Source organism: Heterocephalus glaber, unplaced genomic scaffold, assembly GCF_053883595.1.
Source record: "Heterocephalus glaber isolate CG9 unplaced genomic scaffold, H.glaber_assembly_v1.0 deba00000768, whole genome shotgun sequence".
Classification (NCBI taxonomy): Eukaryota; Metazoa; Chordata; class Mammalia; order Rodentia; family Bathyergidae; genus Heterocephalus; species Heterocephalus glaber.
Window position 1 is genome coordinate 14,250,016 of NW_028258162.1, and position 72,089 is coordinate 14,322,104.

At 37.4% G+C, this 72,089-nt stretch overlaps 2 protein-coding genes and 1 long non-coding RNA gene across 14 annotated transcripts; 2 read left to right on the forward strand and 1 right to left on the reverse strand.

Annotated features, from left to right (window-relative positions):
* The first annotated feature begins 8,953 nt into the window (after window positions 1-8,953).
* On the forward strand, window positions 8,954-27,687 carry LOC101719086 (aldo-keto reductase family 1 member C1). 6 transcript variants are annotated; one of them, XM_087207271.1, is made up of 9 exons: window positions 8,954-9,140; window positions 12,026-12,193; window positions 13,111-13,227; window positions 13,918-14,013; window positions 14,430-14,552; window positions 22,829-22,938; window positions 23,211-23,376; window positions 25,790-25,872; window positions 27,429-27,687. In XM_087207271.1, exons 1-9 carry the CDS (start codon window positions 9,057-9,059, stop codon window positions 27,469-27,471), a joined length of 990 nt encoding a protein of 329 aa, XP_087063397.1. In that variant the 5' UTR covers window positions 8,954-9,056; the 3' UTR covers window positions 27,472-27,687. The 6 variants fall into 6 exon arrangements, with proteins under 6 accessions (XP_087063397.1, XP_021096129.1, XP_004859937.1 ...); XM_004859880.4 differs by having other exon boundaries at window positions 8,955-9,140; window positions 13,936-14,013; XM_004859879.4 differs by having other exon boundaries at window positions 9,005-9,140; window positions 12,005-12,193; window positions 13,936-14,013.
* A 151-nt stretch (window positions 27,688-27,838) lies between these two features.
* On the reverse strand, window positions 27,839-37,428 carry LOC110344889 (uncharacterized). Of its 2 annotated transcripts, XR_015449705.1 has the most exons (4): window positions 37,212-37,428; window positions 35,653-35,792; window positions 30,337-30,480; window positions 27,839-30,195 (listed from the first exon to the last, which is right to left on the reverse strand). It is a non-coding gene; the product is annotated as an uncharacterized LOC110344889 (long non-coding RNA). The 2 variants fall into 2 exon arrangements; XR_002387821.2 differs by having other exon boundaries at window positions 27,839-30,480; window positions 37,212-37,419.
* Window positions 37,429-38,014: 586 nt separating this feature from the next.
* LOC101699056 (aldo-keto reductase family 1 member C21-like) lies at window positions 38,015-56,112 on the forward strand. 6 transcript variants are annotated; one of them, XM_087207273.1, is made up of 6 exons: window positions 38,015-41,117; window positions 41,554-41,671; window positions 42,202-42,363; window positions 44,542-45,128; window positions 49,666-49,748; window positions 50,884-56,112. In XM_087207273.1, the coding sequence occupies exons 4-6, from the start codon at window positions 45,009-45,011 to the stop codon at window positions 51,056-51,058; spliced, it is 378 nt and encodes a 125-aa protein (XP_087063399.1). In that variant the 5' UTR covers window positions 38,015-41,117; window positions 41,554-41,671; window positions 42,202-42,363; window positions 44,542-45,008; the 3' UTR covers window positions 51,059-56,112. The 6 variants fall into 6 exon arrangements, with proteins under 6 accessions (XP_087063399.1, XP_087063400.1, XP_021096130.2 ...); XM_087207274.1 differs by having other exon boundaries at window positions 38,015-38,517; window positions 40,171-41,671; XM_021240471.2 differs by having other exon boundaries at window positions 38,015-38,517.
* Window positions 56,113-72,089: the final 15,977 nt, after the last annotated feature.

Below are 72,089 nucleotides of genomic sequence, written 5' to 3' on the forward strand. Positions count from 1 at the left end.
CCCTCCCTTAAAATATACAAGTGAATTATGGTATCTCCTAATTTACCTGGATAACATTTCCTATATATTGCAAACATTTCTCATATCTATGGAAATCAGAATCTTTTTTTTTCTATTTTGACTTAAACCTTGCACTAATCCTGGACTTCAGCTGGTCTACTTGGACATGGGAGCATATGCCCAAGGCTCTGTCAGATGGCTTGGAGACAGGCCCATCCCTCCTTTCCTTCCCATACAGTGCACATCTCAACAACCTTCAGTGGTGAACTCTGCTTCTTCATAGAGTTCTGGCTTTGAATGAGAACTTGAAGGCCAATTGTACTATAGTTTAAGTGAAATACCATATTACAACAGGGATAGAATATTATACCTTTAATAAACAGAGTATATTAATCCATAAACATTCTCTGGTTCCAAAATTATAAGTTTTAATGAGCTTTTCTGTGTCTAAAATCCAGACATTTATCCATCCAGTGCTTCATAGAACGAAATATCATCCTGTCCAAATATCACCTACAATCTGTTATTAATCATGTGAGTTAAAATAAATCACCCCTTATTATGTTCTGTAATTTCTATTTATTTTGCAAGGTAAGACGTAAGCACAGCTCTTTATTTTGTTGTAACATAACCAATTTTATATATATATATATATATATATATATATGTATATGTATTTTTTTTTTTGGTACCTGGGATCAAACTCAGGTCCTTGCGCTTGCGCAGCAGGCAGCGAAACCACTGAGCTAAATCCCCGGCCCCCATAACCAATTATATTTTAATTATTTTAAATTTGATCAGTCTTGGAAAAATCAAAAAAGGTATATACTGTCTCAAAGATAAGATCTAAGGTCATAGATAGTCCTTATGGTCAATAGGTATTGTTTTTAGTAAGATACACATTATCCCATTATATCTGGTCCACTGAGGTCAACCTGTATGCATACATATGACAACCAATCAAACCTTTAGACTCTGGTGACAAGCAGAAAAGAGACTCTCCCTACTTTGAGATTTTAATATCTAATTTGGGACATAGAAAAAAATATCAAAAAGGCTCATCACAATTTGTCTGAAAAAGTAAGGAAAGATGTCATGTTTTACCTTTGCTGAAGAAAGTATCTACCACAATATAACTCTGTCCTTACTCTCCAAACTGTGAAAATTTTCTGTAAAGAACTCCTGGAGGATGTCAGGAAATAAGCACAAAAATATTGATATTCCTATGGTCTAGGCCCATTGTAGAATTATAGAGAAGGCTTAGTGTAACTCATCTTATCTTTGATTACAGGATTTGAAAGTTGCTTCAGCAATATTGCTCAGGCCTTAGTAAGACAGGAAACTGAATCAGTAAGCAAAACTGCCCAACAAAACAATGCCCCAAACTAGGAATTTTCCTGGTGAATTCTATAAAATAATATAAGAAGAATTAAAATAGCAGCCACTTAGAACTCTTCTAATAAAGGGAAATGCTCATTTATTAGAAGAGTTCTAAGTGGCTGCTATTTTAATTCTTTGTAGAACTCAAGCATGCTTCAATGTATTAAAATCAAACGTAAATTTACCATGCTCAAAGAACAAGGAATAAAAACACATAGGCATCTGAGGGTGGCTACAGATAAGCAATTTCCTAAAAACATGACAAAAATACACAGCAAACTAATAGTAGAAGGAATCTACCACAACATGATGACATCCATGTGTGGAAAATTCTCCAACTTCAACATATACAATGATCAGAGACTGAAAACCTTATCTTTAATTCCATAAACTCAGTGATTATTATTGCAATTGACCATACCATGTGGGCAAAAAAAGTAAATACAAAGAATGAAAAATGGAGACAAAAAAGTAAAACACTCTTCAATTACAGTAACATGATATTTGTATTAGTCAAGTTTCCTGTTCCTGGGCACAACACCCAACACCCACAACTTGAAGGAGAGATTTAATATAGCTCAGGGTTTCCAGGGATTAAGCCCATGACTGGCTGCTTCAAGGCAGGGTCATCATGGTGGTAGTACATAACAGAGCAAAGCTGCTTAGTTCATGGTGGCCAAGAGTCAGAGCAGGGGGATAGTGTCAGAGAGGAGGAGGCAAGGAGCCATGTATGGGCCCCAAACTACACCTTTACAACCCACACAGACGTACACAGAACTGTCCTTCACTAATTCCCTTGTTGGATCCCAAAGCCAATCAAGTTGGCAAATTACCTTAATTGTCAGATTCTACCCTTTGTCAACTTGCTACCCAAGCACTTTTCCTTAAACCATACTTAATCTCAGAACAAGAACAAGGCTATTATTCTGCCTGACATGACACAATTCTGTGTAGAACTGAAACAAAATAACCCATTCTCCATAGTCACAACAATTTGAATCATAGTTTCTTCTGAGATTCAAGGCAAACTCTTACCTGTGAACCTCTGAAAAAATAAATACTAAGCTACATAATCTCATTGTACAATGGCATAGGGAAAACATTTTCATTTCTTAACTCCATGTCCAGCACACGGGACATAGTAGAAGAATGTGAGCTCCAGTCAAACACTAAAAACTTTCATGCTAAAATCAGGAACAAGACAAGGATGCCCACTATCACCACTCCTGTTCAATATAGTTCTGGAAACATTAGCCACAGCAATTAGAAAAGAGAAAGAGATAAAAGGAATAAAGATAGGAAAGGAAGAAGTTAAAGTGTCATTATTTGTTGACAATATGATACTTTACATAGAAGACCCAAAAAACTCTGCCAAAAGACTTCTAGACTTGATTCAGTAGAGTAGCTGGATACAAGGTCAACACTCAAAAAACAATAGCCTTCTTGTACACAAATAACAGACTCACTGAGAGAGAAATAAGGGAAACAATTCCTTTTAGAATAGCATCCAAAAAAAAAAAAAAGAAATATCTAGGAATAAGTCTAACAAAGGAAGCAAAAGACCTCTACACTGAAATCTACAGCACTCTGAAAAGAGATTGAAGAGGATACAAGATAATGGAAAGACAACCCTTGCTCCTGGGTAGGAAGAACCAATATAGTGAAAATGGCCATACTTCCAAAACTACTATATAGATTCAAAGAAATGCCTATTGAAATTCCAACAATATACTTCAGAAGTAGAGAAAACAATCCAAAAATTCATTTGGAACCATAAGAGACCTAGAATAGCTAAAGCAATTCTAAGCAACAGAGACATGACTGGGGGTATCACAATCCCCAACTTGAAACTATACTACAAAGCTACTATGATAAAAACAGCATGGTACTGGCAAAGGAACAGACCTGAGGATCAGTGGAATAGATTAGAAGATGAAGAAACAACTCCAGACATACTCAGCCACCTCATCATTGACAAAAGAGCCAGCCACCATCATTGGAGGAAAGATAGCCTATTTAATAAATGGCATAGGAAAAACGAGATTTCAACCTGTCAAAGATTAAAACTAGACCCATACCTATCACCATGCACTAAACTAAGATCGAAGTTGGATTAAAGATCTAAATATTAAAACAAACACTAAAATTGCTGGAAGGTAAGTTAGGTAGAACTCTGGAAGACATTGGGATAGGAAAAGACTTCATTAACAAAACCTCAGTAGCATGAGAACAAGCACAGAGAATCAACAACTGGGATCTCATCTTATTAAAAAGCTTCTGCACTGCAAAAGAAACCACCAACAGAGCTAACAGACAACCTACAATGTGGGAAAAAAATTTAGCAGCTATACCTCTAATAAAGGACTACTATCTAGACTATATAAAGAATTGAAAAAAATAAGACCCCCCCAAATTCAAAGACCCAATTCAAAAATGGTCATCTGAAATGAAGAGACATTTCTCAGGCAAAGAAGTAAAAGCAGCAAACAAATATATGAAAAAATGTTCAACATCACCAGTCATTCAAGAGATGCAGATGAAAACAACACTGAGATTCCACCTCACCCCACAAAGAATGGGTACTATCAAGAAATCAACCAATAACAAATGCTGGGGGGGGGTGTGGAGAGAAAGGAACCCTTCTCCATTGCTGGTGGGAGTTTAGACTGGTGTAACCACTGTGGAAATAAGTATGGAGATACCTCAAAGAACTAGGGCTAGAGGTCCCATTTGACCCAGGTATTCCCCTGCTGGGCATCTTCCCAAAAGAATTAAAAGAATCATACCACAACGATATATGTGCACCCATATTCATAGTGGCACAATTTGTAATAGCTAAAGCTTGGAAGCAGCCCAATTGCCCATTGACTGGAAACTAGATAAAGAAGATGTGGTTTTTTTAATAAAATGGAGTACTACTCAGCCATAAAGAATGAAAAACTAGAGTCATTTATAGCTAAATGGATGCATATAGAGGCCATACTTTTAAGTGAAATAAATAGGACACACATGTGTAAATACCAAATAGTTTCTCTAGTGTGAGAAACTGATAGTGTAAACAAGGGTTAAAATGATTAAAATGAATAATCGATAATTTGAAATAGGAAAAAAGGTCCAAAGACGAAAGAGTGAAGGGAAGGGAAGGGGAAGGGAAAGGAGAGAAAGGAAAAACAATGAGAAAAGAAAAAAGAATGGAAATGAAATCTATGTAAACAGAGAAGGACGGAGGGGGTGAAGGGAGCACAGATGATCGGGAAAAAATAAGAACCAAGATATATCATGTTCAGGTACAAACACCCAATGATAAATGTAAATGAATTATAAACCTAAAATGTGCCAATAAATGGATTTAAGAAAAAAAAGAAAAAAAAGAAAGTGAGCTCCAGAGGGTCTGAACAGTCACAAACCTATGGCCTTACTCATGGACTGGCCTTGCTAGCTGACTGCACCTTTCCCTGGTACAAGTTCCATGTCTCTGGGATCTCTGACATCCCAGAGTCTCCACTGAATCTTTGGCTTCATTCAGTTTCCTTATGGATGGTCTTCTCAGAGTTTTCTTGCCTAAATTCACAGACCTTCCTTTGATTTCTGGTGGGGAATGGGATGAGGAGCTTTCTTGACCAGCCCAAAAACTCTTGAATTGTGCATGCCAATAAACCCAACATAATGTAGGACAGCACCAAGGTCTGTTGTCAGTTTGAGGAATAGCCAGGGCCCCTTGGACCATGGCTGCAGAATCCTCTGAGTTCCAAGATGTCCAAGCACAAAGGAAGGAATTCCAGGGAACCAATTTCCAAAATGACCCTTCTCAAGTAGAGGGTCCACAAAATTTCTTCTCAAATGAAAGTTTTGCACTTTTACTATCATGAGCCTGTGATGGGTGAGGTTTGACTGATTTCTGAGATGCCCTCAAGGCATCTTTTTCTTGTTATAGTACAAGTGCATGGTTTATTTTTAAGACATAATTTCTTGAGCAACCATGCAGTCTTAGGGCCCAACTTTACATGTGGCTCCTTTGGAGCCCAAATTTAAGTTTTAAAAATTTTATGTTGTGCTTTTTTGCCCAAATTCTCACTATATATCAGGCTAAAAGCAGTCAGCAGTACCCATGCCATGGCCTGAATAGCGAATTGTCTCAAAATTTTCCAGAGCAATTGGTCTACCCCCTCTAATCTCAGTCTCCTGCAAAGTCTCAGTTCGTGGTCAAAATGTTGACAAACATACCCTGTAGTCCAATTGTCAGAAAAACAATCATAGCCAACTCAACCCTCTTGAGCCTGACCTTTATCTTCTGCATTTTTGTCAGAATTCTTCTCTTCAGAACACTGACCATAATCACCCAATGGGCTCTGTTGAAGGAATTTTAGGGCTTTGCCAGCCTATATCTGCAAACCTTTTCAAACTCCTCCAAACTCGTTCTGAAGGCTTCCAAAGCATATGGTCAAGTACAGTCCCAGAAATGACCCCATTTCTCTCCTATCAATTTTCTGTATTAGTCACATTTTTAATCTTTGGGACCTAATACCCAAGACTCATGACTTAAATGAGGAGAAATTTGATTTGACTCACAGGTTCAATAGATTCAGTCCATGCTCATGTGTCTCCAAGAGAGAAATGACATTGTGGAAGGATATTGTAAAGGAAAGTCCAAGGCACCTGGGGATCAGAGCAGTGTAAAAGTGCTAGACAGAGAGAGGCTAGAGGCCACATATACTTCTTGAGACCCCACCTCTGTGATCCATGAAGACACACTCAGAAATGTGCTTTATTAATCCCCTGGGCATATCGTAATCCAATCTGGTTGATACTTACAATTAATGGTAACAATCCAATATGCAGAAAATCCTACATATTTAACAAAGTAATGTTATATTTAATAAATGAATTTAAAAGCTCTGGAGAATTCAAAATAATTGTGTATATTCAAAATAAACATAACTATTCTTTAACAATTCCATTCCATCTAAGATGGTGTCAAAAATAACAAATAGTTGAAATTGAAAATACACTTAACCAAGAATGTGTACAATACTGTAATGTAACCAAAAATCTAGGCAAAAAATCTAAACACATGTTCATGTACAATAAGACAATTTATTAATATGGGGATACTGTTCAATGTGATCTACAGATTCATCCTAATATCTATCACACTACTAAAATATTCTATTTTCATCAAGAAAATCAAAAGAATTTCAGTCTCTAAAAGCTTGGAAATGAATGAAGTATGGGGGGGGCACTGACACAATCAATGATTTTAAAATTTCTTACATAGTTGTAGGAATGAAAACTGTGGAATTGGCTAGACACATAACACCCCTAAGCAGATGAATCTCTCAGATACAGCTTCCTGATCTGCTCTGGTATCAGGTAGAGACCAGCGGCCTTGCTTGACAGCCTGTGTTTCAGCTTGTGTTACCCTAGTAGATGTTTGCTAAGATCTAAGAGACAAACCTCCCTGACCTTAGGCAGCATCGGGTGGATCAGGAACCAGTTGACTGTGCATAGTACAGTGTAGCAAACAAAGATCTTTTTCTCAGAAATAAGTGCCAGTTTGGCAAAATCAAATACTGGAAACATGCTAACAATCACCATCCCCAGGCTTTCCTGTAGTTGTGGCTTCTGGAAGAGCCCTCATGGCAAGAGATTACGTGAAGATGCACTCTAGCAGGCTACTGGAAAACATCAGCTGTGTCTGGTGGCAGTGGCCTTGGGGCATGAGTCTATTTCAGGAGTAAGCTTGTTATATCAGTGGGAATTAGTTTTACCCCAGTGAGGTTCTGATCATATGATAAGCTAAAATCAAGTAACAAGAAATTTTTGAAAAACTGAACTTAGGTTGACTATCTTTTCTGATCACTAGAACTTAATTATTATGAATTTATTATCACCAGAACTGCATTACAAGCAAGGAGAAGATGCTAGAGAATAGCCAACAAGTCCTCTAAAAATATAAAGACACCAAGTAAAAGATACATAGGGTCAAATATTCGACATGTGTTTATGACATTTCACTTTGTAATTCCACCTTCTCCTTCAATATTTAAAATAAAATTCCTTCAAAAATAATTGAATTCAAGCATGATAGCACTTGCCTTCATTTTGAACTACTTGGGAGCCTGAACTGGGAGAATTGCCTGAACCCAGGAGAGGAAATACAACCTGTGCAAAAAGAGCAAGACCCTGTATCAAAAACTATCACAGACACCTGCTGTGGATCCCGGTCTGCTCAGTGCTATGACCCATGGTGAGAAGGAAGACTAGGAGACAGAATTAAAGAGAGAAATATGGGGAGGCAGGATGGCCAGTGTTGAACAAGCAGGAAAGACCCCGCCCAGCCAAAGCCACTCGTGTTTATTGGTGTCGCGATCATTGTTAAATTGGAGTGAGAGGGCTATGCGTGGTTGCTAGGGATATGTTGCTGATGCCGTCAAGGCTTGTAAAAGAAGAGCAAAAGCATTCTTGTGTAAGGCTGGGAACAGAATTTGGATAAGAGTCACTCTGACCTTGGTCAGACTCTCTACTTAAAACAAGCCAATTGTGGGGTTAACTCTTTGTAGCCTGCAGTGCTTACAGCCTGCTTTGAGCATAATAAACAGGGCAATCTACAACAAGCAATATTATAAATATATGCCAGTAGATGAAGGCCAATGTATGAAGTTGTAATCAATGAAATCAGTAGTAAAGTATGTGGGATTAGTGTTTTCATTTAACATGTAAGATAAATTTGTGCCAATTTGAAGTAGCATTTTTATCCTTATGGTAAACATGCATCACAAAAACCTATAGAGCATGCACAGAAATGAATGAGAAAGGAATTACAATGTCACTAAAATATCTTACAAACACAAAGTTAGTAATGGAGAAAATGAAGAAAGATAAAAAATAAAGTGAAACAACCAAAAATAGGTCTTTCCTTATCAGTAATTATGTTTAAAATAAATGAATTAAGCTCTCAATCAAAAGGCAGAAAGACTGCCAGAACAGATTTTTTAGAGGAACCAAATAGGCATTCTAAGAAAATTCACTTTACGTCTAAGAACAGCAATAATTCGTATCAGAAACTAATTTCAGAGAAGATATAATTTATTTTAAAAGCTAGAGAAAGTACAAACAAGGACCTTAAATGTTGATACTTAGATCGGATTATCCAGAATATAACAATTTTCATTTTTGATTCTTTACTGAGAACATTTTTAAAAATATAATCTTTTATTTATTTTCTAAAATGCATGCATATTTGTAGTATAACATGTGTAAGACAATGAAAGGCTAGAAATGATATATAATAAAGATATGCCTTCATTTTCTCAAAAAACAAACAATCACAACGGATTGATAGCTTGAGATTTTTGATAGTCTAAGATACAGTCAATAATTATTCAACAAAACATTAATATTTCATAGTAGTGAATGTGGACTCTGAAAATAGAAAATTTTCTTCTGCAAAAAGTGAATAGTTTTATTATAAGACAAAATGTACAGAAAATTTACTTTAAAATAAAAGCTATCCCAATTCTCTTCTCTCTCTGTGAAATACTGCTTTAAACTTGCTCCATTTACAAAGCCTTGGTTAATCTTTGACAGGTATTTGGAGCACTGCTTGTTTATTCTTGAATAAACTCTGAAGGCAGAAGAAGGAATCAGCATTTGCTTAGCCAGAGGAGCGACAAGCCATGGATCACAAACATCTGCGTGTGGCACTGAATGATGGTCATTCCATTCCTGTCCTCGGATTTGGCACCAGTATACCTAGCAAGGTAATGACAATGTCTTAGGCTTGAGGATTTAAGAGAAAAAAATCTTAGGATGAATGGAAGCTGGCCAGGATTTCCAAGTCTGATCCTCTGTGACTCAGGGGGACTCACATGGATGTCAGTTTCTCCAGGCCAGAGTCAACCCTTATATGAGAGAGCAGGTAGTCACATTTTGCTCTGCACTGTGAAGTATCCATGTGAAGACCTACAGATTATTCTGAGCTGTTTTCCACCCCGTTTCAATCTATTTCACAGCTGGGTGCAGGATATGAAACCCAGCAGTTAGGATTACTGCTTGTCATACTTGGAGTCTGAAATGGCATTGGTTTGTTTCAAGAATTCAAGAAGTCTGTGCTTCTTTCAAGTAGGCATGATCCAAAGAAATATGTGCTAGAAATTACTAGAAATAAGGCCAATGAAAAAGGTGGAAAAGTATTGCTGTTCCACTGAGGAGCAGCTTGCTGAACATCGCTCAGCAAATACTGGACCTGTTGGGCTAAATAGGGTTCCACAGGCACCACTCCCAACTCGGGTAAATTTATCTGACAGGAAACTGCAGCACCATATAAGAGGTAAACTATACTCCAATGAAGCAAGTCCAAATTCTTGGTCAACGTTCATATACACTGAATTTGAATAAAAATAGTAGAGATAGATCTCTACCCAAACACGAGCAAATGGAAAATTCACTAAGCTGAGAAAATATTTTTATTCCAAAATTATCCCAGATTATTCAATATGTGGCCAAGGTCCAGTTACATAAAACTTGAGTCTCACCTTTATTATCTTTAAGTCATAAACAATTATCTAAAGAGATATTTTGAAGATGTTTGATACCAGTCTTTCATCAGAGGGCAAACTGATGTGAAAGGTAAATAAGGACGCAACACAGATCCAGACTTAGTAAATCTGTAAGGGCCAATACTCCTGGCTTGGGACCAAGAAAGGGCTACAAGAAGAGTATCTTCCAATTTCATTGAAAAAATAAAGCTTCTGAGATTCTTAAAAATAAATAGAAAATAATTTATTTAATTTTCTGCTTTCTCCTTTAACAGAAGCACTTCAGAGTCTTCATCCAAATTTGGTAGACAAACTTTCCATGTTGTGCAGCTATAACAAAATACCCAAGACTGGGTTATTTGTGAAAAGGACAGATTTATTTCTTACAGTTACAGAAGCTGGGAAGTCCAAAATGGAATGTAGTGTAACTGGCCAGGGCCTTCTTTCTGCATCATTCCAATGCATAAGGCAAAAGAGGAGGAGAGAACATATGCATACAAGCAATAGTGGAACTGGAAGACTTCAGCCTTCTTATCGTCAGCATTAATCTGTTCATGAAGATAGATCCCTCAGACTGCTATGACTAGGGCCCACTCACACACTGCCACATTGCAGATTATACTTTCTACATTCTGTGGTGAGACACATTCAAATCATAGCATAAACCAAAATCTTCTTCTAACTGTAACTTTCCTAAAGGAAATGAATTTTATTTTCAGGGAGAAGAGCTACTGTACTAAATCTTTACAGCATATATCCATATGTCCATATATCCATATATATCCATATATATATCCATATATCCATATATATCCATATATATGTAACATACCTTGGAGATATTGTGATTTGGTTCCATATCATTTCAGTGAGCTGAGTTACATGAATTGTCTTCCCCATGTTTTTAAAGGTATATTTCTACTCTATTCTATTATGTGACCAATAGCATTATGTATAAAAACAAGGTATATGTCTTCTTTACACAACACTTCATTTTTGAAAAATGCTTCTGAACATCTGAACTTTCAGCAAGCCCTAATTTTGTTGATGGATGGTCTTGCCTTATTGCTAATGGGGGCTAACTGATCAAGGTGCTGATTGCTTAAAGTTGAGATGACTGTAGAAAAAATAAGACAACAATGATGTTTTCCACATCCATTAACTATTCCTTTCATGAAATATTGCTCTGTCACAGGCAATGCTATTTGTAGCATTTTTATCACAATATAACGTTTTCAAAGCTGGAGTCAATTCTCTGCACCCTTCTTTTCATCATATCAACCAAGATGGTGGGGTCGGTGGGCTGAAGGAAAACCAGGTCAGGCGGGGCTCCAAAGAAAAGAACACGTGTGGAGCAGATGTCACAAAAAAGCAGGAAGCAACTTTGTTTTCCAGCGCAGCACTTACAGTAGTTTTTATCAGTTTAGTGCGACACAGTAAGACAAAACATCCTGGGTGACACTGCAGGCTGCATAGCACATGTGTGATTCTCTGTGTTGATTCATTATTATACAACAAGTGCCTATCTCGCACCTACACTAAACAATGGGATCGTGTCTTCCAGTGCCCTCACCCAGGCTTTGACACACCTCACAGCAGCCCCTACTTAAGGTTATGCAATACTCTCAATTATTTCTTGTCATCCCAGCAATATTCTCAGAATCTCCATGAGATGAATATTGTTTGTGAAGGAATGATTTTCTTTGATCATCCCTCTGAAGCAACTCATCCATTACAGCTTTACGGTGAGCTTGCTACATACACTACCATCATATCCTCAGGGACCACCTCTAATTCTAATTCCTTTGCCATTTCCAACTCATCTGAAGTTACTTCCTCTCCCAGAGTATGGAGTCCCTCAAAGTCACTTATGCATGTTGGAGTCAGTTGGTTCCAAAATCTTGTTGATGTTGATAATTTGACTCCCGTTCCATGAGTGATGAATATGTTTAACAATATCTTGACTGATAAATAGTTTGCAGAAGGTTTTGAATTTATTTTGCCTACATCCAGCAGAGGAATCCTTGCTAATGGAAATTTATAGGTGTATTAATTGTATTCCTGTCAATACACTGATCTCCAAATAGTATCTTTGGTTGCACCACCAGCTCCCTAAGAGTAAGGCACTGGAGGCCACCAAATTAGCGATTGATGCTGGATTCCGGCATTTTGATTGTGCATATTGTTACCAAAATGAAGAGGAAGTAGGACTGGCCATCAGAAGCAAGATTGCAGATGGCATTGTGAAGAGGGAGGAGATTTTCTACACTTCAAAGGTATTATGTATATGTTGTGCTTGTGTGTATATTTATTTAATGTGATTGTAGGGGGATGACAATATATGATGGATCAGTGGCTGTTTGATAAATTATTGCTTATTTGTACAACTTTTATTCATATTTATTTATGTATTGAAACCACAATCCAAAACAGATGGCATCTTTGTCAGAATTAGGGTGTCTGAACTGATGACTTCTATGTTGAGACACTTTACTTCTTTGTTTTGTTTTTTTCTTTTTGGTACCAGGGATCAAACTCGGGACCTTGCACTTGGGAGAGAGGCGGTGGAACCACTGAGCTAGATCCCCAGCCCCCTCTTTACTTCTTTGAATCTTAGATCAGAGATGTGTAATTCATCACCGATTAGATAAGACGGCCAGATGATCAGGTTCTCACTTTTGCAATCTCATGTGCAACTTTCAGAAAAAGTTCCTTTTGGTTTTAATTTTCACTTTGTCAGTAAGGAAGAGCAATGTAAGAGGGGTCTTTGAGTATTACACAGATATACCTAAAATATGATGAGTTGTGTATAGAATAAGATGTTCTAAACTGTTTTCTCCAGTTATTAGATTAAAAGACTTCTTCCATTGAACTGAAAAAGATTCAAACTAAACTTGTGTACCACTTTATAAATTTAATTAAATATAATTCACATAATGGTCATGATTATTGAGAAAAAAATTTAAGTCTTGAGTAATTTCCTTCCATTTTAGTAGTTACATGGTCAGTAAATAAACAAATAATAAACTTTGCCTGTATAAGGCAGATGAAAGGAAACCAAGGAAAGCACTGTATTTGTCTCCCCCTGTCCGTAACTTTTCAACAAGTAGAAAATTGTCCCTAAATTAGGTAAAGCAAGTCAACAAAGTTGGCTCAGATATGAATTCTAGATTTTGTTCTTTAACCTTTGTAGCTTTGGCCCACATTCAGTAGACCAGAGTTGGTGCAACCAGCCTTGGAAATGTCACTGAAAAAACTACAGCTGGACTATGTTGACCTCTATCTTATTCATTTCCCAACACCTCTGCAGGTAAAAAGCTTGTGTGTGCAAAGCTCTTTCACTGCTGATTTCAGCTTAAATATTATTTATGTAGATGGTTGAATGAAGAATGTTTAAGAGCAGGAAGTGATCATTATACCAGAGGAAATCATAAGGATTACTTATTCCCTTATTTTGAGTAAGTCTTGCATCCTTGATCTCATACTTTGTGCTTCCAAGAGAACAAAGTTGAACAACTCAAACATTATGTCTCAAACACTTGAGGAAATAACAAAAGCCACTTTCAAGGCAAAAAACACTTGACCCTATTTGGTACTTATGCAGGCCAAAAGATTTTCCAGTGGGATACGGAGCTCTGCTTGTCTTCCCTGGGTCAAGAAAACAACCTATTATTGGTGGATATGAAGGCTACATAATTATTTCCTTACCCAGTGAGAGAGAAGTCTTTTAACAGAAGAAAATATACTTTTGCTGACAAAAGTGATAAAAATGAAGTGAGACCCTATTCGACTTTGGAAAATACCACTCACAAAACATACAAAAGATAAATGATTAGAAGAAGCCCGTTTTCCAAGGACATTCCTTACCACTTTAAAGCAAAATAGTTGACAAATATCAGTATCTATGGACATACATGTTTCATGAAAGTTATTATCCCAGTCCCACAACACTCATGCAATATCTAGTTGTGGCAACGTAAATTCATTAAAATCCTTAAAGTGTCTGCTTCTATTCCAGCCTGGGGAGAATCTGTTACCCAAAGATGATCATGGAAAACTATTATGTGACACAGTGGATCTCTGTGATACGTGGGCGGTGAGTTCTTGGACAAGAGAGCACAGAGGTGGAAGTCGGAAGACAGACAGGTCCAGGTTTGACCTCACCTGTGAGAATGGATGTGCACAGTTGAATCTTTTACAAGGATTATTTTGATGTAGTGATGCCTAAGAATGCTTTGCTGGAGAGTAACAGAAACAGAGGCGAATAACTTAAGACAGTGGAGATTGACATCTCTTTCCCTCCACGTGCAGTGGCTTCTCCCAGTTCCTTAGGAGGGAGTAAGAATTCTTTTCTGGTGTCACTATCTTGTCTTACTTTCATGACAAACACTCCTTTCTAGATAACAATCTCCAGCGTTTCTCAACAGTGTTCCTTCTAAAAGTTCTTCGTGGTAGGTATATTGATTTGAAGAAAACTACACAAGTCAGTCTTCACAATGTATTTCTCCCCAGGCCATGGAGAAGTGTAAGGATGCAGGATTGGCCAAGTCCATCGGGGTGTCCAACTTTAACCGCAGGCAGCTGGAGATGATCCTGAACAAGCCAGGACTCAAGTACAAACCCGTCTGCAACCAAGTGAGCACCCCTACTCCATTCATTCTGGTTTTCTTTCCCATTGGCTACTACTATTATTTGGAGGTACTGTATATATTCATCACTGTTGTGCAGAGGATGTTTGGAGCACAGCCTCTTCTGGGAATACATGGATGATCCTTCATGATGACTCTTCTTGAGACTATCTTATTGAAGCATCGGGGACATCTTAGGGCTAAATGGTGTGTAAAATGTAGGGAAAGTGAAGTTCATCAAGAGGGTAGGTGGGGATGCTTGTTAAGTAGACCTCAGGGGGAAGATAGCCTTGTCCTTGAGCTATGAAAAATGACCAAAAATTGGGTGGGTGATGCTGTTGTTGCAATTAAAGCCAGGAGAGCAGGCCATGGGCATTAAAGAAATCTAGAATTAATGTCAGAGAAGTTATGTTTTTGGTTGGGATTCTAAGGCTGAGTGTGTAGTCTTGGGCTCAGGTGGGGTTTTGATGCTTGAGTCCTTCCTTCTGGCATCTCTGCTTTCAGGTGTATAAATAGGGGAAGAATTAACTGGTGACTTTGACAGTCACTCCGGATGTAGGAAGTATATTATTTATTTATGGAAATATTAATGTTGGATGAAATCAATACTCAGGTACTTTTCCCAGAACATTGAGCTGGTCAAAATGTCTGAGCACATGTTAGTCACTTCTCCCTGGTTCCTGAAGTCAAATCACTTGTTCAAGTATGTCTGTTCTGAGCCTGGTTCTCAGCTGTATTTTTTAATAGCTTCCAGGTATGTACTGGTGCTCCTTAATTGTAAAATGGAGCTTCAAAATTTACAAATTTGCTATGTAATTGTAGAGCAATATTATCTTGTAGTGTAAATTTTAAAAATCATTGTCATTTCAGTACTCATTTTATCAGTATGTCTTATGCCAATCATTTCAATCCATTAGAACATTTGAATGAATAATGTAGAAAATCCACACTTTCCCACTCATTCCCCTCCATTTTCCATGCTGGCAAATGTTGGTACAAATATGTGTGTGTGTGTCCATTTATAAGCATAGCATTTTGCTTAACGTCTTCAAAGTAAATTCTATAAATGACTGTTCACCTTCGCAAACACAGAAAACATCTCCCATGAATAAAGCTACCCCCTCCACAGTTACAGTTGCATTATTAAGTCTAAGGAAGTAATGGTTCCTTTCTGTCATTTAATATCTACTCCAAGTGCAAATTTTCCCTTATTTTCTCAAAACATCTTGTATACTTCCTGTTAAAAACCAAGATATACTTGTGGTTCACATGTGAGTTTTTATCCTGTTCTACAAACTCGTTAGCCTAGAAAGGTTACTGTTCATTTTCTCCCTGATAGTCACACAAATCTTGGCAAATACTCTATATTCATCAGATTCTTTACTTGCAATTATATATAATTTGGTTGTATATTTCAAGTCTTGTAAATTAGAGGTTAGGCCAGATGCTTTGTTATATTGTTAACCATTTTTGGAGAACATATCTTTGGTATTGTCATATTCATCAGATTTCACCCTGGTAGGAAGCACAAAATGACAGATTGTCTCACTGCTAGTGATGTTACTTTTGATCTCTTGGTTCAAGTAGTTATAGTCAGATCTCTTCTTCATTTTCGCTGTTTGTGATTTTTTTTATTGTTTCCAGTGCTGGGCATTGCACCCAAGGCTTTGTGCTTCAGATCTCTTCTTTGGGAGCATGTGTTCTCCCACTGCATTCAGTAGTATCCGTTGAATAATTATCAAACAAAGTTATGCCCTATAACAAATTTTCCGTAACAGTTGAGTATCTGTTGATGATTTTTGCCTAAATTCATTTACTTCATTGGGGTTTGTAAGTAGTATTTCCATTTTTAACTGCTATGTTTACTTTTCAGACCTTATATTTTATAAACAAATTTATATATCAAGTGAAGATTAACTATACTTTTACCTATATAGTAATAGAATCCTTAATAGCTTTTCTTTACTTAGCAAAGTTCTGAGAATTGAACTAGCATACTAATCATTAAGGAAAGTGTATTTGTGATCTCTTTTTATATCTTTGACAATACAAGCAGAGAATTCTATGTATATCATATACTAAAATTGATCTTCCTCATTTTTGTCTTTGAAGAAGAAACTTATTGAAGTATCACTAGCAAGGTCCCCATTGCTACTGAAGACCTCTGGTGATAAAATTTTATTTTCATTTTTTTTCTCTTCCCCCTGATGTAGGCAGGTGACAGAGTCCAGTCTATGCAGCAGCCCTGACCGAGGCCTCTTCCTGGAGGGCTCGTCAACAGGGTCTAGTGCCCCAGGTGGACCTGGCAGCTCTGGTTGGTCATTCATTGGGTTACAACCCTGGAAGGGCTGACCTGTAGTTTGTCTGGCCCAAGATGAGGGGAACAGAGAGGGAGGGAGGGAGGAAGACAGAGAGAGAGAGAGAGAGAGAGAGAGAGAGAGAGAGAGAGAGAGAGAGAGAGAGAGAGAGAGAGAGAGATCATTCCTGCAGCTGCCGACTGCCCTGCTTTCACTCCTCGGAGCCAGTGTCACCTGCCCTTGCTGCTATTGATGAAATAGGAAGCGAATGTTTGGGGCATTTACAGCCCAATTCCGACCCTTGACAAGTCCGCCCCAGCCTTGTCTTTTCCTCGTGTCCTCGCCACTTGGAGCGCACCTGAGCAGCTTAGAATCCCCACCAGATTCGGGCATGCAGCATGTTGGACGCCTGGAACATTGGTGCTGGGATTTGTGTGGGAATGGAAATTGCTGACCCTAACTTGAAGACCCCAGGTAGAACTTTAGCTGCCTGGTATCGACAGCTGCACTCTGAATTTAATGTGCTGATTGCATGTGTTATTTTAGGGATGAGTGTGATTGTTAGTGGATGTTTAGGGTAACAAAGTCGGTAAGAAACTGAGAAGATTGCTGACTGACACTGACAGTCCTGTGAAACTTATTCATGTGAGTGTACTTAGGCTCTGAAGGACGAGAGAACCTCCTCCTGGCCCGACTGGGCTGGGTGGCCCGAGGGGACCGGCATAGGGATGGAGGTGCTAAGGTGGCTGTGGCCCTCAGGGGTCTCAGGGGCCCATTTCAGAAGGCTCCATCCCTGGGCAGGAGGGGGCTCCAACAGCTCGTGCGAGAGGGGAAGGGAAAGTGGTCACCTGCTGCCTCCCTCCCACACAGGCTTCGCTTCTCAGGGCTCCTGGCACACGCAGTAGGGGATATGTGTCCCCCGGGGCGCAGCCTGGAAAGGAGTCCCTATGGCCAACACATCTGCTGACCCTCGGTGCCTCCAAAGCGTCGACCCTTGCTCCAGTCACCAGACAAACCTGCCAAATTGGGCAGAATTTAATTGACTTATCCTTTAAACTGTTCCTATAATTCATAGAAACAACTTTGTCTAAAGTGTCCACGGTGCTTTGCAATGTGCTGACAGTCCGTTTTCTTATTCCTGGTGAATCCCCATTTTGGTTCCGCACACTTACGTAGTTTGTTTTGCTTTTTAATTTTGCTTTGTTTGATAGGAGGATTTTTGGTTCTATATCTATCTGATTCTTTTCTGCTAAGATAACGTATTTTTAGTTTACATGGAAGATTGTTATTTAGTAACTCCTCATTGGAAAGCAGACATCAAAAGTATTAGCCTTCAGACTATTTGTGAGTAAAGAAATAATGTAAAAGATTATAAAGTCGAGGCTGGGGATTTAGTTTAGTGGTTCTGCCACCTGCTTCGCAAGCAAAAGGACCTGATTTCGATCCCTGGTACAAAAAAAAAAAAGATTTTAAAGTCAGATTAATGGTATATAAAAATTTAATTGTAGGCCTACAAATATAAATATTTGAGTTTAGCCATATAACCAGGTAGCATCAACTTGTTTCAGCTTGTCAAAATGTCATTGAAATCAAAGTGTTTATAAATCTGGTAAATTTATATTGCCATATTGCTTTGTTTTATAACTATAAATTAAAAATAAGTAAGTCTCTGACAAATGGTTCAGTTTGCTAGTAAGGTAAAATTGAGACTTCTTGAGAAATGTTAACATACATTTGATTGCATGCCTATCAGGGTTATATTTGTCTCTGTTAGATGTTTAAGATTCAACATCCATTGCTTTCTGTATCACAAATGCAGTGAATTTCAATGTATTTTCCTTGGCAAATACATAACTTAGAAGTATTAGATGTGCTTCTCTAGTGTCCCAATTTTCATGAAATAACTGTGACTGATAAATTTGATATATACAAATTGGATAAATGTTTATATATGTACATCAGAGAGAAGAAATATCTCAGTCATCAATTATGTTAAAATATTGAAACTTCAATTGCTAAAAATAAATTCAAGTAATCTTAGCTTCTTAAAATCTAGAAGAAAGATGTTATAATCTGGTTTATTAAATGTGCTTCCTAAATCACTTGTGTATGAAAACATTTTATAGTGCATTAAGATATACCTGTCCTAGGCATGGTTGTCCATGCCTATAATCCCCAACTCTGGTAATTTGAGGTAAGAGGATATTAAGTTTGAGCCTAGATTGGGCAAGTTAGGAACCTAGCAAAACCCTGTTAAAGTACATATATATATTATATATTATTTATATATACACTGTATATACTATATATGCTGGAGATTTATGAAATATATATATGAAGGCTATGTTTTATATCAGTACTATGACAGATAGATAGACAATATAGATAGATAGAACAATCTGATACTTTAATAAATTTGAGAACAACTATTCTAGAGGGACAATAGGAATAGATACATAGAAATAAAAACTTTAAGTGAAAGTACTATTTGCTATAAATAGGGCAATAATTTGAGGGTAGGGTGAGCTTTGAACAATACAGTTTAAAGATGATTAAGAGTCAAATTTGTTCATCATTTCAAAACATTCTAAAGTCAATACTTTTTAAAAGGCACCTCATTTTATATTTAAGGTGTAAAAAATGTCACCATGTGTTTCAGGTAGCAGATGGCTTTGGGGAATATCTTTCTGTTTTAACGTCCATTTGTTTGAGATGTCCATTAATAAAGGCTACTCCAGGTTGATTGAATATGTGTAACTTATTTAATTAACAAAGTGTGTTTTATTCATCTAAACAGAGACTAGAAAGACTTGTCTGCTTCTGTCAAATATAGGTAGGTTTCTATTGACCAGATCATTTTCTTAGAAAAATAAGTTAAAAAATCATTTTGTCTCTTGCAAGGAAATATTTTAAGATTGAAAAAGAAAAGTCTTGGGCCTCTACAGCCAAATACAGTTCCAGTTTTAATAAATGTATGTTTATTAAATGTACAGTGTCTCTATCTATGTTTGACAAGCATAGTATGTCTAGAGTATGGATATAAATATATGAATATCTGTTGGTTGAGAAATATTTGAGAATCTACAAATAAGTCTAAACAGAAGTTGTGGGCATAGATTGAGTCCTGAAAAAGTTTCTAGTCAATTTTTAAAAATCATATTATCAGAATTCTCAAACATAAGACATTTAATTTTATTTGGTATTTCTTTGTTTATCCCAAGCCTACACAGGCCAGGAGAAATACCAGATTATTTAAAAAGTGCTGATTACTAACTTATATATGATTTCCAAAACTTATATTTTTGTTTTAATTTAATCATATTTCCCTAGACTACATGCAACATGTGATATTACAATACTAAACCATCTTTTTGCATATATATACATTAGTAAAATATTTAAATACCTTTTGGTTAGAGACAATCTATTTAAAAAGACAACATTTTGAGATAAAAAACATTTTGTACTATAAATAGGAGTTTTATATATCAAGATAAATTCTTAGGTCTTTTGCTTGTTAGATTTTAGTTAATTAAGAAAACTGTCGAAACAAGTTTTTTAAAACATCTATTTCTTTTACTCTTTAAAAAATTTTATAACTATGGCTAAAGGCACAACTATTATTTTTCTAATCATACAAGTTATATATTATGACTAATCTAAATTTTTTTAAATAAAAAATTTATTAAAATCTCATGGTGCTTTATATAATGTTTTCAATCATGGTGGGTATCTAAACACATAAAAATAACTAATTTGTAATTTTAGTTATCAAACTCTCAGAAAAATACAAAACATAGCTATAAGAAGTTGTGTATATGTACACATACGCATATAAATTGTAGTGACTTTAGATGGCAGAAGTCATGTTCCTGCAGTGAGCAAGAGGAAATCTTGCTTTATTCATCATTCATCTCAAATTAATTGACAATTTAAAAAGTTAATGTAGGATATGTATAAAGCTAGCTAATTTAAAGTATTTTTCTCAGGTTAAAACTTTTATTAGGATTTTATTACTACAGACAATCCCAATTTGCTGGTAAACTAATTTAAAATTTCATCAATTGTACTTAATATATTTGAAATGTGGTAAAATATGTTCTTTGTTAGTAAATAAGCATTAATTCATACAGTCTGTGTCCAAAATTTTATAGTACCTTATTTTTCTGTGCTACATATCTAAGAAATTTTCAGGTGGTGTCACTACAAAGAGAACTAAAACAAATGTAGTTTAATTATTAAAATGCCGTTCTTCACATTCTGTGTGATTAGAGTCTCTTAACATTGAATTCTTGGAGGAAAGAAAATTTTAATTTGGAATTTTGAGATGATTTCCTAATATACCGTACTACTTAATTTTACAATTTGTTAACAAAAACTGATGCATTATAAATGTAAAATCATGTGCTTTCTTCCCAAATGATAATTCACCTTGGTTAGTATCAAAGGAGTCCAACAAGAAGATGCTTACATTTTTATTTCTAGCAATACATGTTTGCGATGTATAGTGACGACTTTCATTGTGGAGAGTTGGTAAACGTCCGTAACACATCTTACTTCTTCTTATGCCCCTGTTCCCTCAACCCTTCCCCTCATTTCTTGGTCCCGTTCCCATTTGCAAAAGATCTATTTCCTATCATTTATCATTTATTTTGCTCTGATTTGTTTATACTTTGAGTTTCTCACATAAGAGAAACCATGTGGTATTTAAGTTTATATGTCTGACTTATTTCATTTAATATTATAGTCTCGAGGTGCATCCATTTTTCCCACAAATGACTCAAATTTATCATTTTTTATCCCTCAGTTGTACTCCATTGTGTATAAATACCACATTTTCCTTATCCATTCATCTGTGAATGGCCATAGGCTGCTTCCAAGATTGAGCTGTTATGAAATATATTGCTGCAAACCGAGGTTTCCTGTATCGCTGTAACACGATGTCTTTACCTCTTTGCCAAGATGTCTGGAAAGAGAATGGCGAGTCAGTTGGAACTTGTGGCTTCAGTTTCTTGAGGCATCTCCATCCTGGCCTCCGTGCTGGCTGCGCTAGTTCACATCCCCACACAGCCTTGTAGAAGGCTGCTTTTGCCGCCATCCTTGCCAGCGTTTGTCATCATCTGGTATCTTGGTGATAGTGATTCTTTCTGGCAGTTGTTTTAATTTGCATTTCTCTAATAGCCAGAGATGTTGAACATTTTTTATGCATTTATTGGCTGCTTGTACTTCTTCTGAGAAATGTCTATTTAAATACAACGTTCTGGCTAAGCTAAACTTGTGTTTCAGACAAATTGATTTTCTTTGAGTAAAACTGATAGGAATAAAAAGAATCATATCTCTTCTTTTAAATCTGCCATTTAAACTGGATTTCTTCTGCACTTGTTTGTTTTGTATTTTTCTTGTAAACTTTGTAATAGTCCCCTGTCGAAATTCTGCGTAACATTGGAAGATGCTAACTGTTGCTGACGGGATAAGTAGGATTGACCGTGAGAAGGAGTCATCGCCGAGACAGGTTCAGGGGAGGCACAGTGAAAGTGGCTGCTTTCCTGGTTGTGGCCACGGCACAAATAAGCTCATTTTTTAAATATCATTTTTATCTCACTTGTGAGTGAAGGATCTCAGAGTTAACCCTATGCTTGGAGTTCCGGGTAGCACTACCAAAATCATTTTCATCCTTCAGACTTGCCTTCAGATGTCTTGGATAAAATTCTTGCTTCTGAAATGATGCTGTGTCCAAGGCTCCAAGAGCCCTTTCCCTATGGCAGATCTGGAATCTGTCATGTCTCTGTGGAGTCCAAATCTGGCCTATGCAGGGGTTTCTTCTTGAGAATATTGTTTTATTCCTTTTTCCATTTAGGAGTTAGATGTTTTCTCTTTCTGGAGATTGTGTTACTTTCTCCTTTCAAAGTTCAAGTTACAGAGGTGTGTTAAAACTTGCATTTCCCTCCGTATTCATTTGATGGCTTCCTATCTCTTCCACTTGCAGGTGGAATGTCATCCTTACCTCAACCAGAGAAAACTGCTGGACTTCTGCAAATCCAAAGACATTGTCCTGGTGGCCTATAGTGCTCTGGGGACTTCGCGAGATAAACTATGGTAAGGACAAGATGGACTTTACTTCAAAACCATTGTTGATGAAATGTTTTTGGTCATACTACCTGCAGTATTGCAGTGTTCACATTCCGCTGGTTCGGGGAGGGGGGAGAATTTCAATTCTATCAAGTTTACAGATCGCATGGATGCTTCTCTTCCAGGGACCAGGGTCAGGGAACTCAGTTCTAGAGCTAGCACCTTAGTGTCTTCTGAAACACTCCTAAAGAACCTTATTCTCAGCTTCAGGACTTGAGCATTTTTGCCTTTTGGTCCAGGGTCGATGCAAGCTCCCCAGTTCTCTTGGAAGATCCAGTTCTTTGTGCCCTGGCGAAAAAGCACCAGCGATCTTCAGCCCAGATTGCCCTTCGCTACCAGCTGCAGCGTGGGGTTGTGGTCCTGGCCCACAGTGTTACCGAGAAGCGGATCAGAGAAAACATGCAGGTATAAGGTGGCTGTGGCCATCAGGGCTGCTCCAGAGTCCTCTTCACATGTGTGCTGCTTGGTAGCCGCTCAGACCCCTCTCTGCCGAGTGAGGTTCCCTGTCAGTGTCCACACACATAGAACGTGTTGTTCCTACACGTTCTCTGCTTCTCCCACAGCAGCAGGAAAGGCTGGCCTTGGGATTGGACAGGAAACAGAAAGGTGGGTTTCACCATTAAGTTTGCAGTGTTCTAAACAACCCCGGGCAAATGACGCTGTCTTTCCTCTTTGTCTCAAATGAGGGAGTTGGATGATGTGATTTCACACTTTTTCAGCCAACTCTCATGAATTTTCAGGACAATGAGGCCCCTCTGCAGTTCTCCTCCACACGGCCCTTTATTCTGCAGGAAACGAGGCCAGCCTTGCCCCTCATCATGGGGCACAATCCCAAGTCAGTGACAGGGGACCGCCACAGAGTTTTCCCTTCTAGACTCAGAACTGGCACATCCCTGTTCATGGGATGTTGCCCTGAAAAGTGCGAGTTACAGGCCAGCCCGGATTTAATAGGCACCACCCGTTAACAGAACGAGGGATTCGTGTGAAAAGCACAAGGTGTGGAGACAGAGACGTGAGGTGGGAAGAAACATTTTAAATCTTAATGCACCTCATGTATTTATTCTGGATATTAATTTTTGAGATTCACGTATCTTGTTGATGTATCAGTCTCTCAAATTTTGCTTGTGTTTTCATTCTTTTTTCGCTATAATATTATGTTTCTACTGTCAATATAGCCAAATACTTCAAGCTTTTCTTCTATGGCTGGTGGGCGTCTGCCTCTTCCTACACTGGGAACGTGAGAGTATTATACTGCATCGCTTTGTGCAAGTGTTTTAGACTTTAATTTGACCTTTGCTTCTGTTGGAATTGCTTTTGTTAATATTATATGAAGTAAAGAGACACATAGACATACACATTTTTAATAGACATCCCCGAACAATTTTTGAACATTTCATATTTTCCCACAGATCTGTATTGCTATCTCTGTCATCGACCAAATGTTTACAATATCTTTCTCACCTTTTTCTTGTATTCATATGACTTATTTACTTTTCTATAGTGTTTTGTTCAGGTTGGAAAATAAGCTGTGCTATGCAGAATGGTAAAATTGCTTCTCAACTCTTCCTTTTTAAAAAAATAACTTTTATTTTATCCCATTCCCCCATTCAAGTCCCCTCCCCTCCTTATGTGCAGAAGCTTTGTTTCCATGTTTTCTTTCTATTTTCACTTTTTTGTTCCTTCTTTCCTTTCTCCCTCCCATTTTAAAAATATTTCATAAGTTGTGATTATTTCTTTATATAAAATTGAGTCAATCTATCACTTACCACCAAATAGTACTTTTTTAATTGCTTTGATAATACATTGAAACTGTCAGTCATATTGGAGAGAACTTATTGATAATAATGATGGCTGCGATCTAAAGTTGTGATATGAATTTTCAAATATTTAGGTTATATTTTAGTATAATTCAATAAATTTCATAACACTCTCCATTATAAATTTTTTATCTCTTTAGATTTATTCACAGAAAACTGAAAATTTTGATTTTCTTTTGATAGTTTTCTCCTTTTAATCTTGAAAATTTCCAAATGTATAAAAAACTTTGGCGCATAGATCAATGAACACTTCCTACCAAGACCAATCAGTTGTGACATCATTGACTTTTCTCTCTCCATCTCTCTTTTTTAGAAAATTGTTATTAGTTAACGGGTCTATTAGTTTCAATATGTTAGCAATTATTGATAATCTTTTTGGTGCTTAATTTATCCTTAATTTAGATGATGATTTCTTTTTCAAGCCACTTTATGCCCTTAGATGTTTTTGGACAATATATGTCTTCATTAATATGAGAAGAATTTGTTTTAATTCTGCTTACTAATGAATTATGAAAATCCAACTCTATTCATGAATCTTGCTAAATAATAATTGTAAAAAATTAATTTCTAAATTTTTCTGACTTTTAAATACATCGTCTTTCAATAATGTATGCTTTCTATCTTTTCTAGTTTCTTTAAAGATCTTTTATGCAATACTCAGTTTTAATGTATTTTATAAAGGCTGAGATGTCTCTTTTTTTTTAACCTGATATCTTTCACAATTTGAGCATTCTATTCAATAACTTTAATAAATTTTAGAAACTTCTCATCTATTTTCTTTGCCTCTTTACTAACTTTGCCGTGCTGGAAATTAAAACCAGGACCCTGGTGTGCTAGGCAAGCAAGCTCTCTCTCTTTGTATCCTCAGCCCTTTCATCTGTTCTGTATATTGTCTACAGCATTTGGTTACTTTCACCTGGATTATTTTGATTACCAATATTAAGTGTAAAATTAGTACAATTAAGTGTAAATATAATTAAACTCTTCTTTTTGCTTGATAGGTATTTGAATTCCAGTTGACTTCAGAGGATATGAAAAGTTTAGATGGCTTGAACAGAAATTTTCGATATAATACAGCTGATTAGTAAGTTACTTTCATAAACATATTGGCTCCATTTATTTTCTGGGACAGAATGTAACACCGTGTGTTAAAAGTCACCTCATTACCAAGAGACAGGGACCAGTGTTAGCCAGATGTGAGACAGGGCCTCTGTTCTGTGAGTGAAGCCAGGGCCAGTGTGGATTTGCACACGTGGACCTCTGTAGTTCTTCTTCTGTGAAACTCTCCATATCAGCCAGTATCATTGCTGAGTTTACACTTCCACAGAGGCCTGTCTATTCCACAGCTATCTAATGGACATAGACTTTGGGTATTACAAATGAAACCCAATTATACATTTCTAAAACCAATTTTACATTATCTCTTCTCACATCTCTCAATTTCTGATCAGAATAAAGGCACTTCCATTAATACTGTGCTGCAAGTTAGGAACAGTCATCCCCTCCACATGGGCTTGTTCATTAGAACATCTCAACCTGGTGTCTTTAATAATTCCAACTCTCACTTCCCTTCCACCACTTTCCATCAGCCAGTGCTCAAACACTGCATTTGTCTAAAGAATGTTTACCTTTAGTGGAGTCAGTAGAAGCTCTGAGTTCTGATTTTCTGAATACTAGAGATTTAAATGTAAAGAATAAAGAAGTTTAAAGAAGAGTGGATGAAGAAAAAAATGAAGGGAAAGTCCTATTGTCGAAGAGAATTTGCAGCCAACAAGTGATCTTTCCTTTTCCTTCATGCTTTAAAGTTATAGGACCTGAGAGAGGATCTATATTTCAAATGAGAGCAAGCAGAAATGTCAGAATGTATGAGAAAATATTAGCATAATACCAAATTATATATGCTAACACTGTTGGATTATATTAATACTAACATTTGTCTTGGTGTAGACAAAAATGAAGAATTAGGTAGGAACATGATTCAGAGAGATGGAGGGAGGGCAATTGATGACTAAATATTTCTACTTTTTAAATGTTTTAATAAGCAATGATTTCTATCATTTTATATTTTGTGTTGGTAAAGGGTAGACATCATCAAATTAAAAAGTAAGCTGCTAGAATATGGAACTCTATCTTATGAGTAAAATTTTTTCAATTTCTGAATTTAACACATTATGTTGAGTGGGATGAGCAGTGAGGAAAGGAGTAATGAATTAGCACAGTGAAAGTGAAGTTGCTAGCAGTCGCTTACACACCCGCAATACTCTTTAGTGTCTGCCAACATCTTGTACAAAACTAGAAAGACTCAGTCTCTGTTTTCATTGAGAATTCAATATCAAATGAACTAAGATATTGCTTTTGCTTGTCGACACATGTGGCTTAGGGATAGAAATATGTTTGAAGTTTTGTCTCTGTGTGTTCTTTGTGTGAAATTCCAGACAAAAAATAGAATATGAAAAGTATACTTATGATGAAGAAGTTAACTATACGGTCATGTTCATGAACTAAGAAAGGCAGATTTTTAAACCAGTCAGGAATTAAAATGATTAAATTTCTCTCTGTGACAGTCTTTGTAGAAATAAATCACTTTACCCCCTAGAAATGGAGTTATTGAGCTCATATTATCCACTTTTTAAATTTTAGTTTTGATGGACACCCCAGCCACCCGTTTTCTGATGAATATTGACACAGAGAGCTTTGTCACGACTTTTATGAGAATCCTGTGCTTGTAAGCAGTGATGCGGGAGATGTTTCAAATGTGGCCTCCTGCACACAACATTTCTTGTCTCTGGATGCCGATTGTCGACTCACACACAGCTGATGCTCAGTCCACAGGTCTGGAAGGGAAGACGCTCATCTACTGCATCCAGGATAATATAAAGTTGATTGTCATAAAGATTCATACCTGCAGTCCCTATTATTTGTGTGGGTTGTTTCCTTTCGAATTATTAGGACCCTAAACTGATTTGCCTAGAAGCTTGTGAACAGCCAGTTGGAAATGATAACGGTCACTTTACAAACTTTCTAGGCTGGAGTAGCTAAGAGTTCTGGGAGTCTGGAGAAGTGGCATTTGGGAGGTATTTACAAGTCAGTCTTCCTTTTCCAAGGTTTTCATGAGTTCCAGTCTCATATTCTTTGTCATGTGAATGTGCACATCATTCCTTTGAGACGGGAGGCCTATTTCCCTACTTTGCAAATCTAGTCTGGCCCATAACTTGCACTGATGAAATAACAGGCCATAAGCAATGGTGTGCCACTGTGAACATATGCCTATAGACCTTAGGAGATTTCACTCCCTGCCTGGGTTGGGCCACAGAATAGGGTGAAGCGAGTCTAGCTGACAGGAGGGGAAAAGGGAGAGGAGGAGAGCTGAGGCACCCTGAGAACTGCACGATCAGCATCCTGGCTCCAGGCGCCGCTGTGTGCTGAAAGTACAAGAGCGAGCCCAGTCCGGAGCAGAAGAGATGTCCAGCTGAGTCCAAGCTCATTGTCATAAGGCAAGTAAATGAGTGCTATATTCAGCCTCTATGTTGGAGGTGGCCTGTAGACAACTCTAAGTGATGATATTTACTTATCTCTCATCCACCAAGGAAAAGATACAGCTTGTAAACAGACACTTCACAACAGAAGGGACTTGAATTCAGTGAATATATGCATATTAAGTCATACAAATATTCAGGAAAGCCCAGTAAAGTCATTATCACTTTTGCACTGAAAATAGCTAATGCTACTCCAGCATTTCAAAAAATGAAGAAAAGGAGGTGTTACGTACACAGGACTATACCATGCATTGCTCACTTAACGTGGAAAGCAAATCTCTGCTCTGTGCTCAGTCTCAGTCGTAACCAGCCAAGCCGTCTCTCGTATTGTGGAACAGGAGAGAACACTTAATATGTGTGCAAAATGTGTGTGTAAGGGCAGTGCCACGTGACCCCAGGATGTCTTGAGAGCTTCCGGTGACACACACTTGTAAGGGATGCTGTGTAGGAGCCCTGACATCCAGAGCCCCCTTATCACTGGGAAGCTCCCATCCATGTGGTTCTCTTGAAGCTGTGCTGAAGCTGGTCACAGAAGACAATCCGGCACTGAGTTTGCTTGAGCCTTTCTGCTATAGCATAAAGGATTGGGTGACCCAAGAGAACCAGGTGCTCTGGTCCACCCTGAGAAGGAAGGCAGCACTGCTCAGGTCATGATGCTGTGCTCCAGCTGCTCAGTATGCCTCACAAGGGGCTAAGGTACCCACTCCAAACCACTGCTTCTGAATTGTGTGTCCTGGACCTGCAACAACAGTGTCACCTGAGAGCTTCTCAGAAATGGAGGTTTCTCTTGTGCCTGAGCCACGTGAAATTTAACTCTAGAAATCTGAGTATTGTAGGACTGAAAATAATGTATTAACAAGATGTTTAAGTGAATTTCCATTTATTCTGATTTAATTTGTTTTTTAGAACACAAGAAGTATCAATCTGTTGACTTTGTGGAAATCTAGTAAAATGTAATCTGGTTGACATAAGGATGACATTCTACTTGTACATGGACAAGACAGGAAGTTAGTAGATTATATGAAATACTAATATTAAAAGAAAACATTAAAAGTAAATTAAGCTGAATTTTTTAAATCCTATGCAATATAAAATTGGGGAAAAAACATTAAATGACACTGTCTTTAAAATATTAACTTAATATTTCAATCCCCTGGTTAGGTTTTCAGCAAAGCAAGAAATGATATTCCTGACAAGATACAAGTATATTTATGGGCAAAATCTTGGATGCTAAACAACCCTCACTCCTACAAGGAGACAAGATATGTTCAGATCTGAAATCCCTGCAACCTTGGATGTTGAGCCATGCCAAAGCAATCATTTGGTCAAAGACTCAAGAGGTTGAGTCTGAAGGACAAAAGACTCATATTGATAGCTATCTCACGAGTGAGATTTGAGTAGATGTCTATATCAAAAGCAATAATGTAGAGGATCAATTTTGATACATAATGTAAATTAAAATATAACTACATTACAACAGATACAAACACACAGAGCCAGAGAGAGAGAGAGAGAGAGAGAGAGAGAGAGCATGCTCAAATATTTGCCCTGATAATGGTAGTTATTATGATAACAGTTCTCAAAATACTCATAAATAAAGGCAAAGCAATAAGTCTCCACTATCTCACAAGAAAAAAATTATAATCTATATTTATTTAATGCATAAAAGTTTTGCATTAAAATATCAAGTAGAAAAAATAAAATGAATATTTCAAAATGAAAATAATGTATGAATCTCAATGAAATAAAAGAATTTAGGCAAAGAGCATCAATAGCTACTCAACTATTACATTGAATTGTCAAGGAATATGACTTCTTTTGTTGATACTTGTCTCACAATAGGTCATTAATATTTGCAATGACCAAAATACCTGTTGACAAAGAAGAGGTCTGGCTGTGATTAGCTGAACCAAGTGATTGCAGCTCACAACACTGTATCAGTTATTTTCTGGTCACTGGGATACAATACCTGACACCTCCAACAAAAAGGGGAGAGCTTTCTTTTGGCTTACACTTTGTAGAGAAGTGATGAAGAAAATAAGATGGAGAGGAAGTTGAGGGTGTTCACTTGCTTGCAGATGGGCTTGTTTGTGAGCCCTGTCTCTGTTAAGGATCCTCTCCCCTATTAGTCCTGTCTCCATGACCTTCTTTGTGTTCTGGGGAGGAAACGGTTTGTAGAGGATAACTTGTGCAGTTCGCTTCACATCAATATAAATGCAAAGTAGGACAGAGCGCATCATGCAAGATGTTTAGAAGTAATACTGTCAGGTAACAGCAGTGACACTATCATACTGTAATTATCGAGAACAATAAAACTGGTCAAGAAAATTGGGGAAGAGGACAGTGACTCAAAGAAAGAGAATTTCTGGTTCTTCCTTAGGGAACTGGGGAGATTCTTGCATATGGAGGGGAAGAGATACCTGTCTGTCTTGTCCCTAATCTTCTCCTCCATATATATCTATTACATCTCATTAATGCATTTCCTCTTATCATTGGTGCAAAGCACTCCTCGAGCAGTTTCTGAGTTTCTAGCCCAATAATGCACATTCATTCTTTCTGATGGAAGTGGGACCTGACTCTCCTCCTACCTTGCTCTTTCATTGTCTTCTCCAATCACTCCTCTCCCACATGGCACAGAAGTTCATGTGGATGTTGTGATAGTGAATTGATTGTGTCAACTTGCATAAGGAGCACCCACCTAGATTGGCTCAGCCTAGTTCTGGCTGTGGAAGACCCACCCTAGGGAGAATTGTCATCAGAACGTTATAGAAGAAAACAAAGAAGGAGGGCTTGCTCCTGTTTCTTTGGAGGCGCTTTACCTTGCCTTCACCTTGGATATTGTCTCCTGGCTTCTCGAGCAGATCCTTCAGCCTTCCATCCCAGGCCCCTTGGCCTCCTGACGCAGGCTCCCATGGGACACTGCAGTGAGCTCCAAGTCTTCAGCTGGATCCTTTGGATCCCCAGCATGCAGACAGACCTTGGGCACTCTTCTACCCCTGACTCTGTGGGCAGCCATTTTAAGGCAATCTGGAAAATTCTTACATATTTCTATATCTTGCATTAAATCTGATTCTCTAGTAAGCACTGAATGATACAGCTGTATAATGATTTTATACATTCACCTTTTAGTAAAATCTTCTAACCTGGGCTGAAATCTATATAGTCATTTTAGTGATGTCATCACATTCATGTCTCCATAATTAGTCAAGATTCTGTGGACTCCTAGGGCTAGAGGATATCAAGTCTTCCTGAGCCAGGTGGTACAACTTTCAGATATGGATATTTGCAAAATATTTTGCATATGGAGTTGTAAGAATTGCATTTTAGAGATAGGATTTCTCTAATTACTTATATCTACTATGTCCATTTGTAAATATCATTTTCCCACGTACTAACAGGGTTTCATGTGACTTAGGCTACTTCTGTCAGTCCCTGTTCTTTTCTTTGGGGAAATACCTATCTCTTATTGGGAAAGGCATTAATTACATATCCTTGTTACCCAATGATAAGAGATTGTGTTCATGACCCGGCAAAATAATCAGAGTTCCTTGTCATCCTTGTTAAATACAGGTCCAAGTGCAAATATATGAACCAAATAATGTCAGTAAATTTTTTTTTGAAGATTAATTTGGACTTTGGAAAGCCAGAGAAGCTCTCAAGTCTTACTGATCATAAACCTAGAACTTCTCCACACCATATTGTCTATCACTGAGAAAGATGAGACAAAAAGAAGCAAACTTGTCGGAATGCAGAGATTAGGCCTGGGGAAGAGGAGACATTTCTGAGACTTTTTAAAGTTTTAAAATTTAGCATAAATTGGACTATTTGTTTACTTGAATAAGTTATTTTGTGTGCAAATTAACTAGAATAGCTTTCTGTAACTTTTCATCAAGAATTGTACATTATGAATAGTAATGGCTATGTGCCATTTGCAAAGCTCAAACATGAGTATAACAAACACAACACCCAAGGCTTCCCAAGCCCCTAGTGCTGACGTAGAACTAGAGGTCACTGGAATTCCACTGTTGCCCCAGGAATAAATCTTTACATACCTGGTCAAAATATATTTTTCAAGATTGCCAAGACTAGTATTTGCAACAAACAATGATAGGAAGACTGGATATCCACATGGAAAGACAAGTCGGAACTGTACATACATGCACTGCAAAGATTAACTCACACTGTCTACAAGATGAATTTATATAAACTTACTTTAAAAATTTCACAAGGGAAAAATGTCATGGCATTGAATTTGGCCATGATTCCTTGCACATGATACCAAGAATGCAATGAACTAAAGAAAAATTAAATCTTCGAATTTAAAGCCTTTTTTGTTACAACAAAGTAATGTATGGAGAGAATGGGACCACAACCCAGAGAATGGTAGGAAATATTTGCAAGTCATATTTTTGAGAACAATTATGTCTCTGGCCAATGTACAACACTAATTGTTATCTCAAATATCCTTATTTGCCTGACTAAGACATTGCTACATTGCTATGTTTCGTCAGATATTTTGTTTGTTTGGTTAAGTTTTTTCAGTGCTGGCCATTAGACTCAGGGACTCTCCCATTCTAAGCACATACTCTACCACTCAGCTATGGCCAGACTTTTCAGGATTTTGTTTATCCTATCAATGATTTAAACCTTCTATATTCCTACTATTGATGTGAAAATTTGATTATAGTATGCTCTGGCTTTGCCTTGATTACATTTTTGTAATCTACTAACATTTCTCTCCTTCCTTGAATTCTGATTTTGTTTTGTGCCAGTGTGCATGTGTGCCTTAAAATAATCCTGTGACTACCAACTGATATTGTTGTAAATACTAGAATTTGTCAAAATATCTGCTTCTCCAAGTTTGTAATAGAAAATAATTGCATTCATCAAGAGGAACTGCTACATATACATACTGCATCTTACTCACTTTTATTCTCCCTCTAACCTCTACCCTTGACTCTTCCTTCTTCTCCAGAAGCCCTTCCCATGTTCAGAGTCTACCTCCCCGTTTCTTGCAATCTCTCTTTTATATTGCTTTCTGAATTATTTAAGTTTTAGGTCCCACAATTGGAGAAAACATGCAATGTTTAACTTGCTGTGGTTGACTTATTTTACCTAACAGTATGCTCTCAAGATACATTTTCCTACAAACAACTCAAATTTATCATTCTTTCTGATCAACTAATACTCCAGTGTGTCTGTAAACCATATTTTCTTTTTTTATTCATTTCTTGGTGAGCATACAAATCACTTTCAAAATTTAAGTATTGTGAGTTGTGCTGCTATATACATGGGGATGCTTGTATTGCTATAAATTATGATTTTTATTTGGAGGAAAAGATATCCCAGAAGAATACTGAGGAACCTCCAATTCCCATAGTGGTTGTACTACTTCATATTCCCAACAACTATGCAGAGGTTTGCTTTGTATTGCACAATCTCACCAGCACCTGATGTTTTATGAGTTTTTTATAACAACTTTTTTTTTACTGGAGTGAAGTAGAATATTAATGTTGTCTTGATTTGCATTTCTCTAATGACAAAAACTGTTGAATATTTTTGATGTATTTATTGCCTTTAGTATTTCTTCTGAGAATGGTCTATTCATTTCACTTACCCATTTTCTGATTGCTCTTTTATTCGGGGGTATAATTTTTTTGATTTTTTGATACATTCTACATATTAGTCCTTTGTCTGAGGAGTAGCTGGCAATATTTTTCCTGTTCACTAGGTTGTTGCTTCATTTTGTAGGTTGTTTCCTTTGTAATGAAGTAGCTTTCGAATTTGGTATAATCCTATTTGTCCACTCTTGGTATGAATTCTTGTGCAGTTGGAGTTCTGTTCAAGAAATTCTTGAATATTACTATGTCTTCAAGAGATTTACCATTTTTTTCTTTTAGCAGATAAGGCTGTTTTTATATCTAGATCTTTGAAACCTTTTGATTTGATTTTAATACAGAGTGAGAGCTAGGGATCTAGATTCATTCTTCTGCATGTGGATAACCAGTTTTCCCAGCACCATGTGTTAAACATGCCTTTGCTTCAGTAGTGTACGTTACTTGTCTCTTGTCAAAAATCAAATGGCTGAAAGTTCTGGGGGTTGTTTCTACATCTTCTATTCTATTCTGTGATGTGCTATTGGCCAAGGTATCTGCTTCTGTGCATCTTCTATTCCATGCTATGGTGTTCTATTGGCCAATGTGTCTGTTTCTATGCCAGTGCCACACTTTTTTTTATCAGTGTAGCTTTGTAGTCGAATTTGAAATCGGGGATTTGATTCTTCACGCTTTGCTCTTGTTGGTCAGGATTGCTTTGTTTCTTCTATATCTCTTCAGGTTTTGTATGAGTTTTAGATGTTTTTCTAGTTCTTGAAAAATGCTGATGGTATTTTGATTGAAATTTCATTAAAACTATATATCATTTTCAGTAATAAAATCATTTTGATGACAGTTTTCTGCCTATCCAAGAACAGGGTGTGATCTTAATTATTTTCACCCCCTTTCCCTCCCTCCCTTTTTCCTTCCTTCATCTCTCAGTTTCCCTCCCATTTGCAAAAGAGCCATCTCCATCTTTCCTGTTATCAATCTTTTACTTTGCTCTTTATTCATATTTTGGATTTCTCATATAAGAGAAACCATCAGATAGGTAAGCTTGCGTGTCTGATTATTTCAGTTAACATTATGGTCTCAAGGTGCATCCATTTTCCTATAAAGGACTCAAGTTTATCCTTCTTTATGGAAGTGTAGTACTTCATTATATATAAATAACACATTTTTTTACCCATTCATGTGTTGATGAACTTACAGGACACTTCTAAGATTCAGCAGCGATACCTAGGTTCATGAACTTGATGCATTCCACAATTCTGGTTGCAAACCAAGTTGGAGGAGAATTGAATCAAATTCAGGGGTTAGGTTCAATGTTGACCTTATGGAGAAATTTGATTTGGTATATATTCTTAACAGAAATATTTGAAAATGAAGGCTTAATTACTCCCAATTAACTATCTGAATGAGTTTCTTCAAATTTGGGGAAGATTAAGTTTAATTTTATGCTTTTTGTAACTCACAGTATCCTTACTCTTATAGTAGCATTTTTCAATATTATGTGCTGTAAGGCATTTTATACAACAGTAAATGCAGCTTTGTCTTTTGCTATTAATTCGCATTGTACTGTAATATAGTTCTCAGTTAAGACGATAAGAGATTATAAATATAATATTTTCCTACTGTTGAATATTTGGATTTCTAATTATGTAATAAGAAAAAGTATGATGAAAATATTCATATATTTGAAAAATATATTTAAATTTATATTTTGTCTTATACCTGTTAAGCAGATGTCTGGAATTAGATCTCAGAGCTGATAGCAGAGATGTTCATTTTTGGCCATAGTAAAGTTTATCTCAATGATGCACTTGCTGGATGAGTATCAGTAGTTCAGACACAGAACTTTTCAGACTTTGTCTCTTGAAAAAGAATGTTTTTATGTATCAGTATAAAATTCTTCTATAATAAAGATGTTTACTCACCCACATAACACTTTATTCCTGTTGTAATCTGATGCTTTCATTTACTCTTTGATTCAAATTCACCTTTAGGTTCTCATTAAACCTCAAGGATGTATGAGAAACAAAGGAATGACCTCTGAAGCTCACTGATAGTGCACTGGATTGTGAGGTGTGGAGTTTGTGAAGCAAGAAGTTCTAATCCTGTGGTCAGACCATTGAGATGAAGACTTGCATATGTGGCACTATGTGTAGGAAGACCACCTTGAAGTCAGCACTAGTGCAAGGCTTAAATTCAAACAAACAAAATATTCTAATCTCTAGACTGATCCAAGATAATGAAAATGTTCAGGGAATGAAACTCAGATAAAGTTGTTAGATACCATAATCCAAATTTCTATTCCATACGAGAGGATTGGAAGAAGTTTAATAATGAATGAAAAAGGAACAAAGAGGTCTAATGGATGCCAAGTGAGGTCTGTGGCATCGAACAAAACAGCCTGAGACACAGTATGTATGTACGCATTTATTTAGTGTGATTTAGTGATTTACTTGGTTGGTTAGTTGGTTAATTGGTTAGTTTTTGAGACTGAGTCTTGCAGTATAGTTCAGGCTGGCTTTGACCTCACTACGTAGCCCTGGCTTGGTTTGAACTCACCATGATCATCCTGCCTCCACCTTGCAAGTCCTGGGATTATAGGTATATTCCACCATGCTGGACTTGAGATGCCGGACTTAGAATGTTGTTTATCGTCTAGGACATTACAGTCTATGCTAATTTTCAGGGGCAGAGTTTTTGCCCTTTTATAAGCACACCTTGCAGATTACTAAAAGGACTAACATTAATTCTAGGAGCCTTAAAAGTTTATAGAAAATTTAGTAATCACTCAAACTCTCATCTTTCAAAAATAATACCTTTATTATTTTCAGACTTCCCCTTTTTATCATGCATATCACATGACCATATGACATTATTGATCGAACTATATTTTTATAGGTTTTCAGCATTATATTATAGAATTAATATCCTAAAATTATTAGCCCTATACGTAATAATTCATCATATGTTGCACCTTTAATTGCTTCAAATATTCCTTCTCGTCAAAGCATCAACATTTTCCTTACTATTCAAAACTTTTGCCAGGGATCTAGCTCAGTGATTGCACCACCTGCCTTGCAAGCTCAAGGTCTCGAGTTTGATCCCTGGTACAAAAAAGAATTTATAGTAATTAAGATTTTTGCAGTTTTTTCCTTTGTTGGATAATAGTGAATAACTCATAAATTATTTTAAATATTTGTCAGCCTTGTGGTATCTTATTCATTGATAGTTTCCTAAAAGCTATTGATAGAGCAATACTACACAATGAGATAGGCCCTTACCTTGCCCCCATGTCCTTTCCACAAGATCTTTTGTTCCAGAAGTGTAACAGCTTGTGCTGCCCAGCAGCTCCCCTGCCCAATGTATGAAAATGTTTTGTAACTGCCTGCACTGTGAGACCTCTCAGGAATGCTCTGTTAGCTCCAACCTTCTCCCGAATGTACTACTGGCTCCACCCCTTTTAGGAATGTCCTGTTAACTCCAGCCCTCTGCTTCTGTGAGCATGTTCACCCACTAGCCTTTCAGGAATGCTCTGCAAGGCATGTAAGGAGGCTCCCACTCTAGTCGCCCACTCAGACTTCAGAGTGTGACCTCCCCTAAGCCCACTGGTGTAATAAAGGTTTGTCTCTACCTCTTTGAGTGACCATCCGCGTCTCGAGTCTTCAAATTGCAATAGCTGCGACTCACAGCTGTAACACTGAGCCAGCATATTCAGCTCTGACACAGAGCTGTGGCACTTGGCTGTAGCATCGAGCTGTTCCCCTTTGTGACAACATTATCAAACAGGTAAAAGCATAATAAATGCTAAGTTTCTGGTTCCATATTACAGTCATTTCCAGGAGCTAGTAACAAGTCACCTTCCTGTAGGCCGCTTCCTGTGCGGGCTTTTAACTGCAAGCTTCTCAGCACCATGTTGCACCCTGGCTGGATATTCTTATTAGGGTGCAAAGATGATGACATGGAAATATTTTGTGAGTGAAAGGTTACAGTGGCGAAATTTTCTCAATTTTAGAACCTTTCATTCTTTTTTTTTTGAAAGTGAAAATTTAAGAAATGCTGAACAGACATTTCTTGAATTTGTTGCATGTGTTTGCATGTGTTGCATGTGTTTGTATGTGTTTGTATGTTCATTGTTTCAAATAATGTATGACCAAGCCGGGGCTTCATCATAACAAAACATATCAAAATAAGAGTTAAGTGAGAGTTTCAAGTCTAGCAAATGGTCAATAATTGTTCATTCGATCTCATAACTCAGTAATATGTGAGAGATTATAATAAAACTTCTGCTGAAATACTTCTTTATTGCTGTACACTAATTTACTTACACTTTGTCCTTCTTCTGAAACAAGTACACTTGTCCCAGTGTCCTCCTCCTGTGCAGTGCTGCTTTATCTCTCTCCTCCCACTCTGCATTGCTTCCTGGTTAGTCAGGAAGTGGGGTTGTGTCTTCCCCTTCCACACTGCTCTGTGGAGGCAGAACAGCAAGAGCACAGGCTGGGCTGGAGGAGAGAGAGACGCCAGTGTGTGGCACTCAGTGATGACCGCTTCTCCCCTGCACTGGGTTTTGGCACCTATTCATCTGAAGAGGTAACAGTAATGCTGTTGAGGATGAGGGTCCAAAGGGAAACCAACCTAGTGTGAGTGGAAGCTGTCCTGCCTCATCAAGTCGCCCTGTCTTCTCGTGACTCTGGGTGCTCCCTTCCTTGTGTTTCACACGGTGGAAGTATTCCTTGTGCAAGGGAGAAATTGTCTTCATGCTCCAGTGGGGTCTGGTACGTGCTCACCTTCTGCTGCTCTGGATGCTGGTTTTGTCCTCCATTTCAATTTGATTCCCAGCATGGTGGAAAAGATGCAGCTTAGCAGGATCATTGTCTGATGATAATGACACTGAGCATTTTTTCATGTATTCATTGGCCGTTTCTATTTTTTCTTTTGGGAACTGTAGGTTCAGATCCTTTATCTACTTTTTAATAGGATTATCTTTCACTTTTGCTTTGCTTTTGAGTTCCTGATATATTCCAGATGTTAATCCTTTGTCAGGTGAATAGTTGGCAAATATGTTCTCCTAGCTGTATGTTGCTTTTTCATTCTTTTGATTGATTGTTATCTTGGCTGTGCAGAAGTTTCTGGCTTTGTTCTCATTTATCTATTTTGGCTTTTGTTTCCTCTACTTTGAGAAGATGTCCCTGAAATCATTATTAGTAACCACGTCTTGCAAGGTTTCCTGTATTTTTTGTTATAATGGTTTCGTAATTTTTGCTCTTGCATTAAGGTCTTTGTAAAAATTGTTTCATTCTCCATTCCCGTCCCTTCTTTTCTCACCTCTCTTGTTCCATTTCCTGTTTGAACATTTTCTTCTTACTTCCCAATATCTATCATCCATTTTGGTCCTTATTTATGCTTTTGGTTTTTCATACAAGAGAAACAATTCTATGTATGACAAATATGTACTGATAAAAATAAAGTTTGAAAAAGGATCATTTCACTTTATATTCATAAGATCATTTCTAGTACATCTATTCTGTTCCATTGGTCTATGTATATTTTATGCCAATACAATACTGCTTTGGTTACCAAAGCTTAGTACATGGCATGAGAATGAAAACATTGAGAATATATCATTTCACCCAATCAGAATGGCTATTATCAAAATAACAATAAACAAATGATTATAAAGATAGGGAGAAAAAAGAACTCTTATAACTGCTGGTAGGAAATCAAAATTGCTATTGCCATTAGGGAAGACAGTAGGGAAGGTCTTCAGAAAGTAAAAATTGAACTACCATATGATTCAGTTATACCACTCCTAGATATATGTATATGTATATCTCCAGAGGAAATGAAATCAACACCCCAGAGAGATACCTGCTTGTTGCTTTTTTATCACAGCAGTATTAACACTGGCTAAGATATTATTTCATTTAGATGTCCATCAAAGAATAAATGGATAAGGCAAATGTGGTATGCATACACTATGGGATATTACTCAGCTGTAAAGAAGAATGAAATTTTGTCATTTATAACAAAATAGAAGGAACCAGAGAAGATTATGTTAAGTGAAATAAGCCAGACACAGGAAAACAAATGCTATATATTCTCATATATGGAACCTAAAAATCTTTCTTTCTGTAAAATAGTGGTCACTAGAGGTTGGGAAGAGTAGGAAAGAAGGTGGATACAGGGAGGTTGGAAACTGTTACCAAATCCCACAGAGAAAGAATAAGTTCTAATGTTCCACAGCATAGAAGGATGGTTATACTTCACAAAGACCTACTGTATATTTTATGAAGATTTGGCTGATGGGAGGTCAAAAACTCCAAACACACAAGAACAAGAGGTAAGAAAAATGCTAATTAATCTAGTTTGATTGGTAGGTACTGTATACTGATGTTGAAATATCACACCAAACCCCAATAATATGGGCAATTAATACATATAAATAAAAATAAAATAGACAGTACCTCTAAAAGAAAGCATATTTAGGCCTAAAGTTCCACATTTGTATATGCTTTTTTTTGCCATTGGTCATACCTTTTGATAAAGTAAAAATATACCTAAAAGAAAAGAATGTTTGCATAGAAGTCGATTGCAATGGGAGAGTTTTCTCTGTTTATTTCTATAATTCACAAAATCTTTCCATCTTTCAATCAGGGAATATCCTTAGAAATCTTTGTCATAAAAGTTACTGGAGATGGAGATGAAATACAAAAAAGCAGCAGTACTGCTGTTCTGTGGAGCAGCCTTGACTATCTCATAGTAACTCACGGTGACTCACTAGAACTTTCAAAGCACAACTGGCATCTCTGGGAACCCTCTGGAATGAAAAGTATAACACAGTGTTAGGGCCAAACGGTGACCTAATAAGCTATTCTAGTACTAATCCTTCTTTGTGGAGATTGGGTTTAATGTGCAATGCTGCCGATGGTCTTCTGAAATGAGTCGAGAAAGATGGACAGCTCACTGGGCGGGAATGGATTTGTGTTTCAATGCTGTCCTCAGCCCACTGAACTGTGTGATGAAGGTCTGCATGCCTGAGCCTTACATTCCCTCTTTCCCTTCTGTATGGCTTTAGGAAGTAGCCAGAGATCAGTCGTGAAGGCACGTGACAGGGCTGAGCTACTCTGCAGAGCAAAGTAGCATGAAGGGAAGAAGGAAAGCACAAGGGGACCACTAAAGCTTCTGCTTTGGTAAATTTCTGAGTTGCCTCACACCTAAGAATGGCAGGGCTGGTTATCAGGAGAGTGTCTTAGGGTCTGGTATCTTGTTTATTGTAATTTCATTGAGAAAAGAAACACGCTTTCAAATCTTTATCCAAACTTGATTTTAAAAAGCCAAAAAAATGTCTTATTTCATTTTAATTATTTCTTGTCTAAAAAGTAATCTTGGTTTTCAGGATTGACACCTACATGAGTAGTTCTTTACAGGCAATGAATAATTTCTTGTGTATAAATCTGTGTTGTTTGTGTATGTATTGTTCCTTGTAGAAGTATTGCTCTCATGCAGGGAGAGTGACATTGCAAAAAAGACTAAACTTTGTTCCGTTAACTTTTGAAGTAACTGTTTTCAAACGGGAGCTTCATTGACATGTATGTGGGAACTCTGCTTCCCGCTTTTTCATAACAGATAAGGAAATGCTATCCCTGCACTGCTGTGAAGGCATTGAGGCTTACATGTACTATGCTCCCTGGAGACTGGAATTTTGGCGTGTGCCACCAGAGAGGTTGGTGTAACCACTCTGCAGGTAAGGATGAGAAACTGAATCTCTCAACAGCTTTCCTTGTAAAAACTTACCCATGAGCTCTGTAAATGCAATACTGCAGAACTCAATGTTTTATCGATTATGTCAGTGGGAAAAAATTCCAATAAGTTTGGATCTGTTTGTTTCTATACTTCATCCCCTGCATATTTTTCTGGTTTAACTGTACTTTATTACTGTGCTGTATAAACAATAACCATTTCGATAAGTATGTGCTGAGTCCCATTAGTCCTTCAAGCACATCACTGAAACCGGTTTTCCCCAACTTCTTATGCCAGTGAAAAATCAATTATTGCCTGGAACTGAAGCAGTCCCTGGGACACCCCACTTTTACATTAAGTATGGGAGGTCCTGACAAGCTGGGATGTGCTCATAATGCCAAACTCAGAAGTAACCCAAATATGAACAGAAGTAACCTAAATATGAGAAGACATTGTGTTTGTGAAGGGCAGTGCTTTTCTGGAACTAACTCCATAATGAGAATGTCTAAATACTAATTTTGGTTACTCCTTTAGAAGAGTAAGACTGCAGAGGCCACCGGATTAGCCATAGATGCTGGGTTTCACCGCAAAGATTCTGCTTATTTGCACCGAAACAAAGAGGGGGTGGGAGTGGACATTCAGAGGAAGATTGCAGATGCCCCCATGAAGAGAGAAGACATCTTCTACACTGCAAAGGTACTGTGTCTGATTTGTGCACATGTACAAACTAATGAAATGTGATGTCATGAACTGATTTTTACGTGAATGGAGATGAAGTTGTTGATGAGTTATGCATATTGCCCATATTTTAGTCACACATATTTACATAAAAGATCCAATACCATATTGAAATAAGGGAAAGGTGATGGATCCCTCATCATTGCTATACTTAAATTAACAAATTTAATGTAAGATCTCTTTACTTTTCTGAGTCTCAGTTTAAGGCAGTGTGATTTAGAAGGAACTCTGATCAGATAATAGCTGCCTTTATTTCCTGTGTGACTTTCTAACATTTCTTAATAATCTGAATGTCAACTTTTACTTTCTACAGTAGAAGAGAATATAAGATTACCCCGTGATATAAAGATGATTTTGCTAAAATGTCTTGTTTTGTGCTACAATATAGTAAAACTTACAAATATTTTCCTTTATTTAAGTAAATATAGGGATGCAAATTCCTCCCCTATTACGCTGAATAAAGATTTGAAGTAGTCTTCAGAGATGTCTGCTTTTAGTCCCTTACATCTTTATTACTGTTGTTTTACTTTTCCATCCTTTTGCATTGCTGGCAAATATGACCTTGTGGCAACTTGAAGCCCAAGGTCATTAATACTTGATAGCTTCTTTGCATCTTCCAGCATCAAAATTAATCTTGAAAAGTACCTTGATTCTTTTCTTTAATTTGATCTGTAGGCTCTTCCTGTTTGCTTTAATTTGTTTTCCTCCTATCAACTGACGTCCTGGATACACTTGTGCAACCCCAGTTAACGGTAGGGTAGGGTAACTCCCTAAGTGAGGGGAGGTGTACAAGTGGAGAGTGCTGAGCTAGGAGGCCATGCAGAGTGGTTTTAAGCTCCTTTTTATCAGTTTTGGCAAGGTTACATTGGGTATGTTTTTTTAATCTCTTAGATTTGTTTTCTTAGCTTTAAATAATAACATCACATACTTTATAGAGTAGAAACAAGATGAAATGAGTTAATATATGTAAAGTGCTTCTCACAGTACCTAACACATGTAAAATATTCTATAAATGTGTGCGTTTCAGCATTTTAAAATACTAATAGTTAACAAATACATGTCAAATCGTAATCTGCTTTTATAACAGGAACTGTATCCATCTTTGTATTTTTCATGTGAAGGAGAAAGGAAAGTCAGGTAGTGCACTTCTTTCCCACAGTGCCCTTTGTGCCCTTGACATGCTGTCTGGGGACGAGAAAAAACAAAAGCAAATAAAACAAAAAAAAGACCACAATCCAATGCAGGAAGCTAGAACTTAAATTGACAGTTTATTCCATTTGAAGAGACATTGCCTGAAGTCAGAAAAAGATTTGCTCATCAGGATACATAAACCTATGACTTTACCAAAAAGTGTCCCTAGTTAGCATACACCCCACGCTGAAAAGAACCCATCCCGAGAGAATTATGGGTGCAACTCCTTTGAGTGGTGAGGTTCGTGGTTACCTCTCTTTCTTGTCATGAAGGGGCTAACCTAAACCCCCTAACCCTAAGGAGTTAAAATCCACGTTGGGGTGGTTTCTTGCTGACAGAAATTATCTCATTCGATTTTGCATCAAATTATTTCAAAGCCCTATTCACATTCCAGAGTCACATTAACTTTTTTATTTCTATATTACTTTTGTACATAATTTATACTTTATTTTTAACAAAAATGTTTAAAAATAATCTCGATAGACCAACTTTGACTCACATGCTGACCTTCTACCATTCACATGATCAAGGAGATGAAGACTGAAACATTGATTCTTTGGTCTGGGCCAAGACTGCCATTCATTACTGGTGGCAATAGGCAATTGTGACCATGTAAGGACAGACTTTCCCAATCAAAGAGCCATTTTGGAGGGCAGAAGGTACAGGGATATGAAAAGAAACAATAATTCAACTTGGACACCCACTTAGGACCTAGTAAAATATTATGAATTAACACAATAAAAATGTAAGAAAACATAAAAATCTATCACTGACACCTTCCTCACAAACCCTCAGGCAAAATATTTTGCAAAGATAAGTATGTGAAACATTGCTTCACTTATTCCATGAAGGTTTTGTGTCACAGTTCTGGATTCACTAAGGAGAGTTTCTATGACTAGAGACACCAGTTTGATGACATGGCTTTCCTTACTGCTTCTGTTCCAGCCAGAAGAGGACCTGCATCCAGTAGATGAGCACGGAAAATTATGTAGGGCACAGTGGACCACTGTGACACATGGAGGTGAGCATTAGGAAGAGAGAGGACAGAGGCAATGGAAAGAGAGAATGAGGTATGCACCCTTAGATCAAGAAATGTTGATCTTTACAATGGCTGCTTTGTAGGTGTGGTGGAGAGGAATGTTTTACTGGAAGAGAAAATGATAATGGTCACATTTTTCACTCATATATATAGTCTCTCTAATCTCCATGGAGAACAATGAAATCCTTTTTCTTGCTGTCATTTTCCCCCTATTTTATTTACCATTTTCTCTCCTTTGCAATCAATTCCCGAGCTTTATTTTTTATTTCATCATTTTGTTCCTTCTGACAGTCCTTACTTGCAGTGATATTGATCCATGCTCCCTGCACAAATTATTAAGTGAATATTCTTCATAATCACTTCCTCTGAGGCCATGGAGAAGTGTAAGGATGCAGGATTGGCCAAGTCCATCGGGGTGTCCAACTTTAACCGCAGGCAGCTGGAGATGATCCTGAACAAGCCAGGGCCCAAGTACAAGCCTGTCTGCAACCAGGTGAGTGCCCTCAGTCTCTGCTCCTTCTAGTCTCATTCCTGTCTTCCTGTAGGTGTCCATATCTCCTCCTTCCCTATTCATCTAAAGTTTCTGGAGCACACGATGCTAACTGTGTCTCAGTTAGTTATGTCTTGATGAAAAAAATATTTGGGAGGCCATGATGCTGAGCAGTATGTAAGAATCTGAAGATTAAAAGGTAATCTTGGTGGGATGCAGTCATACATTAGACCTCAGTGGGAAGGTGCCCTAGTCATGAACGATGACCAGAGATTGGATGAGTGAAGATGCTGTGAAGGGAACAGTGAAGTGAGATGTTCATAGAGACATGAAATGGGCACTTGCCAAGGAGAGTGGTGTAAGAGAAGACCAGTGGTAGGGTTCATGGGGTTTTCAATGACTGATCCTTTTGCCTTAGCACCTCTGCTTTCAGATGTCTTGACCAGAGGCATACCCAAAAAAATGAATTGGAAACTGTGAAAGTCACCCAGGTTAGAGGGAGAAAGTTATCTGTTTAGGGTGATGTTAGTGGTGGATTAAATTAACACTCAATACTAATAGTAATACAGAGCTGTCAGAGTTTCTGGTCACATCTTAGTTCGTGATTCTTCCCTGTTTTCTGCCATTAAGTCAACATTATGCACATCTATTCTGCGCTTCTCACTGGGTTCTGAGTTATTTTTTAAGTCATGGATGATATGTCCTCCACTGAAAAAGGGTAGCTTAAAATTCATGAATTTGGTATAAAATGCCACACCATTATATTTTCAAATGTAATTGTTGAAAAATTAGTGTGATTTTAACATTAGTTTTCCTCTTCTTTATAATGTCCACTTTAAAATCTGTAGAATATTTGGAGTGATATTTACCATTCATATTTTTCCCAGCTATGTCCATTGTTGTTGATGTTTTGCTGTGTAGCCAAATACAGATAAATGAATGGGGGTAATAGGTACAAATATACATATAACATTGCACTAATCATCTCCAAAGTAAGCTACATATTACTAATTACCCTATAAACTTAAGAAAACATCTCCCAATTACAAATATTCTGTCACATAGATAGTTCCATTATTAAAATCAAAGAAGTTATCAGTTATTCTCTCCTATCATTTAATAGCCAGGTCACATTCAGATTTCTCAGTGTTTTCCTCAAGTGTCTTGTGCATGTCCTCTTGCCCACACAGAACAGTGGTTCAAGCCCAAACTTCTTGGCATTTCTCAAGCTCTTCTAACTTATAGTCAGCATTATTCCTGCTCCCTGTTATCCAGGAAGGCTTTGTCAAGCATTCTGGATTTATCAGGTTGCTGCTTTCTAATGATAGATCCTTTCTCTTCTATTTTGTTTGTGTAAATTAAAAGTTACATCTGATTTTGGATGACAAGTGAAACGCTGTCCATGAGCGAATTTCATTAGCATTCTGTGGCCTTCAAATTGGACCCACTAGGTACCATGTGTTGACAGGCTGGCGATGATGGTTTCATCATCTGGTAGAGCTGGCTGTAGCCAGATCTCTTCTTTGTAAATACATCTTTTCCACCATTTCAGTTACTACTGACCTGGTGGTAGTAGGAGAATGTAGATTTCATGACCAAGTTTCACATGATATTTGAGCATCCATGAATGGTTTTTTGCCTGAATTAGTTATTTAATTTCATTCAGTTATGTAAATAATTATTTTCACTTTAAACCAGTTCATTTATTTTCCTACATGACATCTTACTGTCAAATAAAATTTGATTAATAAAGATAAACTATATTACTCTTAAATAGGGTTCATCTTATCACTTTCCTTTAATGATCAATGATCTGACAGAGTATTAACTATGTAATCTGTATTAGAAGGTCAAATATTTTGGTTCTCTTTATCATCTATGTCCTTCTTCATCTCTCTTAATCAGTGTTGGTTTGAAATCTACTTGATCTGCAAAGAGGATAGCTACTCCTGCTTTTTTCCGGGTTCCTGTCACATGGAGTATTGTTTTCCACCCTTCAACTTTCAGTCTATGAGTTTCATTTTGAATTAAGTGTGTTTCTTGTATGCAGCATATTGTTGGATTTTGCTTCTTTGTTTTTTTTTTGCCCTCCCTTCACCCCCCCCACCCTTCCCTATTTACAGAGACTTTATTTCCATTTTGTTCATTTCTCATCATTTTTCCTTTCCCTTCTTTCCTTTCCCCTGCCCCTCCCACTACCTCTACCCCTTTGGACCTTTTCTTCCTAGTTTGCATTATCAATTATTCATTCTAATCATTGATACATTTTAGGTATACGATATAATGACATTCATCATTGGAAATTTGCACCTTTACATAATCTCTCTTGGTTGGATTTTGCTTCTTGACCCATTCTGCCAGTCTATTTCTTTTGATTGGTGAATTGAGACCATTAACGTTGATGATTATAACTGAAACATATTGACTTGTCATTGCCATGACTTTTTCTTTTTGTTGGGTTCTCCTCCTTTACATTTAATTTCTTTTCATGCCAGATGGGTTCACTCTGCTTTGCTTCCTGGGGTTGTGATCCTCAATGTCTGTTCCTAGGATATTGTGTAAAATTCTTTGGAGTGCTGGTTTGGTATTCACGAAGTTCCTAAGGTGCTCTTTGTCATGAAAGTATCTTATTTTTCCATCAATTTTGAAAGATAATTTTGCAGGGTACATCAATCTGGGTTGGAGGCTGTTTTCCTTTAGGGCTTGAAATATGTCACTCCAAGTTCTTCTTGCCTTGAGGCTTTGCATTGAGAAGACTGCTGCTATTCTGATGGGCTTTCCTTTGTATGTGATTTGTTTCTTTTCTCTAACTGCTTGTAGAAATTTGTTCTTCTGTTGAGTTTCTGGAATCCTAACAATTATATGCCTATGTGTAGATTTTTTTTGATCAAGGCTATTTGGAGTCCTATATGCCTCACTTATCTCTGTGTCAAGTTCTTTTCCCCTCCTTGGGAAGTTTTTGCCATTACTTCTGTGAAGTTTTTCTATGTCATGTGCACTCCCTCCTGTTGCCTCATTGACTCCAATCATTCTTGTTATTCTTCCTTGCATTGTCTAGCAGCTGCTGGATTGATTTCTCATGGTCCCTTACAATTTTTTTGCTTCTGCCTTGCCAATCCTATCCTAGTTGTGCCATTTTATTGCCAAGACTATTTTGGTTTAGACCTATGTTTCAAAGTCTAATGGACAGATGAAGAGTAGGCATATATGCCCTTGTTCCCCACTTTAGGGAGAAAGCATTGTATTGTCTCCATTCATAGAAGGAATTTTTGTTGGAAGTATGGAGTACCTGTCTTTGATCTGTTGAGAAGATTCTGTTCTACTTCTAGTCTCCTGATAGCTTTTACCATGAACAGCTGTAAAATTTAGTCCAATACTTTTTCTCCAACTAGTGTCAGGATCATATGGCTTTCTCCTTTCCTCTGTTAAAATGATGACTTTTGGGGGTGGATCTTCCAGTGCTGAACCAACACTGCCATTCCTATAACAAAACCACTTTCTACATCCTGCCAGATCTGACTTCTAATAGTTTGTTTTGTTAAACAAATTTCTATCTATGTTCATACTTTTTTCTTCCATTATCTTTATCCAGTTTTAGGATTAGCACAATGTTGAGTTCCTAAAATGAGGGGAGAAGGGTTCCTTCTTTTTTCTGCTTTAAATATTTGATATAATTTATCAGTTAAAATGTTTATGAGCCTGCTGTTGTCATAGAGGTAGGTTTTCAAGCTAGGAATATGCTTTCTTTAATAGGTGCTATTCAAATTTTATATTTCCTCCAGAGTTAGTTTCATTAATTTGCCTTCTAAGTTATTTCTTAGAAGTTGTCCAATTTATTTCAAAAAAGATTTTTGTAATATGCTTTCTATATCCTTTTAAATTCTGTAAAATCTGTGGTAATGTCTCCTAGATCTTAATATTGTAATTTTAAAAATGTATAATTGATATTGTGTAACAGGAAAAAAAAGGTCTAAAAGAGCAGGGGAAGTGGGAGTGGTAAGGGAAGGGGAAAAAGGGAAAGGAAAAATATGAGAAGAGGAAAAAAATGGAAACAAGGTCTTTGCAAATAGGGAAGGGTGGAGGGGGTGAAGGGAGGGCAAGGGAAGGGGGAAAAAATAATAACCAAGATACTCATGTAATGGTACAAGATTCCAATGATGAATATAACTGTATTTTATACCTAAAATGTACCAATAAAGTTAATGGGAAAAAAAATAAAGAAATACAAATGTTCTCAGTTTGAGGAAATGATGTGCCTCTCTCTGTTGGAGGGTTGCACTCTTTTTCTTTGAGTGTACACTTGTAAATTTCTGCATAATAAATTCCTTTATGCCTCTTTAAACAATAAGAAACTTCTATTTAATTTTTTTTCAAATATTTCTTGCCCATTTGAGTGCTTCGCTAGATGTCTTTAATGAATTTTAGACATTTCTCAGATATTCTAAGTATTGCCTCTGCACCATCTGATACTATTCACTTGAACTTTCAACAGTTGCAAACATGCAATCAAGATACACTGAAAACTCTTCTTGTGTGATAGGTGTTCGAATTCCAGGTGACTCCTAAGGACATGAAAGCCATAGACAGCTTGAACAGAAACTTGTCATATCTTCCTGTTGAGTTGTAAGTAATTTTGAAGCATATCTTGCCTCATTTTATTTTAGTTTTAAGTTTCACCCATCTTTATCAATGTGTGTTTGCTCAGAACACTGTGTTTATCACTCAGAAAGCTGCCCTTGTGGTGGTCAATGGAATATTTGGTTTCCAGTGTCTGAGATACACAATGCAGGGTATAAGGAGATGTTAGAAGAGAAATTAAAAACCAACGTAGTATGTTTCTGAAGAGCTGCACTGCTGAAAAAAATTTACAATCATCAAAATAGCTTTACTATTCCTTCATGCTCTATGGCTATAGATTCTGATATTGGATATACATTATAAATGAGGGGAAACAAGGAATATATATCCCCTCAACCCACAAGAATTTTAACTCCTAATAGAAACACATTATAATGTTTGAAAGAGGATTAGACAATTGACAATTGTATGTTCTCAACAATCAGCAGATACATTGTTATCATTGTTAATACTAGTAGTAGTATAAAGAACAATGAAGGATAAGGTGGGAACATGTATTAAAGTGACATAGAGTGGCAATCAATCAAACAATGATTTCTATAACTTTATATCTTGTGTTGTTTTTAGTGTAGAAATCTACAAATTGTATGGTAAGATCCCTGAAGGTGAAAGTCTGTATCATAAATGACCTTCTTTACATTACTGAATCTAACCAAATATGGTAATTGTGATGTGTCATAGGTAAATAAAAAATGAATAAGAAAAAGAGAAGTGAAAATGCTAACAGTAAATTGTACACCATAAAATATTTGTTGGTCAATATTTGGAGTTGTAAGCATTACATATTTATTTTCTGTTTTCAATGAGAATTCAAAATCAGAAAGAATTTCTTTGCTTTTGCTGCTTTGAATAATATAGAGGAATATAATAAATACTTGACTCTGTGTGTTCTTTTTGTTCAGCTATAGTCAGAAAATAAAATTTGAAAAATTTTGTTAGGATTTAAAATTTTTTCTATTAAAGTATGTTCACAAAAAACAAATGGTAGATTTTAAAGCAGTCACAAAAAATGGTTAACTTTCACAGTTTTAGAATATGCACAGATATTACTACTTTACCATCATAGAAGTGGTAGAAGTGGACTCATAAAGAGCATATTACACGTTTTTTCTAATTATAGCATTGAGGACCACCCTAATTATCCATTTGCTGATGAATATCAATGCGGAGGCCATTGTTACGACTCCTGTCAGAAATTTATGTGGAAAATGATGGGGAAACATCTCTGGTGCTGCTGTTTTACACTTCATCCTGCTCAAACCATGTTGATTAGCAGCACTCACAGCTTGAGTTAAGTCCACTCCAGAAGAGAAGGCACTAAATTAACATCAGTTTTAAAGATATATATAACATTGCTTTTTCTAAAGAGTCTTGCTTTGTGCTGTTTCTGTTACCTGCACAGTGTGTTTACTTCAGGCTCACTACAGCTGGAAACAGGCTTGGCCGGAAGTCTGTGAGGAATGGTGGGAGAGGATGAGAGCTATTTCATAGGGTGGCAATGGGTACCAATGGCAGCCTCTAGGGAAGTGGTAATTGGCAGGTATTCATCAGTCACTGTGACCGTAGCCCAGGACTAGTGAGAAAACACACTGCATTCAGTTCATCATCCTTAGTCTGGAAACTGAAGCACACATGAGAAGGCTGGCCATGAGTCCAGGGCTGGCCTCTTGCAGCTCAACTCTCAGCTCTCACCAGCTGGACTACATGCAGCTGGTCATGAGGCCTCACAAGACTGAAACTTTTAACATTGTTATGTGATTATTATGTGATTCTTAGGGATATTTTTGATGACTGAATTTCACAGTGCTCAAACAAGGTAGGTGACAACAGATGGCAATGTAGGGCAGGGCACAGAGTACTGATAAGTCCACCTCCTGAACTCACCTCACAGTCAGTCAAATTGAAAAAATGTACATTAAAAAACCACATTTTCTTTATCCAGATTCCAGTTGATGGGCACTGGGGCTGTTTCCAAGCTTTAGCTATTACAAACTGTGCCGCTCTGAACATGGGGACACACGTTTCACTGTGGTATGATTCTTTTAATTCTTTGGGGAAGATCCCCAGCAGGGGAATAGCTGGGTCAGATGGGACCTCTTTGAGGTATCTATATATTGATTTTCACAGTTGTTGCTAATGTGAAATAGGGAAAAGAGGTCCAAAGAGGAAGGAGAAGGGGGAGTGGGAGGGGTAGGGGAAAGGAAAGAAGAGAAAGGAATAAATATGAGAAAACAAAAACAATGGAAACAAAGTCTTTGTAAATAGGGAGGGTGGAGGAGTTGAAGGGAGGGCAGGGGAATGGGGAAAAAAATAAGAACCAAGATGCATCATGTACAAATTCTCAATGATGAATGTCATCCTATGGTATACTGAAAATGTACCAATAAACTTCATGAAAAAAAAGAAAAATGTACGTCAGATATTACAAGTACATACAGTTTGGACTTATTGAATAAAAGGTAGCAGTTACCAACAATAGTGTCTCAACTTTCCTGTGAGTGCATGAGAAGATAGGAATTTGTTTTTTATGCAGACACATATACTTTCTTATTTCACTACTGAACTTGAGCTTGTCATTCTGTAAACATGACTCAACCCTAAAATCACACACAACTGTTTAATCCACAATACCAGCATGGCAGTTTTCTGAGTAATCGGTTTCAAAGGTAAATGCCTTCTGTGGTGCTCCACACGGCAACCTAGTTTCCTACTACTAGAAAGCTCAGTATGTTTCTGTCTGTTCCCTGGGTCAAACTGATTCACCAGGTAACTACAGTACTCAACAAGCATGAGACAGGAAAATGCAGGGTCTCCTAACCAGTGAGCTGAGACAACCGTATCCCCAGGTAGTGTGTGTTGTCAGCCACATGTAAGAAAGTACCAGAAGTGGACTGGTTTGTGAGCTTAGTGACAACTGTTAGCAGTGTTTCCTCTCTGCTTCAGGGCCCTCTGAAGGTGAGGGTCCAAAGAGTGGCTTCCAAGATGGTGTCAGTAGCTGAGGTTCCATCCTCAATTCATACAGAAATCATCAGCTGACAAAGAACAGCTCTTTTTGTGTTTACAGGGCTGGATTTTGCTTGCCAGCAGCTACCATCTCTTACTGGTAAGAATGAAGAACTCTAGGCTGGAGATGACAGCTGCCAGAAATTAATTGTCCTTTGCACTGAATCATTCTCTGCTGCTGCCCTTCTTCACTGTTAGTAGGTGCATCTCCTGGCTGCATTCCTACCAGCAGCCTTTAGTCCTGCTAGATCCACATACTGAAGCAGGAAGCTATGTCTCCTCTCTCACCACAAGGGTCCTTTTGGGGGGCAGTGACATTTAGAGTTACCAGCTCTTGATGTGCTCTTACCACATGCACTGAGCTCATGGTCTCACAAACATTGAGGAATGAAGTCACAAAGCAAAAGAGGAGGTTAGGGGAGTTTTATTAAAACTAGTAAGAAGAGGGCTGGGGATTTAGCTCAGTGGTTCCACCACCTGCCTTGCAAGCACAAGGTGCTGAGTTCAATCCCCTGTACCAAAATAATAATAATAATAATAATAAGAAGAAGAAGAAGAAGAAGAAGAAGAAGAAGAAGAAGAAGAAGAAGAAGAAGAAGAAGAAGAAGAAGAGGAAGAAGAAAAATAGCTCCTGATTTCCTGGGGAGGTCCCCACTGGGTGCTCACATGGCTACTCTATCCAGAGTTAGTTATACATAAGCAGAGCACAGGAATTTCTCAATTGTTTAGTGGCCACCTATCATGAGTGGCCCTGTGGATTTAAAATGACCAATTGGAACTCAGGCTTCTGAGGGTTTACAACATGTAGGGTTTACAGGAAACTGGGATCTTAGAAAAAAACTGGTTAATTTGCATTACAATTTCATCAGAATTCAGGAACTTAATAAGGAGAGGCTGCACCTCATTCTTGGTCCAAAGTCCTAGAGTTCACTGTCTATTCTTATTTTAATTCCCATCAATATGGCTCATAACTCTGTCTTAGGCCCTTTCCCTAGCTAGTTGCCTAACTCATAAGGTAACAAAATAAACTATTTTCTACAATACCAGGTCCATAGGGTCTTCTTGAGATAGAAATAGAAGTCATGAACAGACAAAAATGCCATCTGGAAGGTGTTTTGTTAAGATTTATGCTGCAGTGAAAAGAGGAAACAGTGCGTTGACTGAACAATCTAAGGATATGGGGAGAAACATGGGGGATTTAGGAAATAAAGGAAGCTCATGCATTTTGTATCAATCACTGCTCACTAGAGAAATAGATTTAGCATACAACATAGTATATATTATGCTTACAATGGCTGCCTGGAAAGTCAGGTGTGGAAGAGTGAAGAAGGGCCATCTGCCCACTGGAGATTGGACGGACAGATCCAGTCAGAAGTCCAAGGTCTGGAGCTCACTGTAGGGTCTCGTACAAACCAGTGTCAAGAAGTCAAAGAGTCTGTGCTGGAAGCCAGGAGACAGAAATCCAAGATAATGGCAAGGACTGCAGCTCCTCCTAAAGCAAGTGAGCCTTCCTTCTTCTTTTGCTGCTTATTCCATTCAGGCTACAAGCCTATTGGATGATGCCACTCACACCCATGGTGGGTCTTCTGTCTTCAGTAAATCCATTCAGGCACACCCAGAACTATGATAAGCCATGCTTAGACATTCCTTAGTCAAGTTGACAGAACAGTTAACTACCACACATGAGCACTATTTCTATTTAATCATGGGTAGGAGATGACCTTTTCACAGACCTAATGGAGGAGTAATATAGGGGCTTAATTGTCCAGGTTGTTATCATGGTAAAGTCATCAGAAATAAGTCTCTATTCAAAGATTATTAAAGCAAAGCAAGTATCTTCAAGAGTGTCTATAGGAAACATAATGGTGTTTGGTTCACCACAGAAGAAAAATCAGAAGGTAACTTCCAGGGAGTGTCAGGACTTTCTCCCCTGTATCAGTGAGACCTTTCTAAAGATGGTTGCTAGGGCTAGCTTCATGAGCATACATAGGAAAATGCAGGGAACACTCTTGGCCTGGCTTGCTCTGCAGTTCTCATGACTCTTAATTGTTCACAATATATTTCTGCAAGGTCCCAAATGTTACACTAGTACATCTCATGAAACTCTCCCTATTTCACCTATAATCCCCTGAGTGGGTGTTCCCCCTTAGTCATATGTCATACACTTGGTCCTGGGTGCTTCAGTTTCTCCTATTGTTCCATTATCCAAAATCTCTGGGTTTCAGCAGGCTCATTTCACTGTGCTGTTGAGTTTATCACCATCTACCTTAATAAGAAGCTACCAATCTGTTGATTTGGCTCTGTCTTCAGAGAATCAAGTGAGTCCTGGGTGGCATTAATTCACCATTTTGAATCTTGAGACTCAACAATAAATGAAAAGGTATATTTCAATAAAAGCAGAATGCATTGTTCTTTTAATGCACAAACTTCTACTTTGTAGTTTGCAAGGACTGACTAATGGGCCTAAATAAAAAAAATGTGGAGCGAGTGAAGTTTTATTGAACTTTTATTTTATTTAATATGTAACCTAATTTCAATACTTAAACTTCTACAGGAAAAGCAGAGTTTAACAAATGAAAGATAGTGCCAAAGAATGCACCTTTCATGAATCAAACACATGATGAATGAAGGTGCAGTAAAAACTATAGAGAAGCAGAATTGAGTGATATGGAATGTGTTAAAGTAAGTTTCATAGATGTAGCATCTCTGAGTAGCACACATGAGTGCAGTGATCTGAAGTGTGCTGTAAGTATGAACATAAAGTCTTAGAGTTTGAGAAGGGCAAACATGGGAAAGTGTGAGACCTCTGCATGAAAGATGAAAGGTTGTGTCCTGGTGAAAATTTGAACTGAGACAAGAAAGATAATGTAAAAGAAGCAAGTAAAATAATAGACTCCGTGTGAGAGCACTCTTAAAGAACATGTGGTTATACATGTGATTTCCACTATGTTACATGAAAGATTAGAATTTTAAGAGATATTGCTTGTTGGTATAGATATTCAATGTCTATATCAGGGAGCAGAAAGATCTTAAAGAAACTATAATGGCTGAATTTTCTTACACATAAATGCATATGATATGACTATTCCTATTACAAAGTTTAGAAAACTAAGAGTTAGTTGCACCAAATTGAACAACAGCATCAATTTGCTTAAATTCTATGACAAGTTGAGTAGAACTCTGTTTCTTGCATCTGAAAACATACTGATCCAATAGAATTTTTCAATAGTACATGTGTCTAAGAGGTAAGGTTTTATAGGAGGAGGTGGATCACTGGAGATAAGCATTTGGAATGTACCTTTCTCTGGGTCTTCAACACCACTCTTCATCATGTATTAAGTTTGAAATCAGAAAAGGAAGTGATGATAACTTCTAATCTTAATATATTCCAGTTTATGACTTTATACTCATAATAGTTTTCTTATCTGGACCTCATAGTGTTGGAGAGAACTTCATACTGATGACAGTACTTGAGCTTAAACCTCCATGTGGGAAGACATAATTCCTCTTTCAATTTAACAAACTCATCATATACAATTGGTTACTTCCTAGGTATAATCAATAAATCTCTTTTCATTGAGTTAATTTGCAATACCTTGTTTCCTACTGCTTAAAACCTCCAACAGCAGCCATGCCATAGCCTCAACATTATCCTGCCTTGAATTTTCTTCTTGTTAGATTAATTAGTTCACCACCATTAATTTCAGTCTCAGGAAAAGTCTCTGGACATGAGCAAAATGCAGACAATCTTTCTGCCAAGCCATAACACACATCTTCTGGAATCCAACCACCAATACAGTCCTTTCTAGCAGAAACCTCATGAATCTGGTCATTTTTGGCTTTCTGGTATTCTGAGCTCTGACCAGAGTCTCCCATACAGAACTGCCTAAGGAATTCCAGCTCTACTTCTTCAGCAAGCAACTCTGAATCTTTCCTAACTCTTCCCCTTCCCATAAGTCAGTTCTAAGGGCTCTTGAGCTACATGGCCTGGTAATGTACAGCAATAACCCCACTCCTGGTACCAAATGTCTGTGTTAGTTATTATTCTTTAGTTCCTAAACCAAAATACTCAACATCCAAAGTTAAAATTGGAAAGGCTTATAGTTTGTAGAGATGTCAGTCCATAATCAGCTGGCTCCAAGGTAGGGTGGGTTGGTAGAGGGACATTGCAGAGGAGAACCAATTTATGGCTGCCAGAAGGCAGGAAAAGCAACAAGGTAACTTAACAGTGTCTTTCTCCTTCTTGTATCTGTAGCCAACACCTCTGCCCAGTATTAGCTTCTTGCCCCTCCATAATTCAGCTTTCACTTAGGAAGTAGTCCGATCAGCTGAGTTCCCTTCAAGTCAAGGTCAACTTGACTCAAACTAAATTCTTCCCCACTGAATTAATCATTTGTTCTCTTCAGCAAAGATATGTTTGTGCCCTCATTCTATTGTCCAGCTTGATACTTGTTAACAGCTGCTGTTCCAAGGCCTGCCCAACTACTCCCCTTCCCAGTGTTAATGAATGAACACTGGATGTCCTTTGTGTCTCCTTGTCTTTGCTGCTCAGAGTGGCTTAGATCAGCCCAAGACTCAGTTTCTCTCAAGTCTCTATCTCTGTATCTTTACTTCCCTGTTTTCTATCTCTTGATTGTTGTACTGGCTTGCCAGAGATTGAGACCCAAGGCTGAGGTTTTCTATGATGTCTCTTATAGTATCTCATTCAGACTACTGGGATTAGGGTGGTGTCAAATCAGTCACTCTTGTGTAGTGGTTTAGTAATCACATGCCCTTAATCCTAACATCATACACTCTAGATTCAGTCACCTATGACTGCATGAGGCTTTGAGGGGACATCTAGACACACACCATAACACAATCTTGCATTAGCAATGAATTCCTAGCCTGCATCAGCAACACATCCCTAGCCACCACATGTATCCCCTTACCCCAACTTAAAAATGATTTTATCACCAATAAATATCAGTGGCTCTAGCTGTTCAGGGTCTTACTCAACACTGACTATCCTGGCTCCCTGTTTCTCTCTTTAATTCTGACTCTGAGTCTTTCTTCTCACTTTGTGCCATATCACCGAGCAGGAGATTGGGACCCACTGTGAGGATCTCTGATATTTATCCAATAATGTCTTTGATTTTAAAAAAGAGAAAACAGAAGAGATAGTAGAAGAAAATGAGTGGAAAGGATCAATATTTGGTATGTGAATGTGTGGAACTGTCACAATAGCACCACAAATTTGTACAATTATGATGTGTGATTATTATAATAAAATATTCTGAAAGTAAAATAAATACATGGTGTTGCAAGGCTGAATTCAATGTATTTATTTTGTGTTTTGGTACTGTAATGCCTCAGCTCACCAATGCTTCTGTTTGCAAACACTTTGTCAAAACTTTGCTTCCATTTGTGAACTCCATATCAGGTGAAGAGCAGGACAGTGGCCATCTTTTCCAGAATCATGGAATGAGTTAAGTTCATGAACTGAGGTACTACTTTAGGTATATGTTGAAAACAGGATAGTTTAATGATTTTTCTTTCTAAACATGCAATAACCTAATTTGAACTGATTACAAACTAAACCCTGATTCTCACTTTTTAAGTAATTTATCATCTCCAATTGAAACTATAAATTCTTCCACTGGAAATTTTGCTTACATCACATTGAATTTTAAGTATTAGTACAGAAAAAAAATTTGAATGAAAGCATTGATTGGGATAACTCCAATTCTAAGCAACTGAAGATATGGTATTATGGTACTGAATATAAGGGTAGGTAGTTGTAGGTTTTGTGTCTCTGATCTATAGACTGACAATAAATGTGGTGAAAACCATTCCTCCTAAAATACCCTCTTGGGAAATACCATTTGTTCACTCAGAAAAGTAGCAGCTGCATGATCTTGACACTGCAATTATGCATCAAAATCTTTTTTTTTCTTAAATTCTTTTATTGGTACATTTTAGGTATACAATACATTTACATTTATCACTGGGTGCTTATATGTGTACATCATGTATCTTGGTTCTTATTTTTTCCCCATTACCTGTGCACCCTTCACCCTCTCCACCCTTCCCTATTTACAAAGACTTCATTTCCATTTTTTTCTTTTCTCATAATTTTTCCTCTCCCTTCTTTCCTTTCCCCTTCCCCTCCTACCACCCCTACCCTTTGGATCTCTTCTTTCTATTTCAAATTATCAATTATTCATTTTAATCATTTTAACCCTTATTTACACTTTCAGTTTCTCACACTAGAGAAACTATTTGCTATTTACACATGTGTGTCCTATTTATTTCACTTAAGAGTATGGCCTCAGTTTGTATCCATTTATTTATAAATGTCTCTAGTTTCTTGTTCTTTATGGCTGATTAGTACTCCATTTTATTAAAAGAAAAACAAAAAACACATCTTCTTTATCCAGTTTCCAGTTGATGGGCGCTTGGGCTGTTTCCAAGCTTTAGCTATTACAAACTGTGCCTCTATAAACATGGGTGCACATTTATCACTGTGGTATGATTCTTCTAATTCTTTTGGGAAGATACCCAGCAGGGGAATAGCTGGGTCAAATGGGACCTCTAGTGCTAGTTCTTTGAGGTATCTCCATACAGATTTCCACAGTGGTTGCACCAGTCTGCACTCCCACCAACAATGGAGAAGGGTTCCTTTCTCTCCACACCTCCGCCAGCATTTGTTATTGATTTTTTTTTTTGATCCAGGGATCGAACTCAGGTCCTTCCGCATGTGCAGCAGGTGGCAAAACCACTGAGCTAAATCCCTGGCTTATTGGTTGATTTTTTGATAGCAGCCATTCTTTCTGGGGTGTGGTGAAATCTCAATGTTGTTTTCATCTGCATTTCTCCAATGACCAGTGATGTTGAACATTTTTTCATATATTTGTTTGCTGCTTTTACTTCTTTGTCTGAGAAATGTCTGTTCACTTAAGATGCCCATTTTTGAATTGGGTCTTTGAATTTGCGGGGTCTGATTTTTTTCTGTTCTTTATATATTCTAGATAGTAGTCCTTTGTCTAAGGGACAGCAACAGCTGCTAAAATTTTTTTCCCACATGGTAGGTTGTTTCTTACCTTTGTTGGTGGTTTCTCTTGCAGTGCAGAAGCTTTTTAATGAGATGAGATCCCAGTTGTTGATTCTTTGTACTAGTTCCCATGTTACTGAGGATTTGTTCGTAAAGTCTTTTCCTATGCCAATGTCTTCAAGAGTTCTACCTAACTTATCTTCCAACAAGTTTAGTGTTTCTGTTTTAATATTTAGATCTTTAATCCACTTGGATTTTAGTTTAGTGCATGGTGAAAGATAGGAGTCTAGTTTTAATCTTTAGCAGGTTGAAATCCAGTTTTTCCAACACCATTTATTAAATACGCTATCTTTCCTCCAGTGAGGATGATTGACTCCTTTGTCAAAGATGAGGTAGCTGAGTATGTCTGGAGTTGTTTCTGCATCTTCTAATCTATTCCACTTATCCTCAGGTCTGTTTCTGTGCCAGTACCATGCTGTTTTTATCAAAGTGGCTTTGTTGTACACTTTCAAGTTGGAAATTTTCATAACCCCTGCCATGATCCTGTTGCCTAGAAGTTCTTTTGCTATTCTAGGTCTCTGCTGGTTCCAGATGAACTTTTGGATTGTTTTCTCTAGTTCTGTGAAATATGCTGTTGCTATTTCAATCAGGATTGCACTGAATCTGTATAGCAGTTTTGGAAGTATGGCCATTTTCACTATATTGGTTCTTCCTACCCAGGTACAGGGGATATTGCTCTCAATTTTCTTATATCCTCTTTAATCTTATTTTTCAGAGTGGTATAGTTCTCAGTGTAGAGGTCTTTTACTTCCTTTGTTAGATTGATTCCTATGTATTTCATTTTTTTGGTTGCTATTATGAAAGGGATTGCTTTCCTAATTTCTGTTTCAGTGAGTCTGTTATTTGTGTACGAGAAGGTCATTGATTTTTGAGTATTGACCTTGTATCCAGATACTCTATTGAATCTATCAATTAAGTCTAAAAGTCTTTTGGTGGAATTTTTAAGGGTCTTCTACCATATCGTCAGCAAATAATGACGGTTTATTCTTCCTTTCCTATCTTTATTGCTTTTATTTCTTTCTCTTGTCTAATTGCTGTGGTTAATGTTTCCAAAACTATATTGAATAGGAGTCATTTGCCTTTTTATCTCTCTCTTTTTTTTTATTACCAGGATCAAACTTGGGTCCTTGCACTTGTGAGCCAGGCTGCAGAACCACTGGGCTAAATCCCCAGCCCAGATTTTTATCTTTTAAACAAATTTGCTTGCACCTTGCCTTTTCTGTTCCCAGTTTCATTCTTTGTCACTGAAGAAGAGAACCTCAGTGTTTTGTTAACAGTAGGAAAAAGGAATAGTACAATCAACCCAAAGATGTGAGTACAGAAACACAGGCCAAATTTTAAAAGATGCTCTGTGGATGGCTTTAAAGATTGAGGAAGGGCCTCAAGTCAAGGCATGCATCCTATATAAACTGGTAAAGGGAATGGTCAGATATTTTTCTTACTTCTTATTAAAGTTCAGTACCCTCAAAGCAAGCAGAGTTCACCACAGAATTTTGTGGATAGGATGCTCTGGGTTGTGAGGTTTGCTGCATGTAGAAAAAAGGAATTCTGCTCCTGTGTCCAGCAAGAAGGTTCTGTTTTCCAGAGAGATGCAAGAAGACTAGAAACTGTTACTCAGGTAATGGTAAGAGAAATCATAATTTTAAACCACAGTTTGTATTTTAAGGAGTGGGATTGTAGGAAGATTAATTGTGAATCCAAAAGTAAATAAAAAAAGAAGATTAAAGTACACAATGTGAGGTTTATGACATTGAACAAAAACTGAGATAAAGTTTCTGCTTCTCTCCAGAAATTCCATTCCATTCTGATACTCAAGGACACTTTTTCCTTTTTATAAGTAAACACATTTCTGAGATTACAAAAAGACAAACATTAATTCTAATAAACTGATAAACACATAGGGCATTTAGCAATTACTCAGACTTTCATCTTTCAAAAATAATTACCATGACTTTCAGACTTACCCTTTGTACCATGACTATCACATGACCATATTATATTATTGATCATTATATATTCCCTTGCCTTTTAATACTTTAAAACTAATTACATCTGTATTCTATTGCATGTGTACCATCTTTATTTTCTGTATTTCAGAGTCAGGGTTTACCAACTCTCTAAAATTCATAATAATGAAAGGATCATAGTTTACCAGGTATTGCAAATTTTATCACAATTTAGGATTTTCCGTGCTTTATACTTTGTTGCAAAATGCTGAACAAGAACATAAATTGTATAAAATGCTTGGCTGCTTTTTGGTGTCTTAGTTATTGATAGTTTCTAAAAATTATATAACAAGTGAATGCTATACTGTAATCACAGTGTCTATTTGCATATTGGAAAATGATTTCCAGAACCTGTTAATCATTTACCCCAACCAAGCTGAATGCTGCATGTGTGTTTCTATTGCACACTTGTACCCTCATCACAGGTTGATAGTACCTGATTACAATCCCCCCAAAATTCAGAAAATGTTCTGTTTTCTTATGACACATTATTGTCCAAAACTGACTTGCCTGGAAATCTGAGGGCAGGGTGCAGGAGATGACAGCAGCTATGTTATAGCATGGGAGTGGATAGAGTGGACAAATTCAAATGTTGACAAGTTCAAATGTAGCAGTTAATCACTTCTGTCACTCTTCTTGTAGCCTAAGGCCAAGGAGAAAACACAGAGCATTTAGTTCATGGTCATAGGCTGGGAAGCTAGGCACCCATGAGTGGGTGACTAACAGTCTAATGGCTGCCCTCTTGCGTCTCAAGTATCATAGCTCCTGGAAGAGGTGAATGTGGTTTCCTGGTAGGAAGTGGCAGGTTTCTGAGAAAGGAAGCCAAAGGAAAAGATGATTCACAGTCAAATGAAGGGGTCATGGAGTGGAAGGAACTGAACACATCTTTGTTATGCAAATACTGCCTACCACTGCGCTGTATCTCAAGCCCTACTCGAAAAAAAAAACCTCACCTACGAGGCTTTAGTGGGACATCCAAACACAAATCATAACATTCCACCCCTGGGCCTCCAAAGACTCATGCATATCCCTTTATACAAGAGGCGTTTGGTCCGTCTCCAAGAGCTGCCAGAGTCCTAACAGTTTCAGCACTGCTGAAAAGTCCAAGTCCCAGGTCTCCTCTGAGATATAAGGCAAACTCTCAGCTGCAAGCCACTGTACAAATGACAGGAAAGTCAAACACTTCCAACATTCAAAAGCAGAGATAGACATTTTCATTCCCAAATTACAAACAGAGGGATACGAAGGCATGGGACCATAACAAGTACAAAATCTATCAAGGCAAACAGGAAATCCGTCCACTGCACTGCCAGCATCCCTGCCATATGTGGCAAGTTGGAAACTGCAAAGGGCTTGGGTGGCTTCACCCCTTCAACACTGCAGATGGCTGCAGTTTCCACGGCTTCTCTCTTGGGATAGTTCTGCCCCTTCCTTGAGGCTGTCCTCAGATAATCCATGTTTCTGGCTTTTCCAAAAGTTCAGGCCTCCACTGCACCTCTGCTTCACACCCACAGCTACACATGTGGCCCTCTCAGGGAAATTCTGCCCAGCCTCCCAGGAGTTCTTCTGAGATCTGGGTGAAGCCTTCCTGACCCCACACCTCTTGCATTCTGCATGCGCCTAAAACCAGCGCCACATGGATGACAACAAGGTCTGCTGCCAGCTGGACCTGAAGCCAGGCTTCCTTCCCTCTTGGCTGGAGGGGTCCAGTGCCTATGAATCAAATGCCAAGGAACAACTTTCCTAAGCTGCCATTTTGGAACAACTTCCCTTGGCCTCCACCTTTCTGGAACATGGTTCTTAAAGCAAGTTATTCACTTCTAAAATGTTGAGGCTGCAAACAGTGGGGTCCTGCTGCTTCTCTTGTTGTCCTTGGGCCATCTTTCCTGTTGCCCTATTCTTCCTCAGCAATCATGATCTCCTCTGTTCTATTTTTACAGTCCAAAGATTACTGGAGTTTCCATTCTGGCCAAACTCACAACTTTCAAAAGCATTCTCCTGGATTTTGCTCTTGATTCTCAAAGTCCCCAACAGTAGACATACCACCTCAATATATGCCTGCCTTGAAATTTCTTGTACAAGATTAATTAATCTGCTGCACTTAATGCTAGCTTCAAACAAAGTCTCTAGATGGGGCAACATGCAGACAATCTTTATCCCAAGGCATAATACAGATTGTCTGGAGTCTAGCAGCCCATGAAGTCCTTTCCAGCAGAAACTCCTGAGCTTAGCCTTCATCTTCTCTGCTGAGCACTGACCAGAATCTCCTGTTGAGTACAACTTAAATTATTTCAGCTGTACTTTTTCAGCCTGCATCTCTGAACCTTTCTTAACTCTTCCACTTCCCACCAGTCTGTTCCAAAGACTCCTGAGCCACATAGCCAGGTAATGTCACAGCAATCTGTGTTAGCTGTTTCTCTCTTGTTGCTGAGACAAAATATCAGATAGGCAAAGATAAAGGAGGAAAGGTTTTTTTGGCTCATGGATTTTAGAGGTTTCAGTTCAAAATTGGCTAGATCCAAGGCAGGGTGTCATATAGCAGAACAACATTTGCTCATGGCAATTGAAGACAGTAAAAGCAGCAAGAGACTTTAAGAGCATCTTTCTTTCCTGTTGATTTTATTCAGACTGATTAGGGTGGGTATCTCTCACACCCTTAGTCTTTGTGCCCTTGGGCCTGGCCCCACTATGAATTGATCACAGACTCTAGATTGAACCACCTCTGAAAAGGCATGAGGCTTGGGGGACATCTAAACACAAGCCACTAACACTAGAGTTTCACAGACGGAGCAGTTACAAGAAGTAAACATGGGAGTAGAACTTGAAGTGTGTTGTATGTGGGAGTGTAAACTCTAAGGACTTGAGAGAGCAAATCTGAAAGTGAGTGCTGCCTGCATGTACAATGGAAGCTGAAGTGAACAAATCCTTGGGAGAAATTTAAAGTGAGAGCAGAAAGGCAGTGTATGAAAAAGTGGGTAACATTACTGAATCAAAATAATGTCAGGGTTAAAGAGCATGGGTTTTGTTTTGTTTTGTTTCTTGGTACGGGGGATCGAACTCAGGTCCTTGCACTTGTGCAGCAGGTAGCGAAAACACTGAGCTAAGTCCCCAGCCCTAAAGAGCATGTTTTTATAGATGTGATTTCTCACTTGCTATCAAAGAGAAATTCTAGTTTGAGTATCTAGGAGCTGATGATATAAGTATTGATTTTAGAGGTGACAACTGAGGCTTTAACCTCCAATTCATCATAAAGCTTGAATGGTAGGATAAATCATGTCCCTCCTAATTATGTCCATTACGTAATTCCTGAAACTTGTACATATGTTACCTAATTTTGCAGATGGGATTGAATTAAAGCTCATGGAATGGGAGGAATTTTCTGTCTTAGCTGGGTTGGTCCTACTTATCCTTGGCAAAATGAATGCTATAATCAAAGAGGAGAGATGAATATAGAAATGGAGGCCAGATGTTTAGTATGCTTTCTGGATAGCATGGAAGATTAAGGAAAAGGCACTAGCTAAGGTTTGCATCCTCTAACAGCTGGAGAGAGGGGCAAGTCAGGTTTTGCCCTGAGTTCTCACAAAATCACAAGATTCTCTAAACAAGCAGAGTTCAGCATTGAAGCTCTGGGTTGTGGAGCAACATGGGCAAGGTAGAGGAATTCTGCTCCTGTGTCCAGGCCACCCAGAGAACAGAGGGGCTCCTGCTGCCATGTCCCAGGGGAGCTGCTGGAAACCAGATCATGTAAGGCTGGCTTCCCACCAGACAAAGTGCACTAACCATGGGAGATCTGGCAATGACCAGGAAAAGCTATCCAGGTCATGTGAAGAGAAACAATGATTCAAATTCTTATTGTATGGAATGTGATTGTTGGAAGGTTAAGAATGAATGTAAAAGTAGAAGAGAAACCTAAAGGATGCCATGTGAGGTTTGTGTTGTTGAGCAAGAACAGTTTGAGAACAGTTAAATTGGTGATTATCTTCACAGTAACTCCATGCCATCATAATTATCAAGGGTACTTTTAGTCTTATATAAGTAAACATTTGTCTAACATTTCAAAGGGATAACATTAATTCTAGTTATGCGCTTGGAGATTTAGTAATCCCTCAGAGTTTCCTTTCTGGAGGAATAATAACCATGATTTTCAGATTTGAACTTTCTACCATGAATGTCATATGATCTTATTCCATAATTGATTATTATATAGTCCCTTTACTTTAATAATTTCAAAGTACTTAAGTCTATCTTCTGTTTTATATATTCCACATTTAATTGCTTTATGTACTGCTCCATGTCAAAGGATCATAGGTTACTAACTCCTAAAATATATACTAATGAAAACATCACAATTTGCCATCTCTGTAATTTTGTCCTATTTTAAGAATTGTTCATATTATCTTTTTGCTGCATGATACTAAAGAAGTTCATAAAATATATATAATTTTGCCTGCTTTTTGTTATCTTACTTATTGATAGTTTTCTAAAAGTTATATTAACAGTTAATAGCTATAAAATCTTAAGTCATTTATTGGAAAATAATTTATAGTATCTATCATCATTTACCCTCAAGGAAACCTCCTGCAACATGTGTGTTCTCCATTTGTTTCCATTCTCTATAGTTCTCCATTTGTTTTGGCAAATGTCACTACTGAAGGAAGCTTCTTTCATTAAAAAAAAGTTTTGATATTTATGATCATATACAACATTGTGGTTTACAATTATAAAAGGTAAGATCTAAATGTACATTTAGTACTACCTGCCCAAATTATTTTATCAGGAATATTTTTAAATATTCAAAATAATTGAGAGCATGGTAAGGAACATCCATATTATACAATGCATATATAAAATTGTTGACATTTTGCCAAGTGGTCAGGTATTGATTTAAGAAGGAAATTCTACATACATATGTTTAATGTTTGCTAAGATATGCTCAGGAGTCTTTGATCAATTTCTTAATTTCTGTCTTTGATATCCAAGCTTATCACAGATGTGGAATTTACCATGTCTTCTTGTAGAGATAAAAGTATTTAGTGTCCTCAAGTCTGATTAAACTCAAGGAAATTATTTTTCTTTTTTGACCCATCCTCAAACAGTAGACAGGGACGGGTGGAGGAGTGGAAGGGAGGGAAGGGGAAGAGGAAAAAAAGAAGAACCAAGACACATCACGTACAGGCACAAATTCCCACTGATGAGTGTGACCATAATGTGTACCTAAAATGTTCTAATAAACTCAATAAAATAAGCACATAAATAAATGCAGTCCAAAAATTATGTTTTAAGAAAAAAATGTTATGCTGATCTTTTCTATACAAACATAACGTTCCCCCTTTTTCTCATTCACCCTCATTTACTTTTAACATTTCTCCTTCACGTTAGCATTAGGATTTCATATAATCTGATCCCTTTCTATTTTGTTCTATAGGTGGAATGTCATCCATGTCTCAACCACAGCAAACTGCTAGATTTCTCCAAGTCTAAAGACATTGTGCTCATGCCCTATTTTACTCTGGGATACTCTGGGGAAAGTTGATGATAATGGCAATGGGGAATTTCAGAAACACTGCTCGTGGTGAAAAATTTGCACTCCTACAAAATTTCTTTTTATGGAATTGACTCTCAACTGGCTCAAGGAGAGGTAAGAATTTGCATTTCTGAGAAAATCCTACAACATTCTGATACTGTTGCTCCAGGGACTACATTTAAAGATTCATGGGTTAGAGTGGGCTCCTCAGTTTGTTATGGAAGCCTCCCAGTAAAGGAATATGCAAACTCAGGAGTCTTCATTTCTGAATTTCCTTGCAGAGTGGACCTGAGTGCTCCACTGCTCTTGGGAAATCCTGTTCTTCGTTCTGTGGGAAAAAAGCACCGGTGATCTCCATCCCTGATTGCCCTTTGCTACCAGTTGCAGCGTCAGGTTGATGTCCTGGGCCAGAGTTTCAAAGAGAAGGAGATAAAAGAAAACAGACAGGAGATGAAGGGCCCAGGGACACCAAAGCTCTTACTCAGTTTCTTTGAAATCTCTCAGGACATTTTTGTGTAGAGTTGATATTACTGGCATTTGCTATGCATAGGAGATTTCAGGTGTGTTTGGATGTGTTTTCTCCTATTCCACCACATGAGAGATAGCAGTCAGTGAATATTAAGTCTGGATATGGCACAGGGACATAGGCTTCAGCATTGTCCAAGTGATATCTTCTTTCTTGCATTTTTTTAAATAAGGGAATTTCATTGGGTGATTTTTATACCACAAAATATTATAGTTGCATTTTAAAATTTTTATTATGTTTTCTTAATACACATTTACAATGCACTCTGTTTACCTTTCTTGCGAGGAATTGGTACATGTGCAAAACACATCCAAATTCCCTTTCCATCACTTTCCCTGTCTTCCCTCACCTCTACCTCCTCTATCTCTTCATCTCCTTCCCATTCTACAAAGAGCTATCTCCCTTCCCCTATTGCCTATGTTTTACTTTGCACTTCATTTATATTTTAGGTTTGTCATATAAGGGAATACATGCAGCACTTGAGGTTGTATGTCTGACTTATTTCACTTAATAGCATGGTCTCAAGGTATAAATATTTTCCCCAATGACTCAAGTTTATCCTTCTTTAAGTCAGTGTAGTCCTCCATTGTGTGTAAATACCACATTTTCTTTATTGATTCATTTGTTGATGGATGTATAGAGTGCTTGTAAGATTTAGCAATTATTGTGCTACTAAAACATGAGTATGCATATACCACTTTAATATAATGAGAGAAAGCTTTTCATTTTTCCACATTTAATGTAATGTTGGCTGTAAGTTTGTAATAAATGTCTTTCATCAGATTGAGATAAGGTCCTTCTATAGCTATTTTCATTATGCATTTTATCATGAATGGATATTGAATTTTATCATAGTCTTTTTTGCAACTATTGAGATGAACTATTGTGATTTTTTTCCCTTCCATCTGTTTTACAGGATGTATTTCATTTATTAGTTTGCATATGTTGAACCATTCTTGCATACCTTGGATGAAGACTGCTTAATCTTCCCTGGGATGATCATACAAAAGATGTATTATCTTTTTGATGATTTGTTGCATTTTTCTTGCCTTCTTTGTGTCCCAGAAGTTGTGGTTCCTTGTACTGGCACTATTGTTTAGTTTTAGGAATGGTCTTATTTCTTCCTTGCTTCTTCTATACAAAGCATTGATCATTCAAGTCTGTACTGTTTAATTTCCATGCATTTCTATAATTTCTCTGTTTCCTTTTGCCATTGATTTCTAGTTTTATTGCACTGTGATCTGATAATATGCATGATTTAATTTCAATTCTTTTGCATTTCCTTAACCATTCGTTTTTTACTAGTGCATTTTTATTCTGGGGAAAATTACTGTGGTCCTGAGGAAAATGTGTATTTTAGTGCTGTTGAGTGGAACGCTCTGTATCTATCTATTAAGACCATTTGTTTGAAGGTTTTGTTCAACTCTGATATTTCTTCTTTGATGTTTTGCCTAGTCATTCTGTTTTTGACAGTTGCCTATTGAGTTGCCCCAGTATAATTCTGTTTATGTTTATGTATTTATGTCCAACAGTACTTGTTTCATGAAGTTTGTTATACTGTAGTTTGATGCCTATATATAACAATTGTCATCTTTTCATATTGAATTGTTTTCTTAACAAAAACACAGTGACATTTGCCTCTTCTGATCAGGTTAGGCTTGATGTCCACTTTGTCTGAAATAGGATAACTGCATCTGCTTTTATTCAAGTTCCCTTTGCATAAAATATTGTTTTCCACCCTTTGATTTTTAGTCTATGAATTTATTTTTGGATTAAATGTGTTTCTTCTAAATGGTATACTGATGGATTTTGTTTCTTGATCCATTTTGCCATTTTGTGTCTTTTGATTGAGGGAATGAAACCATTCACATTGCCAGTTATTATGAATATATATTGAATTATTCCTATAATTGCAGTATTTTCCTAGTGCTGATTCTCTTTTTCACCCCCTTGTAATGAATTGTTCATCCTACCTCGTATATTCATTTTATCAGACTTTTTGGCATTGTTAGCTTCATTGTCTCTTAGAGGATATCCTTGAGAATTTTTTGGAGTGCTTGTTGGTGGTCATGAATTTCTTAAGTTGCCAAGTTCATGGGACCACAGGGACCTGTGGTTGTCCTGCTTTCTTTTCTTATCATATTTTATCTGTATATAAAGATTTTTCTGAAAAGAGAAAATATAACTGGTCAATAAATATATTAAAAAATCACTCAATTTTTAGTCTTGATGGAAGTTCAAATAAAAACTACATAGAGATTTTATCTCACTCAAGTTGAAATGGTTATTAAACAAAAATAAAAAGAAAGGCTGAATATGTAAGTATGTAAAGAGAAGAGGCCCTTATATAGTATTGGTGGGAAGGTAAATTAGTATGTCCAGTATGGAAAACAGTATGGTGGTTTTTCTAAAAACTAAAAATAGAACTACAATATGATCCAGCTACATCACTATTTGGCATATGCCCAAAGAAAATGAAGTCAGCATACAAGAAACATATTTGTGTTTCTAGGTTTATCACAGAAATACTCATAAGAGATGGAGTCTGCCTACATGCCTTTAAAATACAGATAAAATATGATAATTTATAGCCCCTCATAACACAGTGGAGCATAATTCAGAAGAATGAAATCCTGTCAATTTCACAAATATTAAGCTGGAAGATACCATCTTAAGTGTATTAAGTCAGACAGAGAAAGATGAGCAATGCATATTTCAAAATGATATGAAACATGAATGACCAGCATTGAATAGAATTAGCATTCATAAAAAATACCAAAGAGAAATTCCCAAGATTAAAAACTCTATCAAAAGTATAGATAGCACAAATGAACAATTTAAGGCCAGAGTGTCGGAAGTGGGAGATGGGGTGGTTTTGGGTAACCAATTAATGAGAGATATCTTAAAAACAATGAAGAGTACTACTCAGCCCTCAAAAATGAGAAATTAGAGACATTTGTTGCTAAATGGATGCACATTGAGGCGACACTCTTAAGTGAAATAAATAGGACACACATGTAAATACCGAACAGTTTATCTGGTGTGAGAAACTGAAAGTGTAAATAAGGACTAAAAGGTATAATAGATAATGTGAAATAGGAAGAAAAGGGGCAAAGGGGAAGGGGAAGTGGGAGGGCTAGGGGAAAGGAAAGAAGGGAATGGAATTAATATGAGAAAATAAAAAAATGGAAACAAAGTCTTTGTAAATAGGGAGGGATGGAGGGGTTGATGGGAGGGCAGGGGAAGGGGGGAAAATAAGAACCAAGAGAGATTATGTAAAGGTGCAAATTTCCAGTGATGAATGTCACTGTATTGTACACCTAAAATGTACCAATAAAAAGATTTGAAAAAAAGAATTGAGCTACAAGATGGGACTGTTCTCTCTGCTAGTAAGATAGACACAAATAGAAAACAGTAACTCGGTAGAGGTTGTTTGACAAATCTTCAATAGGGTAGAATCTCCAAAGCTGTTGGGAATCAACTTTAAAACTTTCACTGCTTTACTACTAGACCACACCTCTCTGGGAGGCCTTAGAACAGATAACAGAGAAATGATCTGCACTTGTGCTTTACTAACTAGGAGTAAAGGGATCTCAACCAGCTTTTCTCTCCTTGTATATATACCACATTTTCTTTATTGACTGATCAGTTGTTGATCTCATATACTTGTTTCCTCTTTTTTTTTTTTTTTTTTTTTTGGCTATTAGGAACAGTAGATCATTAGTCATGGTAGTGCAAATATAATTTTGACTTACTGGGTTTCATTTCCTTTGGATATTAGCTAATTTTCTCATTGCCAGGACAAAATACTCAACACTCAAAGATAGAAAAAAGTTTATTTTAGCTCACAGTTTGTAGAGGTTTCAGTTAACGGTTAGCTGGCTCCAATGCAAGGTAACCTGGAGAGAGAATTCTAGAGAAGAAACAGTTTGTGGCAGGCAGACAGCAGTAAGGCAACAAGTAGTGAAGTCGCAAAAAAGAACAAAGGAACAAGCAATGACAACAACCCTCTTTCTGTCTCTTATGTTCTATACAAGCTACCCATCCTTAGGATGGATAGCACGCCAAACCAGGGCGAGGCACCCTTAATCCCAGCATCACACGTTCTAGATCCAGCCACTTCCCAAAGGCGCTGCCTATGACTGAATGAGGCTTTGGTGGGGACATCTAGATA

What these genes read in the sequence shown, in the direction of transcription:
- LOC101699056 (XM_087207272.1), top strand. Translation starts at nt 45,009, where the DNA reads ATGGAGAAGTGTAAGGATGCAGGATTGGCCAAGTCCATCGGGGTGTCC. An exon ending in ACAAGCCTGTCTGCAACCAG is followed by an intron (nt 45,129 to 49,665) that starts GTGAGTGCCCTC and finishes CTTGTGTGATAG; the next exon opens with GTGTTCGAATTCCAGGTGAC. An exon ending in TCATATCTTCCTGTTGAGTT is followed by an intron (nt 49,749 to 50,883) that starts GTAAGTAATTTT and finishes TTCTAATTATAG; the next exon opens with CATTGAGGACCACCCTAATT.
- LOC101719086 (XM_087207270.1), top strand. Translation starts at nt 9,057, where the DNA reads ATGGATCACAAACATCTGCGTGTGGCACTGAATGATGGTCATTCCATT. An exon ending in AGATTTTCTACACTTCAAAG is followed by an intron (nt 12,194 to 13,110) that starts GTATTATGTATA and finishes TAACCTTTGTAG; the next exon opens with CTTTGGCCCACATTCAGTAG. An exon ending in GGATCAGAGAAAACATGCAG is followed by an intron (nt 23,377 to 25,789) that starts GTATAAGGTGGC and finishes TTTGCTTGATAG; the next exon opens with GTATTTGAATTCCAGTTGAC.